At 36.2% G+C, this 72,089-nt stretch overlaps 1 protein-coding gene, 4 non-coding genes and 1 pseudogene across 5 annotated transcripts; all 6 read left to right on the top strand.

The window, feature by feature from the left end:
- Nucleotides 1–19,902: 19,902 nt before the first annotated feature.
- On the top strand, nt 19,903–25,395 carry LOC133303810 (probable protein S-acyltransferase 7). The gene is made up of 5 exons (XM_061503785.1): nt 19,903–20,298; nt 21,122–21,304; nt 22,665–22,955; nt 23,984–24,217; nt 24,309–25,395. The coding sequence occupies exons 1-5, from the start codon at nt 20,212–20,214 to the stop codon at nt 24,807–24,809; spliced, it is 1,296 nt and encodes a 431-aa protein (XP_061359769.1). The 5' UTR covers nt 19,903–20,211; the 3' UTR covers nt 24,810–25,395.
- Nucleotides 25,396–31,582: 6,187 nt separating this feature from the next.
- On the top strand, nt 31,583–31,687 carry LOC133303825 (U6 spliceosomal RNA). Its single transcript, XR_009750520.1, has one exon. It is a non-coding gene; the product is annotated as a U6 spliceosomal RNA (small nuclear RNA).
- A 7,326-nt stretch (nt 31,688–39,013) lies between these two features.
- LOC133303824 (U6 spliceosomal RNA) lies at nt 39,014–39,114 on the top strand. Its single transcript, XR_009750519.1, has one exon. It is a non-coding gene; the product is annotated as a U6 spliceosomal RNA (small nuclear RNA).
- An 11,913-nt stretch (nt 39,115–51,027) lies between these two features.
- Nucleotides 51,028–51,223, top strand: LOC133303822 (U2 spliceosomal RNA). Its single transcript, XR_009750516.1, has one exon. It is a non-coding gene; the product is annotated as a U2 spliceosomal RNA (small nuclear RNA).
- Nucleotides 51,224–51,955: 732 nt separating this feature from the next.
- Nucleotides 51,956–52,050, top strand: LOC133303820 (U6 spliceosomal RNA; annotated as a pseudogene).
- An 11,642-nt stretch (nt 52,051–63,692) lies between these two features.
- LOC133303818 (U2 spliceosomal RNA) lies at nt 63,693–63,888 on the top strand. The gene has a single exon (XR_009750514.1). It is a non-coding gene; the product is annotated as a U2 spliceosomal RNA (small nuclear RNA).
- The last annotated feature ends 8,201 nt before the right edge of the window (nt 63,889–72,089 follow it).

Raw genomic sequence — 72,089 nt, 5'->3', positions numbered from 1 at the left:
CAGAGGTTGGAATCTCCACTTCTTTCCACAAAAACCATCTCTCTTCTGCTATTAGACATATACTTAGCTTTAAGAACTCGAATCCACAGCTGATCATGATCAGAAAACATTTTCCAAGCTCTTTTAGCTATAAATGCATCATTCATAACATCTAATCTCTTCAAACCCAGCCCACCGTCTTCTTAGGTAATGTAATCGTGCTTCAATTAATTAAATGATGCTTTTTGGCTCCATCTTTATCCCTCCAAATAAAGTCTCTTTGAATTCTTTCAATATCTTTACAAACACAAGCAGGTAATTTGCAGCTCTGCATTTGAAAGTATGGAACAACTGCCATAACAAATTAGGCCATTGTGATACGACCAGCTTGGGATAAACATTACATATTTCGGTTGTTTAACTTTTCTTTTACCTTTCCCACAATATTAGCATAGAGGTCCTTACTAACTCTCCCATGTTGCATCATTGAGCCAAGATAACGCCCAACATTTTTAACTCTCTTGAAACCGCTTTTATGTACAATCCTATCAATCAGCTCTTCTCCTGTATTTTTTGAGAAGAAAATTGAAGTTTTCTCCACACTCAATTTTTGACCCGAAACTTCCTCAAATAAATTAAGACACTTCATGAGGACATTAAGTTGATCCTCTGAAGCCTCCATAAAAATCATGAGATCATTTGCAAAAGCTAAATGTGAAATTTCTGGTCCTCCTTTCCCAACCAGCATCCCTTTTCCAGAGACCTCCATCCACTGCAGTAGAAATTATATGCGCCAGCTTCTCCATTGCAATCACAAACAAATATGGTGATAAAGGATCTCATTGGCGAATTCCTCTCGACGGAAAAAAATCAACAGTTTTACCACCATTCCAAGGAACATTTATCTTTGATGAACTTACCACCAGTTCAAGCGTATAATCAAGCTCATTTTGCAATTGTTCTTCAATGTCACCTAGTCTTTGAAAATCAGATTGGACTCTTTTACTTTGGACCTCAGCAAGCTTCTGAGATATATTTGCTTTTTTCCTATTTATATCCCTATACACTATTTTGTTCCACATCTGTAGCATTGGAGTAAATTCAGTAATTATTTGATTCAGATCTTTCCCTTTATTCCATTTCTCATCCATGAAATCTCCAAAATTAGGGTGATCCATCCATCTTGCTAGAAGTCTCAATGGCCTTACTTTCCAAGTCTTCATATGAGAATCCAGTTTGACAAGCAAAGGATTATGATCCGAGTTAATTCTAGGAAAAACTTGTACCTCTGAATTTTCAAATTGCATCCTCCAATTTACATTTGCACATGCTCTGTCCAGCTTTTTGAAAAATACTATCCAAATGATTCCATTTTGATCTTTGCCATGTAAATCTTGGCCCAGACCACTTAACATCTTCCACCCCACACTCATTTAAAAATGCATCAAATCTTTGGCACTTCGCTTCATCCACTCTCGAGCCTCATATCTTCTCAAACCTATTTCTTATATAATTCAAATCTCCAGCTAATAACTAAAGGCCATTAATTTTTGTTGTAACATCTTAACTTCATCCCACATCATATGTCTCTGATCCTCTCTAAGACTAGCATAAATAGCAGTACAAAAGAACCTATTATTACCACCAAGTTCAATCCACATATGAATAAATTGGTTAGATTGAGAAATGCTTTCTACCTTCGCTTTGTTTGAGTTCCAAATCACCCAAATTCCACTTGAGAATCCAACTGATTCCTCAAATATAGCTTTATCAATCTGCATCTTCTTCATAATCAACTTACATTTATCACTCTTAGCTAGAGTCTCCAGCAAAACCACAACACCAATTGCATGGTTCTCAACCATCATTTTTAGAGTTCGGCCAATCTTGGGGTTGGCCGCACCCCTGCAATTCCAGAATAGAATAGACATTAAGACACCATGGGAGATGTTGCAGGTTGAACTTGAACCTGCGACAAATTATCCCTAGCCATGCTTCCAGCTATATCAATAGCCATACCTTTACTTTCCTCTGTTGACTATTTTTCCAAACCAAGTTCGTCAATAGGATCACTCTGACGTCCTTTGTTTGGACCATGTTTCCCTTGCTCCCCACTTCTTTGATCTGGAGTTTTTGGTTCAGGAACTCCTTTTGCCTCCATCATTTGATGATCCTTTAAATGAAACATAGTTGATTCTACTTCCATCTTGTTCATTTAGATTGAAGCCAGCTCCTTTGAACTCTGCAGTTTATTATTTTGTGTTGATTGCCCAGACTGATCAATTACTATATCATCATGCTGTTTCCAGTTTTCATGAAAAACCTCCACCTTCTTAGCTTTGGCCTTTGTAGCAAGAATTGCCACATTATCTACAGTTTCCTCTTTATTATAAGCATCTGTGGCCTGGATGTTATCCCACAGTAATTGATAAGCTTTAGATGTCTCATTTAGTTTGGGTTTTTCTTTTATGATCTTCTTTTCTCTATCTTTGTTCCTTTCCACCTGTCTTTCCTTCGGATCCATTTGGGTCTCTTTAACAAACTCCACATTACCCAAATTATCACTCTCAACCTTCAACCTCCTCAAAATATTGAAGTTTGCTCTATTTCACGTCTCCCAGCTTGAAGATTTTTATCCTTATCTTTACTCTCTGCCACCTTATAATTGGATAATTTCTTAACTCCCTTTTGTTTATTAACTAGCATCCAAGGGCCATAATTTCCATCCATACTCTGATTCTGATTTTCATCCCTACCCCCATCTTTCCTATATCTACATTTCCCACTTATTATTCCTTCCCTTTACTGCCATTTCCACCTATCTTTTGAGAACATTTTTCAGCCCTATGCCCAGATTGGCCACAAGAATAGCACACGATGTGTAATCCTTCATACTCAATCTTCTTTAATCTTCCTTCTATTTTATATTCAGCCTGTAGAGGTTTACTCAGGTCCAACTCCACACATATCCTTGTAAATCTACCCCTTGCCAGTGAAGTAGTTGCAGCATCAAGTTGGATGAATCTACCAATCCATATTACCAATACTTTTCACCAACTATGTATTTATATATTCAATAGGAAATTGAGGAAGCCTTAACCATGCCATGACTTTATTAATCGCAGCTTGAAATGGTTGAAAGTCAGGTTCCCAAGATCGAATCACCAAGTAGTGATCTAAAATCACCCACGGACCAGCCGTCAAAGCATGTTCCATATCTTTTTTCGCTGAAAATCGCACCAAGAAAAAACCATTTTCCACATCTGTGATCATCAGTTGTCCCTCTCGCGCCCACATGTTCTCCAGCCTTTTCTTCATAAATGCTAGAGATAACTTATTCCCCATCATTTTAACATATATCGCCTGATGCCACGGACGCCAAGCCTTTTTTAAAAGCATTTGAAAGTAGGAAATTGGTCCTACCGTCTCTGCCAACTTCACATGTGACCTCTGGTTCAGATTGTGCTGCCTCCATCCCTTGATCCTCCTGTTCCTCGTCTTCCTCCATTGAGTTCTTTTCTCCAACGGTGGCCACTCTCCAGTATGCCTCATTATCATCTCTTTGTAAGACACTTTGTCATTCATCCATTTTTCATCTTTAGACTTCAGATACTGGTCATTACTAAATGTACCTTCTTGACGCTTTTTCTTCCTGGTTGAGCGTTGGAGATTGTCAATTTCCTCCACCAATGGCAATTTCTCTTTTGATGAGGTCATGAGGTATTACGGTTGAACCCTAGCTGTAAGAACATTCACCGTTAATTAAGGAAAATAATTAATTAAATGTGTGAAATTAGGAAATAAATTCATAATTGACCTTAATAATTATAAGAAGGCTTAAATAAATATAGAAAGTGATTAAGAATGCTGAAAGTCGCTTTTCGGACGAAAAGTGCAGATACCGGTTCTGCTACTCGGTATAATTGTGTACCAATGAAGTATCCCGGAAAATTATAAAAAGTGTGTATATGTCACTAGAATAATATATAGGACTTGTAAAACAAGTTTCAAGTCAAAATAATGAGAACTGGTGCCAGAACTGATACTGGCTAAGGAAAAGCGCGTACCGGAAAGGTGCTGCGAAAAATAAAATAAAAATATGAAAAATCTTAGAAAAATGAGTAGGTCCAGAATCCTAAGTTTAGGAATAGAATGCTAAGCGTAGCAATTAGCGGTAATACAGTGCGATTAAAGCTTAATGGACCTATATATACTATTGCACAAAACCCTAGGCCATAATACTAAGGCTACGTGAGACACTTTGGCTGCTGATCAGCCTCCCCTCTTTTTCACCTTCATCTTCTCTAAGAAACCACCAAAGTGACCACTTTTCTCCATCATTTCTTCATCAAAGCACCATGGTTGGGTGTGGTTGAGACTTGTGTGGGAGGATAGGCTAGTGTTCTGACTTTAGGTACTGTTTTGTGAGGTGTGGAGGGTCTGAGTTTCTTTGTTTGAGTGTTAGGAGCCATTTCCTGGGTTATAGGAGCTCCAAGGAGTGATCTTTGGTACAAAGGACCCATCTTTGTGTGCCATTTTCGTGCACCTTGTGAAGTCAGACTTTAGGAGCTGTTGGTGAGCTCCAAGAGCACCTTCTTGCTCTGTTTTGAGCTTGGGTAAGTGTTACCAACCTTTGATCATGAGTTTTAATGATTAAAAGAGATGTCTTGGCATGTTTAATGAATTAAACAAGTAACCACCCAGTATATGAACCTAAAGAAGTGTAAAAATGCATGATTGGACGTTGGAATGGGGTAAAAACCCAACCTTTGGAAGGATATCTCGCGAAATACAGAACTGCATTCTGTCGCGAAATATCCGGATATGCATATCTGGCTATTGATATCCGGATATGATATCCGGATATTGATATCCAGATATGGGGATCTGAATATCTGGATATTGATATCTAGATATTGGCAGAGAGATATCCGGATATGCCCCCTACAAATATCCGAATATTCTGGGTTTTCATGAACAGTGAAGGTACTGTTCATACAGAATGATGTTTGGGGTTTGTGGACCCTAGACTGGTTAAGTTGAGCTTCTGTATTGATTAGTTAAGTCAGAATCTAAGTGATTAAGGGCTTGTGGCTTTGTGAGAAGCCTTAAGACATGAAATGTAAAGGAAATATGTTGTCCTTGTGTCTTATACTTGTTGAGTATGATTTTGATATTATTGTTGGTCCAAAACAGATTGTGATTCTGCTGTGTTTGGGCTTTGAGATTGGTTGGACTCTTGGCTTGTATTGTTAGCTTACAAGGTAAGCTTTCGTGTCCTCGGTTTAGCTATTGTTGGTTCCACCATATCCCATGGGGGGATGGTTTATATGCATGATGTTGTTTTCATGTATTGTTTTGATAAATGCTATTGAGCTGTTATATGCGAGTGTCTTTATGATATGCATGTGGTGTTCCACCTATACGGTAAGCCTGAGTATGTAGAGACATACAAGATGGTGAGGCTGTGGGTGAGGTGCAAGCGGTGTTTCTTGTTCTTATTGTGGGGTTGTAGACGTACGTCCTACATTTCTCTAGCCAGTAGAATAGTTATAACACACATGGCATGAATATCTGTTGCACTGCATAGTTTTGAAACTTATACTGTTAAATGCTTTTGAACTTATATTGCACGTGTAAGTGAGCTTGGGGTGGAAGACCCTTGAGGACCCCTTGTCTTACTGAGATTTCTTTTTAGAGATCTCACCCCACGTTTGGGGCACATATTTCAGGTTCAGGTAATTCGGGGGTTGAGACCTCGAGCGGCAGGAGGCCAGAGCTTAGATGATATTATGTTGTTATGCTACTTATGTTGGATGCTGGATATTGACTGTTGCCTCTTATGCTTTTAGCTTCATGATTTTATTGGTTAGACTGTTGTGGGGCTTTGTTGCCTTACTTGGGTGAGCATGGGGATTGTCCATGCCACCTTGACTTGACTTTATGCTTAGTTGTTTCTAGTTGTAATTAATAATGTATTAGGATATTTTCCGGACTACATGTTGTAGATCCGTGACTTAGATACTCACATCTATGTTATGAGGTATTTCAGTTAGTTGTCTTTTGCAATTCACATACAGGCGATGTTTTATGAAATGAAGTAAGAAATTCAACTTGGCTAATGATAATGACGTCATAATTGAACAGAAAAAGATATTCCGCATTTTTAAATTAAGCGTGGCTTAATACGATGATATGATAACAAACCGGATATATACGGGGTGTTACATTTTATGGTATCAGAGCACTTTCTTGGGAAAAGTCTGTATGTATTGCAATAACTAGGATGCTTGGTTGTGTCTTGTCTTGTGTGTTTGCTCCGTTGAGTGTTATTATGATAATGCATATGTGATCACATTGCGTGGGCCTGATCAACTCATAATTTGTGTAACTTGTGCAGAGTCATGGTAATACCCAGGAGAACTCCGAGACTGCTGGGGGTCAACCCGACCTGATCCTGACTGCATTAGCTGAGATGCAAAAGGCCGCTAGATTGGCCAATGTGGCTATGATGGACGCCGCTCGTGAGGCGAACCAGAAGGCCACGGAGGATGCACTTGAGGCGAACCGGTTGGCGAACATGACCATAATGAAGGTCATGTTGGAGGAGATGAGAGCTGGTCCTGTTGTTGGTCAGTTCCCACCGCCACCACCTCCACCGCCTCCGCCTAGTCTGCAGGACGAGAGCCAGAGCCAGATTGAGGGCACTGGTCGCTTGACTGGGGGATGGAACCCTTTGTGGAGCCTGCTGAAGATAGAGATGTGATTGATCGCCGGCTTAATGCTTTTCGCAAGTATAAGCCACCTACTTTTGATGGATCTTACGATTCTATTGTTACGGCTAGATGGCTACAGGTGCTGGATAAGATCTTCTGAGTCATGCAGTGTACAGATCCGCAGAAACTGATGTTTGCTACATATATGCTGGAGGGCGATGCCCATGAGTGGTGGATGAACACCTCTCATGCTTTTGAGATGCAGGGTCATGTTATGACATAGCCGTTCTTCGAGGATTGCTTTCTGGGTCAGTATTTCCCTTATGATGCTCAGGAGAGGAAGCAAGGGGAATTCGACAGGTTGGTGCAGGGCTCATTGTCTGTTGACCAGTACCTGGCCAAGTTCGAGCTGGTTAAGTTTGCTCACTTTCGGATGGAGAGGCCTACTCCAATCTTCTTGCTGCTAAGTTTCGCAGAGGACTTAATGAGGATGTTGCTGGTTACCTTGCTGGTTCTGCTGCGAGAGACTTCGGGACACTGGTGCAGCATGTCGGAACATCGAAGACTTCTGCAACTCGAGTAAGGCCAAGAGGGCCAATATCGCTGAGACGAAGGGAACTAGTAGTTCCACTTCCTGGAGGGAGAGGAAGTTTGGGAGCAAAGGCAAGGGAAATCATATGGCGGCTCGGCAAGCGCCAAATCAGTTTAAGAGGACTTCTGCTCAGAGGAGTGCAGCGAGACCTCCCACTCCCAGATGCTCAGGGTGTGGGAAGACTCACTTTGGACCATGCTCGTCAGGCCAGTTGATATGATTTCATTGTGGCAAGGAGGGCCACTACTCCAGAGATTGTCCGTCGTTGACGGCAAGAGCTGCAGCAGTTCGGGCAACTCCATTACAAATGGTTTCCCTTCCACCTACAGTGGCACCTGTTGTGCTACCTGCCACGGGGCGAGTTTACACTTTGGATCGGCAGCAGTCGGACCGAGCTCCGAACCTTGTCAGAGGTACTGTTACCATTGGTGGATTATTTGTTGATGTCTTGTTTGACTCCGGGGCTACATATTCCTTTATTGCTACCCCGATTGCTGTGGGGCTTGAGTTGCCCATGTTTATGCTTTCTCCATCGTTGTTGGTGACCACCGCCACTAGAGAAATATGTGATTCTACCACTGTTCATCGTGATGTAGCGTTTCAGTGGGATGGCCATGAGTTCTCGATAGATCTGATAGGGTTACCGATGGCCAATTTGGAGATTATTCTGGGCATGGATTGGTTGTCCAGAAATTGTGCATTGATTGTTGTGCCAAGCGAGTGGTGATGTCTCCGAGTGATGCCACTGCCAGTTTCTCGCATTTTATTTCATTACTGTAGGCTAGGAGAGCCTTGAGAGCAGGAGATTTCAGTTATGTCATGTTGGGAGGTTTGGTGAGTGGGTCACAGGAGGATATCACCAGCATTCCTGTGGTGAGAGAATTCTTAGAGCTGTTTCCTGAGGACATTCTTGAGTTTCTGCCGCAGATCGAAATAGAGTTCTCCATTGACTTATTGCCTGGTGTGGGGCCCGTTTCATTGGCTCCATATCGGATGTCGCCACCAGAGTTGGCAGAGCTGAAGAAACACATTGAGGACCTTTCGGGGAAAGGCTTCATTCGACCGAGTGTGTCTCACTGGGGAGCACCGGTCATCTTCGTGAAGAAGAAAGATGGGACTATGCGATTGTTCACCGATTACAGGCAGCTGAACAAGGTGACAATCAAGAACAAGTATCCCCTTCCGCGTATTGATGATCTGTTAGATCAACTGAAGGGTGCTTGTGTGTATTCGAAGATAGATCTCCGGTCCGGATACCATCAAATTCGGGTGAAGCCGGAGGATGTCCCGAAGACTGCGTTTTGTTCGAGATACGGTCACTATGAGTATTTGGTGATTCCTTTTGGACTCTCAAATGCACCCGTTGTGTTCATGGATTACGTGAACAGGATTTTCCAGCCGTACTTGGACCAGTTTGTGATCGTCTTCATTGACGACATATTGATTTACTCCAAGAAGGAGGAAGAGCATGGTGAGCACTTGAAGATTGTGTTGCAAGTGCTGAAGGAGAAAAAGCTTTATGCTAAGCCTTCGAAGTGTGAGTTTTGACTCAAGTCTGTGAAGTTTCTTGGGCATGTCATTTCTGCAGAAGGAGTTGCAGTGGATCCGAACAAGATTAAGGTCGTTCTTGATTGGGAGAGGCCCAAGACGGTAACTGAAGTGAGGAGTTTTCTGGGTTTGGCAGCTTACTACCAGAGGTTCATCCAGGGATTCTCCATGTTGGTTCTGCCAATGACTCGCCTTACCTGGAAGGAGACTCCATTTGTGTGAACTCACGAGTGTGAGGAATGTTTTCAGGAGTTAAAGGCGAGACTGACTACTGCACCTGTGTTGGTCCTTCCTGATCCTGCTGAGGAAGTCGAGCTTTACATCGACGCCTTCAGAAAAGGGCTCGGATGTGTGTTGATGCAGCTGGGCAAAGTGATTGCCTATGCTTTGAGGCAGTTGAAGCCTCATGAGGAGAACTACCCGACTCATGATTTGGAGTTGGCTGCTATTGTGTTTGCTTTCAAGATTTGGAGGCATCATATTTATGGCATGAAGTTTGCTGTGTTCAGTGATTACAAGAGCTTGAAGTATTTGTTCGATCAGAAAGAGCTGAACATGAGACAGAGAAGATGGATGGAGTATTTAAAGGACTACGACTTTGAGTTGAAGTACCATCCTGGCAAGGCCAATGTGGTAGCTGATGCTTTGAGTCGGAAATCTGTGAGTCTATCCAGTTTGACCATGGGTGACTATGACATCATTGAACAGTTTCGAGATCTGACGGTGACTTCCTTGTTTGGGGTGCACTTCTCGAAATGGAAATCGTGCAAGTTAAGAATGAGCTCATGGAAAAATCAAAGAGGCACAAGTGCAGAGAGAGTTCCTAGATTATGTGAAGAACTAGGACGGTGTGTCTTGGAATGAGGATGGACTGTTGACCTTTCAGAAGAGGATTGTGGTTCCTCGAGGTTCGTTGACTGTTGAGGTGATGACAGAGGCTCATAAGGGTCAGTTTACTGTCCACCCTGGTGCTACAAAGATGTACCAAGATTTGAAAATGAACTATTGGTGGCCGGGCATGAAGAAGGACATTGTTGTTTTTGTGTCCAAGTGCTTAGTTTGCCAGAAGGTGAAGATAGAACACCAGAAGCCGTCTGGTAAGCTTCAACCTCTTGAGATTCCGGAATGGAAATGAGATATCAATTCCATGGACTTTGTGGTGGGATTGCCGAAGACTCAGGTTGGATATGACTCTATCTGGGTCATTGTGGACAGATTGACCAAGTCTGGCCACTTTCTTCCGGTGAAGGTGAGCTTCACTACTGAGCAGTTGGCCAGACTATATGTTCGCGAGATTGTGAGACTTCACGGGGTGCCCGAGAGTATCATTAGTGATAGGGACCCGAAGTTCACATCTCGGTTCTAGGAGGCGTTGCAGGAGGCTTTTGGTACGCAGTTGAGACTGAGTACAGCTATCACCCTCAGACTGACGGACAGACTGAGCAGACCATCCAGACATTGGAGGACATGTTGAGGGTTTGCACTTTGGAGCAGGGTTCAACATGGGATAGGTACCTGCCATTGGTTGAATTTTCGTACAACAACAGTTTCCATGCTAGCCTGGGCATGGCACCCTACGAGGCGTTGTATGGTAGGAGGTGTCAGACTCCTACCTACTGGTCTGAGATTGGAGATAAGGAGCTTTTTAGCTTGGACTTTGTCTAAGATACCACCCTGCAGATCCAGTTGATCAGGGAAAAGCTGAAGCAGGTGCAGAATCGCCAGAAGAGTTACTACGATGTGGGGCATCGTCCACTGGAGTTCAGTGAGGGTGAGCACGTGTTTGTGAGACTTTCATCTGTCACAGGTGTTGGTCGGGCACTTGGAGTGAGGAAGCTGAGTCCGCGGTTCATTGGGCCATACCAGATACTTGGTAGAGTAGGACCTGTTGCCTACCGGCTTGCCTTGCCTCCGAACTTGGCCAGCATCCACGACGTGTTTCACGTGTCTCAGCTTCGCAAGTATGTAGCGGATCCTTCGCACGTGGTGCAACCGGATGATGTGGAGGTTCAGGAAAACCTAAAGACTCTCGTCGGACCACTCAAGATTCTCGATCGTGGCGAGAAGCAGCTGAGGAGCAAGATCATTCCGATGGTCAAAGTGCAGTGGACTGGAAGAACTCCTGAGGAGTGCACTTGGGAGCGAGACGACGAGCTTCTCCGGCAGTATCCCGACTTCGGAGATAGGTATGTTTCTGATTTTGAGGACAAAATTCTTAAAAAGGTAAGGTGAATGTAAGAACCCGCACCGTTAATTAAGGAAAATAATTAATTAAATGTGTGAAATTAGGAAGTCATTCCATAATTGACCTTAATAATTATAAGAAGGCTTAAATAAATATAGAAAGTGATTAAGAATGCTGAAAGTCATTTTTCAGACGAAAAGTGCAGATACCGGTTCTGCTACTCGGTATAATTGCGTACCAATGAAGTATCCCGGAAAATTATAAAAAGTGTGTATACATCACTAGAATAATATATAGGACTTGTAAAACAAGTTTCAAGTCAAAATAATGAGAACTGTTGCCAGAACTGATACTGACTATGGAAAAGCGCGTACCAGAAAGGTGCTGCGAAAAATAAAATAAAAATATGAAAAATCTTAGAAAAATGAGTAGGTTCAGAATCCTAAGTTTGGGATTAGAATGCTAAGCATAGCAATTAGCGATAATACAGTGTAATTAAAGCTTAATGGACCTATATATACTATTGCACAAAACCCTAGGCCATAATACTAAGGCTACGTGAGACACTTTGGCTACTGATCAGCCTCCCCTCTTTTTCACCTTCATCTTCTCTAAGAAACCACCAAAGTGACCACTTTTCTCCATCATTTCTTCATCAAAGCATCATGGTTGGGTGTGGTTGAGACTTGTGTGGGAGGATAGGCTAGTGTTCTAACTTTAGGTACTGTTTTGTGAGGTGTGGAGGGTCTGAGTTTCTTTGTTTGAGTGTTGGGAGCCATTTCCTTGGTTGTGGGAGCTCCAATGAGTGATCTTTGGTACAAAGGACCCATCTTTGTGTGCCATTTTCGTGCACCTTGTGAAGTCAGACTTGAGGAGCTGTTGGTGAGCTCCAAGAGCACCTTATTTCTCTGTTTTGAGCTTGGGTAAGTGTTACCAACCTTTGATCATGAGTTTTAATGATTAAAGGAGATGTCTTGGCATGTTTCATGAATTAAACAAGTAACCACCCAGTATATGAACCTAAAGAAGTGTAAAAATGCATACTTGGACGTTGGAATGGGGTAAAAACCCAACCTTTGAAAGGATATCTCACGAAATGCAGAACTTCATTCTGTCGCGAAATATCCGGATATTGATATCCAGATATTGATATCTGGATATGAGGATCTGAATATCCAGATATTGACATCCAGATATTGGCAGAGAGATATCCGAATATTGATATCCGGATTTATCCTCGACAAATATCCAGATATTCTGGGTTTTCGTGAACAATGAAGGTACTGTTCATACAGAATGATGTTTGGGGTTTTGGACCCTAGACTGGTTAAGTTGAGCTTCTGTATTGATTAGTTAAGTCAGAATCTAAGTGATTAAGGGCTTGTGGTTTTGTGAGAAGCCTTAAGACATGAAATGTAAAGGAAAGACGTTGTCCTTGTGTCTTATACTTGTTGAGTATGATTTTGATATGATTGTTGGTCCAAAACAGATTGTGATTCTGCTGTGTTTGGGCTTTGAGATTGGATTGGATTGGATTGTTAGCTTGGCTTGGATTGTTGGCTTGGATTGTTAGCTTGGATTGTTAGCTTCTGGACTCTTGGCTTGGATTGTTAGCTTGCAAGGTAAGCTTTCGTGTCCTCGGTTTAGCCATTGTTGGTTCCACCATGTCCCATGGGGGGATGGTTTGTATGCATGATGTTGTTTTCATGTATTATTTTGATAAATGCTATTGAGCTGTTATATGCGAGTGTCTTTATGATATGCATGTGGTGTTCCACCTATACGGTAAGCCTGAGTATGGGGAGACATACAAGATGGTGAGGCTGTGGGTGAGGTTCAAGCGGTGTTCCTTGTACTTATTGTGGGGTTGTAGACTTACGTCCTGCATTTCTCTGGCCAGTAGAATAGTTATAACACACATTGCATGAATATCTGTTGCACTGCATAGTTTTGGAACTTATACTGTTAAATGCTTTTGAACTTATATTGCACGTGTAAGTGAGCTTGGGGTGGAAGACCCTTGAGGACCCCTTGTCTTACTGAGCTTTCTTTTTAGAGATCTCACCCCATGTTTGGGGCACATATTTCAGGTTCAGGTAATGTGGGGGTTGAGACCTCTAGCGGCAGGAGGCCAGAGCTTAGCTGATTTTATGCTGTTATGCTACTTATGTTGGATGCTGGATATTGACTGTTGCCTCTTATGCTTTTAGCTTCATGATTTTATTGGTTAGACTGCTGTGGGGCTTTGTTGCCTTATTTGGGTGAGCATGGGGATTGTCCATGCCACTTTTGACTTGACTTTATGCTTAGTTGTTTCTATTTGTAATTAATAATGTATCAGGATATTGTTTGGACTACGTGTTGTAGATCCGTGACTTAGATACTCACATCTATGTTATGAGGTATTTCAGTTAGTTGTCTTTCGCAATTCACATACAGGCGATGTTTTATGAAATGAATTAAGAAATTTAACTTGACTAATGATAATGACGTCATAATTGAACAGAAAAAGGTATTCTGCATTTTTAAACTAAGCGTGGCTTAATACGATGATATGATAACAAACCGGATATATACGTAGTGTTACACTAGCAGAGCAAAAAGTTTATTTTTTTCAGTCACTAACACACACTTACACTTAAATGCAAGTACACTATTATATATAATCTTATATTATTTTTAAATAAAATAATAAATATATTTTAATTTATACTTTTTTATCTTTATTTTTCTATTTAAACAAAATATAAAGGTAATATATAAATATTGGTGTGTAAACAAGTATGGTATTTAAATTGCTTTTTTGGAGGAGATAAGATGTTATTTGGAGGCGGTTAAAATAATCGCCTTAGAATATATGTTGGAGGCGTTATAGTAACTGCCTCAGAATGTATTTTGGAGGCGATTAAAATAACAGTCTTAAAATGTATTTTGGAGACAGATAAAATAACTATCTTAGATTATCATTTGGAGGAGTTATTCCAACGATGAAAATTGCCTCATTTTAACTGTGGTAGGTAAACAAAATGGTTCATAAATCACCGACCCGAGCATTTAGAAGCAATTTTAACTGCCTCAATTTTCTAAAATAACCGGCTTTGTATACCTGATTTCTTGTAGTTAAACCTAGGCATAACATGATCTTATCCCAAATAAAGACAAAAACATTTGTCATATGCACTCTAATCTCTTACCAACATTTTATTCACTATTGAACAAGTTTTAATGGGTAATTGATAAATGGTTATATCCTCAAAGCTTTTGAGTGCTCAGAATCCATATAATTACAGCAAAATTTCACGGTATTGAATAACTTTACGAGCTTTTGGATCATGCTAAGGTGGTACATTCTTGCTTGGCTTAAGATCATACCAAGGTGTCACATTCTTGGAAAGAAAAATATTTACTAATTTTTTTTGGTAAAAATATATTTACGAATTTACCTCTCCAAAAGAAAAATTAAAACAAATATCAAGACAAGTAAATTTTTGTAGAATTTTAAATTATAAAAAACATTTTAAGTTGTTGATGTTGTAAAAGTTTTTTAATTGAGGGTAGTTTAAGAAACTAAAAATAAATGTATATGTGAAGAGCGAGAACAGATAATTAGAAGTGCTAATAGTTCTATTCTTTTCTTTTCAATAATTAGCATATTATTAGGAAGAATGTACCTTCTATATCATATTCAATAATAAGATAATTATAATTGGAGAGTAATTTAATTTTTTTTAACATTTTTTATATGAATAGCTAATAATAATGATTGGACATCAAAAGTAAAAATCTCTTTTTTTAGTCATAATATAGATTTAGATTACGTATTTTACTTATAATTAGGGGTGTCAATATAGGTTATGATACGAGGGTCGACTTACGACACGACAAGAAAATTCGTGTTCGAGTTTACCTGCAAAAAAAAATGTGTCGTGTTCGTGTTGAGAAAAATGACATGTAAAAAATGTGTCATATGTTGTGTTGATGTATTCATATTCGTGTTGACACATATTTTTTTTAATTAATTTTTTTACTATTATTTTTAAAAAAATTTAATTGCGACCCTTTTTTTAATTCTTTTTGTCAATTACCGTTTTGACTTCCTATTTTACATGTTATTCGTGTCGGGTCGTATTAACTCACAAAAAATCGTATCGTGTTCGTGTTGAAGATTTTGATACGAATAAAAATTCATGTCGTGGTCGTATTGATGTATTTATATTGTGTCAAATTCGTGTCGTATCACCCGTTTTGACACTCCTACTTATAATAACTTTATCATATATTTTGTGAGGTAAACTTACCTTTATGTCTCATGTTCTTATGATTTAACAATGCACTTTTGGTTTTAGAAACTTTTGCTCACTGTGCAAATTAAGTGCTATAACAAATTTAATAAGTATCGTTTAATCGACAATACAAGCTCAGTAGGTAAAACAAGAATTTGAATTCGATTTTCACTCAATATATTTTGGATAAATTATAGGTATCTTTTACATGAAATAATGTTAGGGATGGATTCAGATTCATCTAATATATTTGAATCCCAACTCAAGATTAATCTCATAATCGATTCAAAGAATTAAAATTTATAGAAATATTTAAAAAATTGACTCACCTCAAAAAATAAAATAGAACTACATGATGTTTCTCTATGTAGCACCGATACTGACACGTGACACGATACGACACTCCGACACATTAATTTTAAAAAATGTTAGATTTCGACACGTTAAGACACGTTTTGATATTAAATAATATTTTTAATTTATTTAGTATATATTATATTTAATATTCAATAATTTAACAAAAAAATGTATCTAAACTTATAATATTCATAAATTTTGCAAAGAAACATAAGATATCTCAAATATTTATATTAAACTCAATAAAATAGTAATTGTAATCCAACGAATCTAATAATTGAAACTAAAAACTCAATGCAACTTAACTTTTGAACATTTTTTTGAATTTCTATAACACGTGTTGGAGTGTCGGGGAGTGTCGGAGTGTCTGAGAGTGTCGGACAAGACACATCAGACTTTTGAAGTGTCGGTGCTTCAAAGATATTTCTTGAAAAAGTCTAGACATTATTCACGAAAAAGAGAAAGATATATGATAAATTTACTGTACCAATAAATTCATTAATTTACTGTTAAAATTTAATAGATACTTGGAACTCACAAGTTTTAATTAGTAAGAGCAAATATATCATCACATACACAACATGAAAATTGAAAAGTTAAAGATGAGTTTGATGTTTCTCAACTTTCATGTTATTGAAAATAAAATTATCATTTACACACATAAAAATATATAAAATCTCTATAGAATTATGTGAATAAAAGAGAAAAAAAAACATAAATATCATATATATATATATATATAAGAGATAAAATTATTTTAATATTAGAGATATTAAACCTGTTAAAAGATACACTAAGGGGGCGTTTGGTACAGGAGAAATTTTTATTTGTCCGAAAATCTCAATTTTTAAAAATATGATTTTTACATTCAGCTTACGATAATATTTAAAAATATAAAATTTTAAAAAATTCAATTTCTTGGAAATCCGGCCTTTCCAAACGCCCCCTAAATAGATAAAAATATGTAGAGAAAAAGCAACGAGTCATCAACTGCTCGCAGTAAGTAACCCAAGTTAATTCCTTCAGATTGTGAACTAAGAAAAGAAAAGTATCAAACGAAACACGATTGATTGGACCCACTATATTTTTGATTGATTAAACATGTGTTTTCGCCCTTATTTTAATAGCAAAGTGAAAGGCCATTTTTTTGACCCTTATTAGGATTCCAAGGCAAGGAACATGTTAATTAGCAGCAGGTGCATCATTGATGGGCATGAAAGTGGACTAAGGATGCCATCATAGCTGTTTACATGTTAGCTGGGATATATTATATATTAATGCAGGGTAGTTGAGAATGGACAGACTCATTTTTGGTAAAAGGATTAAGTTAAGCTAAACATACACTTAATCAGGCCATGAGAAATTTACAATTAATCAATGATAAATCATCTTATGATTTCTTTTCCTTGAAAAGTGAAAATAAGTAATATTTCATATTAGGGCAAAAGGTCAATTCCTTTTTAATGGCCACAATTTTTGTTATGACATTTATAAGAGTTGTTGCGATAATTGGGTCTAAGGTCAATTATTAAATATTTATCAATTATTAATCTCAAAATAAATAATTGAAAATTTATTAAATTAAATATAGTATTTGATGCATATCAATACCAATCATATTAACTCATGTTGTGTGAGGTAGTATTATTAATAAAATATAAATATGAGAAAAAAGAGATAAAATTAATTACGAATAATAAAAATTAAAAAAATATATGTACTATTATACATAAAAAATTACTTTAAGTCGGACTAACAATTAGATATAGATACCCATAAAAAATTAATACGGGCATAGGAAAATTTGTCTCTAACAATTGTCCTCCTTTTATGCTAAAACTTCTCTTAACAAACAGTGTCCATGCTTTTTCTGTTTTTTTCTTTACCATATTGGAAAAATGAATAAAACATACATAAATGAAATTTTATTACTGTCCGCAATTGTTCGGGGCACGTGTAGTGGACCAGTAATTTAGTGGCTATATTCTGAGACACAAATAATGTTACGCACAATATTACGATCACATCTTAACCGTTGATTTCTGTCAATCAACGGTTATCATTTTTCAAATCAAACTCATTAATTAATTATTAATTCGCAATAAATGATAATCATTGATTGCCGAAAATCAACGGTTAAAATGTGGTCGTAACATTATGCCTAACATTATTTGTGTGTCACAATATTCTATCCCTAAAATAAAACATGAGAGAGAAAAATTATCAAAATAGAAAGAGATAAAATTATTACCATTAAAATCATTAATTGTAATCTTTTCACGTGAAAAAATCATATAATCGTGTTAAATGACAAGATTCTTAAAAAGAATCTCTCAAAATATCTTTTTCTCCTCACTTATGGGAGTCACTTATATATAATAAATTTGAAATTTTGTTCTTAAAATCAGATAACTTTTATTTTTCTTATTATGTATTTTTTCTATTTTATAACATATGTCTAATGAGTTTTTTTTTGAATAAAATAAAATTAATTTTTTGGTCAATATTCAATTTTCCAATTAACATTAAGGGTAATAAAATGCTCGTAAATTACTAAAAAAACAAAAATTATTAATTATATTTTAAACATTTTTAAAAATTTAATTTTAAATACTTGTATATTTCTTTTAATATAATTTTAATTAATTTTTATAAAAAATTACTTTTAATTTATATTTTTGCTATTTTATCTATATTTAAAGATGAGAGAGGTTATAGTTACTATTTTTTTTTCTTACATTAAATCGTAACCGTTGATTTCTGTCAATGTAACGGTTTGAATTTATTGGGTGATACTTATTAATTAATTATTAATTCCCAATAAATTACAACCTTACATTGACGGAAATTAACGGTTACGATTTAGTAGTAAAAAGTAGTAAGAAAAAGAAGTAGTAACTATAACCTTTCCGTTTAAAGATAACTGTAAATGATTACCAAAAAAGTTAACTGTAAATTATGTATAAAAAAAAAACTTAACTGTAAATACTTTTTTTTTTTTTGGAGTTACCCAACCCTAATTATCTCTTTGAGACGAGTTGGCTCCCTCCGGTATTCCCACGAGCTTCGACTCTTTGAGCCGGCTATGGGACTAATCCGGAGTGCATGGGAACAGTAATGGCTAAAGGTTCAGCCCCCTCCCAAAAAATGCATTCAGCGGGAATCGAACACATATCCAACCCCACTAACTCAGCGCCAAGTTACCAACTGAGCTGCACCCATTGGTACTGTAAATACTAAATACATGGTGCTGTGCAATTCTAAACAAATGACGAGAATGTGATGTCCGATTGGAGCATGATTGATGGTTCATTCAATATTATTTTAAACATGAAATATTTACAATTAGGAGAAAAAAAACTACATATTTAAGACAATCAGCGGAGTACATATTTAAGACACTGTATTTAAAAATTTATAATTTAATGAGATAGGATATTGTGACACACAAATAATATTACACACAATGTTATGATCACATCTTAACCGTTGATTTTTGCTAATCAATGGTTATCATTTATTACGAATTAATAATTAAATAATGAGTTTGATTTGAAAAATGATAACCGTTGATTAACGGAAATCAACAATTAAGATGTGGTCGTAATATTGTGCGTAATATTATTTGTGCGTAACATTGTGCGTAACGAAATTTTAAATTTATTACATATAAGTGACTCCTATAAGTGAGGAGAAAAAAAATATATTCGGTGATTTTTTTTTTTAAGAATCCTGTCATTTAGTATGATTATATGATTTTGTCACGTCAAAAGAAATTAATGATATTTAAAAAAAAAAATAACAACAAAAGAGTGACACACAATTTTATATTTTATAGTACCTGTTGGAAAGGTTTATTTTCTAAAAAAAAAAAACACTCCCTTCTCTTCTATATCGATGCATGAAGTATCTATATCCTTTTTAAAGGGGTAAAAGTTTAGGACAGAAATAAAAATAGGAATTCAAATGAAATAAAAATTTACCATTTTAAGAAAAAGATGCACGTTAGGTAATCACGTAGTACTTTTCATTTAACATAGATTTCAATTTTTTAAAAAACGAAAATCGATGACCCACACCACAATGGGTGGGCCCTTGTCACATTAACATCCAATGAAAACAAGGCACATTATTTTTTCTATGAGGCTGTAAAGCACAGAGATACACGTCTAACATAATACAGTGACACAGTAATTATCCAAAAGATAATCAATCCCCTGCTATTGCTAATAACCAAAAACCAGTTCACATAATAACAATCACCACAGAGAGAGAGAGGGGGAAAAGAAAACTCTTTTGCTTGCATTGCATTGCACTGCAGCACCTTGTGTTACCTCCCAACCCACCCCTCATGCCTTGTCGCCGAACCGGCCCGACCCGTTGAGCTCGCCGGAAACTTTGGCCAAAAGGGTCGCCGAATTCGCCTATGGCTCTCAATTTCGAACTTTAGAGAGTCTTCAAGCTTTCACCTTTTCTCTTTCCCATTTCGGGTGCTGTATTTCTGAGGGTATTTGAACTGAGAACGATTGTGAAAACTTGTGCCTCTACGATATGTACGTGGTGCCTCCGCCCCAGCGCTCCGATCCGGGTTCAGGATCCGGTGATTTGCGGGTTTACCAAGCCTGGAAGGGCAGTAATGTGAGTTCTGGTTCTGGATTTCGTTTTTTTGGTTTTGTGTTTCACTTTTTTCTTCATTGCTTATCGAATTCATTACTAGGTGCGTCAAAATTCTGCTCTCAGAAAAAGTTTCGTTTTTTTTCAAGTGCTTATTATGCGTCTAAATATTTGGTAGCTTTTCTATTATTGATTTTTTTTTTTTTTTTTTTTTTTTTTTTTTTTGTACTTTTACTGTATACTGGTATTGGGTTTTCATTGAAGGGGTTATAGGTGATAGGGTTATGTGCTGAGCGTGAGAAATAATGTTACAAGGAAAATGGATGGATTTTCTCAGCCAATGAATTTTTGGACGCCTGTTGCTTGATTTATGAGAGGATGCATATTCTTTGTGGGTATTTGTAGTCCAGAAACCATCACAGAAATTGGTTTTGTTTATCTGATTGATGTGTTAGATTTAAGCTGATTTGTTTCGAATACAATGTTAGAAGAAGATATTGACCTTTTCTGTTGCTTTTTAACTGTCACTGAGATAGTTTGAAAGCTTTACTTGCTTTGGACATACTGGAGTTATTAGTTAGTACAACTGACAAACATTGTCCCCTTCATCTGCCTTTCCTTTCGTTGGTATCTGATGAATTGTAGAGTCTTGACTAGCCTGTGTGGAGGAGAGCCTTGACTTACTTACCGTCCAACTTTCATTTTATAATTTATTTGTTATACAGCGTTATAAAGAATAGAAAAATGTTAGTATAATTGGTGCGTTGTTATTTGAAATCTGTTGCAGTAACTAGCCATTTTATAACTACGGTGATGCTTATTCATTGTTTTCATCCATTTCTTGCAGAAATTTTTCCTTCAGGGCAGGTTTATATTTGGACCAGATGTGAGATCACTGGCACTGACAATTTTCCTTATTGTTGCTCCTGTTGCATTTTTCTGTGTCTTTGTTGCCAGAAAACTGATGGATGCTTTTTCTGACCACTGGGGGATAACCATAATGGCTGTTGCTGTTGTCTCCACAGTTTACGTGAGTCTTTTTCTCGCATGTACATGTACAAGAAAAATTTTCTTTCCCTGTACGTTGTTCATTTGCATTGAAGCATTGCTCTACATTGAAACTCCCTCTGTGTGTGTGTGTGTGTGTGTGTCTCGCACACACTCACACAATTGAAGTCAGCTAATTTAGCTAACTTATTAATGAAATACAACCTGGAATGAGCCCATGGGACAAATCCACTTGTCTAAGCTAGAAGAAAAATGAATAGAATTAAACAAAAGCAAGAGGGGTTTCAGCATACGATCTTCTGTTTCAATAAAATACCTGAAAAATATGGAGATTTGAAGAAACTTTGGAGTGTGTATGTATAAAAAATATGAATGGGAGACTGATGCAAATTGCAGAGAAGAAAGGTGATAGAGGAGAGGAAAGGCCTTTTAGAAAGGCATGTTCATAGTTGGCTTCTTTATCCTCTTAGTACTTGTGGGTGCATATTCGGAGATACCCTTGAGAATATTTGTGTAGTATTGTGTTTGCGGATCTTGCTTTGACATGTGACTTTTGACCATGTGGCAGTAGGATTTGTTGATCTACTTCCATATGACTTGGTTGAGTTATCTGTTACCAACACCTTATAATTTAATGGCTAAGAGGGCATCTGGTTGACATTTTAGGCTCATTTTTAACGTTCGTAATCTATTTGGTGAATATAATATTGTGTTCAATCTAGATATCAAATAGCATTGTGTTCAATCTGTCAAACTGCCCAGTCTTATGGTGGTAGACCATAAATGCGGCAAAATCCTGAATATAACTTCAACTGTAATTGGTAATACCATAGTATGCGTACATGGTTATACTTGATTTGAGTGTTTGGCAAATTGTAACTATAGGCTTTAGGTGTCAAAGTGAGTAGGTCTTACGGGATTAATGACATTGGCTCATATGATACTCACTTTATGTAATGCAAAGTAGTTTGCGATGATACAGTTGGGTTACGCTTTTTTCATCTTTGTTTGATTCACATTTGGGTGGACTATCTGTGTATCATTGGTCGGCACATTTCAAAATCAAATTTTTTGAGGCTAGAAAGAAATTTAGTTTTTGAAGGACTAAACTAGCTTGTATCATTTGCAAATTAGTTTGGAAGGTGGTTTTTGTTTTTGGTTGAAAATTGTACATGTACGGGATTTAATTATCTTGATTTTGGCTTACTAGTTGCCAAAATGATAAAAAAAATTTACTGCAATTAACTTTTTTATTTATTGCTAAATTATTGTTTGTTGATTTTTTTCGTAAAAAGGTGGAGCAATTAATTCCCCAATTTGCTGTGCTATGCACACCAAAAGATATTCTTTCAAACCCTTTGCCGATGCTACTGTCTTTTCAGGTCTTGGTTCTTCTTGTGTTAATATCTGGCCGAGATCCTGGCATAATTCCACGCAATGCACATCCTCCAGAGCTAGAATGTTTTGATAATAGTGTAGGTGCTGGTCAGACTCCTCAATTACGGTTGCCTCGCATTAAGGAGGTTGAAGTCAATGGTATCACTGTTAAGGTCAAGTATTGTGATACTTGCATGCTCTACAGGCCTCCCCGATGCTCGCACTGCTCGATCTGTAATAACTGTGTAGAACGGTTTGATCATCACTGCCCTTGGGTAGGGCAGTGTATTGGGCCGGTAAGTTGGATCTTTTGTCTGCCAAGTTTTTCATTTTTCTTTTTAGGTGAAGAAAAGTTTTAGGGGAAGCGGAAGTTGACCGCATTCCAAGGTCAAGTGAAAGGCTGGTATGGTATTTGGAGTGAGTAGTTTCGATTAGTTTTGAAAGAGATGGTTTTTACTTTTTAGTCCATCTTTGAACTTGTTCAAATGGTTCATATCTTGTGCATTGGTTCTGCTGAGAAAATTAGCATGCTTTATAAATTTATCAAATTACAAAAAATATAAGTCAGGTTCCTTTGGTCAACTGAAAAATTCTTCTTCAGGAAATTGTTACTATTTTAAGTTAATTTTAGTTTCTAGTTTATTATAGTTGGTAATTCATAATAATTTGAAGTTCTAGAACAATCTAACTTTTAAATTTTAGCTTAATGACTGTGTCTTTTCACGTCATTGAGGTGTGATGGAAATTTCCCTTCAATTACATCTTTTATGATTTGTGCTTCGTAAACTGATAATATGGTATAACAAATATTTTATAGTGAATTTAGGTGAATTTTCATAATCTTTTGTTCAGACCAGTTTTGATTGGGATCAAGTGAGATATGATTTATCAATAGTTGGAAGGAGAAATGCTACTTCAATTGTGTATCTATAATGGACCCAAAAGAATATATCATTTGTAACGTAACTCTTCTATTAATGGAAAAGATTTCAAACAAGTTTTAAACGGAACTGAATTCAGACAATTGATTTTTTTCCTCCATTTTGCTTCTCATTGGTGCTCCTGGATTTGTTGTGGGAATTGCACTATCTATTCAGGAAAATGAGGGTATCTGTTTGTTTGGTTCCTTAATGTAAGGCTTAAATGTAGTTTTCTTTTCTGTTTGAATTTGAGAATTTATCATGCTTAGATTTGTCTTCTTTCATGATGAATAGTTCATTTTTATTAAAAATATAATTTTTTGTTCAAATTACTTTTCAGTTATCATTTGCTACATGCCATTCTTGAAGTTATGTATCTGAGTGATTTCACAATTTTTATGCAGCGTAATTATCGGTTCTTCTTCATGTTTGTCTTCTCAACTACGCTGCTTTGTATATATGTTTTTGCATTTTGCTGGGTCTACGTTAGAAGAATTATGGATTCAGAGGAGACTACAATTTGGAAGGCATTGATCAAAACTCCGGCCTCCATAGTGTTAATAATTTATACCTTCATATCAATGTGGTTTGTAGGAGGCCTCACTTCCTTCCATTTATATCTGATAAGTACAAATCAGGTAATTGCTGTTATTTTTTAACAACTTCAAAAATAAAGTAGCTTTTCGAATGTATATATTCAACTTGATATTTGTTCCATTACTCTTGCAGACTACGTATGAGAACTTCAGGTACCGATATGATCGGCGAGACAACCCATATAACAAAGGAGTGCTGAATAATTTCAAAGAGATATTCTGCACCAGCATTCCCCCATCAAAGAACAATTTCAGGGCAATGGTGCCAAATGAACCAGCATTACCTGCTCGATCAGTGGGTGGAGGCTTTATGAATCGTAGGATGGGAAAAACTGGGGAGGACATAGAGATGGGGAGGAAAACAGTGTGGGACATGGGGGCTGGAATTGATGATTCTGAAGTTCAGTTAAACAATGACCGCGTGAGTATAAAGGATGGTGAATTGTCTCCTGAAATTAGGACAACAGTTGATGACACAGGTGACCGTGGTGGAATGCGGAGGTCTAGCTGGGGAAGAAAAAGTGGAAACTGGGAAATGTCCCCTGAAGTTCTTGCTATGGCTGCCAGGGTGGGGGAACCAAATCGTGTGGGTGGAGCGAGCAGTAATATGACACATGAGAACCATCATACATAGCTATTGTGCAGAAAATAGCTTGGTCAAAGAGACTTGGAGATTTGATTTTATGGTTATGATAGAAGATTACATTTCTTGTGTGGAAACTCTACAGCAAAATTATTTTATGTGCAATATGAGGGATTGTAAGCATTTGCAGGGTGTTTGTAAGTGTTGTTTTAGCCATTGTGCTTCTAAGAAGGAATTATTTGGTGTTGTGGGAGTGAGCTTTGCTATGCTTTGCTTTGTTTGACGTTGTATTATGCTTACCAATTAATTAGCCTTTGCATCTGTGGAAGTTGCTGCAGTTCTCTCTCTCTGGCTGAATGCCAGTGGCTTGGAGTATTGGGGACATCAAGCTGTATTGTCCTTGCTAACTTACCTTTGATGCTTGAATTGAATGTAGTTGGTAAGTTTGGATGATAAACTTATTCAGAAAGAGTGCCAAATCTGAATCTCGTGACATAAATCTTTACTATCTTCTTTAACACGTTAGTATTGTGGGCATTCTACTTTTATGTGGAAATATTTTGTAACATTTATAGTCACTTAAAGCAATACAGTTTTCTGGTTTCTTAATTGTGTAATGATAATGTTTGTGTTACAAATTCAACCCACCACATAAAAAATATGACAATTTCGTTTTTTATTTATTTGTTGATCTATCATATATATTTATATATCTCACGATTTAGGGTGTGTATGACAACCATTCTATTCCCTAACATTGTTTCTGAGAAGAAACAATTCTTTTCTATTTCTGTGTCATGGAACAGTTTATGAGAAAAAAAATGTGTTTGATAACATGTTCTTTTTTTATTCCGAGAATGAAAATTGTGTTTGATAACACAATAAATAATATAATAAAAAATAATTCTTATTAAATATAAAAAAAATTTGGATCATCACTTTCCTTTCCACATGGAGTGGTTGGGTGGTGGCGGCGGCTGTGGTACGGTAGTGGTGGTGGTAGTGACGTGGTGAAGATAGTGGTGGTGGTAGTGACGGCAGTGGATGCGACGATAGCGGTGGTAATGGTGGCAGCGACGGTGGTAGTGGTAGGGATGTTGGTGGTGGAGGTGACGGTAGTGATTGCGACAATGGTGGTGGGTATGGTGGTTGGTGGCGGCAACAATGGTAGCAGTGGCATGGTGGCGGTGGTTGTGATGGCATTATGGTGGTGGTGGTGGCAGTGGCTGCGGCGGTGACGGTGGTGATGGCGGAGGTGGTAATCGTGGCAATGGCGTGGTGATGGTAGTGGCGAGGGTGGTGTAATGGTGGCGATGGTGGTGGTGGTGACGGTAATGGCTGACGATGGTGGTGGTGTTTGGTGGTGGCGGCAGCGACGACGGTGGTGGTAATGATAGTGGCTGCGACAATAGTAGTGGTGGTTGGTGGTGTGGTGGTGATGGTAGTGGTGGCGTCGTGGTGGTGGTAATGATGACGATGGGGGTGGTGGCAATTGCGTGTGATGGCGATGGTGGCGGTGGTTGCGATGATGGTGGTGGTGGTTGATGGTGGTGACGGTGATGGTGGTGGTGGCGGCGGCGGCGGTAGTTGTGGTGGTGGTGATGGTGGTAGTTGTAGTGGTGGCATCGTGGTGGTGACGACGACACTAGTGGTACGATGGTAGAGAGTGATTGAGAGGGATAAGTGTTTCTCATTTTGTGCCCGGGAACAAAAAAAAACAAAAAAAATTGATTCTTTTTTCTGTTCCCCAGCACAAAAATTATACTGGTTCATCCCGAGAATAAAAAAATAAATCGATTTTACCAAACGAGTTTCTTATCTATTTCTGTTCCTCAGAACAGAAATTACAAAAAAATTAATTCTGAAAAGGTTGTCATGCACACCCTTGATTGTTGGAAAGACATGTAAAATATGGATATATGGATAATCGATTTTTTTAAGGAAATTTGATTATAGAGTAAACACCTTTTTTGGTCCCTGGCAATATCTACGAAATCCTTTTTAGTCCCTGGCAATAAAAAAGGACCAAATTGATCCCTAACAGTATGTAAAAAGGGCTACGTTAGTGACGAAGGAGTGGACATAAGGACTAACATGGCCCTTTTTTCATAATTTTAGAGACCAATTTGGTCTTTTTTTATTGTCAGGAACTAAAAAAGATTTCGTAGATATTGCCAAGGACAAAAAAATGTGTTTACTCTTGATTATAATCAAGAAAACCAATTTATGCGTGAATAAGTTATTTTAGAAGTGATTGTTTCAGTGTTCCGTGTATCTTCTGGAAACGAATGATACCTTCTATCAACCATGGTATGTAAGCCGCGGTAGTGAAAATAAATAAAAAACCTTTTTCTATTAAAAATAAAGACTTGTGTGAAAAGAAAGTTGGAAATAATAAAGAGAATGATGCTAAGCATCATTACAAAGTACAGGCATAAGCACCAGCACGCTTGTAGCTCAATTGATATGCACATTACTTAACGGGTTTTATAAGAGTTATGTTGTAAGAAAATTAATTGTGTAATATTATAAAGATTCGTTTTGCATGCCGTAATTTTTTCTTTTTTTGCTTCAAAAAGTGTGGACCTCACAAAATATTGTGTGTGTAAAAAATTTTGTTGTGTCATGTTAAATGATAAATGCAAACCTCTTAATTAATAAAGGAAAAAATGTGTCTTTTTTTTAAGGGACATTATTAGGTCATTTCAAGAAAGAGGTAGACATAAAAAAATGAAACCTATACTTTTATTTTTTTGTCTTTATTTTTTTTTCCAATGTGACTCACACCTTTTTGTATTTACATCTCTCTTAAAATGATCTAAGTGTGCGTCCTTTAAAAGTACACACATTTTTCTCGTTAACAAAACTAATGTTATAAGTTTCAACTTTTACTAAATCATCTATATTTTTTTTTGGTAATCTACTAAATCATCTTTATTCCATACTCGATTGCTTACACTTTTAACATAACAATAAATAAAGTACTAGTATTAGATTATAACACAAAATAAAATAGCAATTGATATGATGACGAAAATATAACATTCAATTTTGCTAATTCAATTGATATAACACAAAATAGAATAGCAAATTCAATATAATAAAGATGATGGGTCTAATATAACTAAATACAATATTAAACTATTAATATTTTTGGTGTTCTCAAGAACTTAATAAAATCGAAAATAAATTATTTTAGAAAGATGCTGCATAGAATGAATTATTTTTTTATGAATGTAAGTATGAATGAATTGATAACAAATTTTTTACTTATTATTATTATTATTATTATTTTGCAGTTACATATGGAATTACACCATCCATATATGGTTATCTAACATTTGATCGTTTATAGTCCATTTATAAAATTTTTCCCAATAACTATTTGGTAACAAGTAATCTTATTCGTTATTTTATAAAGTTTGCTAGGCAGAGGTGGGAGCAATGGGCTCTGCACTAAAATCTAAGGATTGGGAGACTCAGTTCAGTCACAGAACAGTAGAATTGGGGTCCTTGGGGATGCCCTCGCCTCTCATGCTCATAAGTCATAGCATGTGCTCATAAGTCATAGCATGTCCGGGTGTGCAAAAAAACTGGTTCACTTGTCCTGGCCCATAAATATCCATATTTTTTGATCTGATTTAAATACTGACCCACTTTTATTTGGGTCAGTTTTAGACCTGACTCGTTTTAATATTGACTCATTGACCCAAAACTTGACCCATACTCATTATGTGAAAAAAAAATCACAATTACATTAAAAGAAAAGTTTTAACGTAAAATAATTACGTTAAAATTTTTTATGAAAAAAATTTTCATAAAAATTTTCGCAAAAATTTTTGACGAAAAATATTTTCATCAAAATTTGTGACTAAAAACATATCGGTAAAAAAATTTGACGGAATATTTTTTTTGTCAAATTTTTTTACAGAATCTAAATTTCGTTAAAATATTTCACAAAAAAATATATTCAAAAAACTTTCGACGAAACACATTTTCATCGAAATTCTTTGACGGAAAAAAATTTCATCCAAATTCTTTACAGATTTCAAATTTCGGCGAAAGTTTTCGCAGAAACATTTTCGTTAAACTTTTTGACAAAAAAAAATTTCATCGAAATTTTTAGCGAAACACATTTCTATCCAAAATTTTCGACTAAATATTTTCGTCAAGTTTTTTGATAAAGAATATATCCATCAAAATTTTCAACAGAAAACATTTCTGTAAAAAAAATTCGTAAAATTTTTTGACAAAAATATTTCGATAAGAAATTTTGACAGAAAAAATATTTTGTCTAAATTCTTTAGAGAATCTAAATTTCGTCGAAAGTTTCAAATGAAACATTTTTCTCAAAACAATTTCCATTGAAAATTTTGACGAAACACATTTCTATCAAAAAATTTCGACGGCAAAAATTTTCATTAAAATTCTTTACATATTTCAAATTTCGGCAAAAGTTCTCAACGGAAATACTTTTGTCATCAAAAAATTTTGACGGCAAAAAATTTCGATGGCAAAAATTTCATTAAAATTCTTTACAGATTTCAAATTTTGGCAAAAGTTTTCGACGAAAACATTTTCGTCATCAAAAAATTTTGACGGCAAAAAATATCGACAGCAAAAAATTTCATCAAAATTCTTTACAGATTTCAAATTTTGGCGGAAGTTTTCGACAGAAACATTTTCGTCATCAAAAAATTTTGACGGCAAAAAAATTCATCAAAATTCTTTACAGATTTCAAATTCCAGCGAAAGTTTTCGACGAAAAAATTTTCGTTACATTTTTGGACAAAAATAAATTTTCGTCGAAATTTTTAGCGAAACACATTTCCATCGAAAATTTTCAACTAAATATTTTCGTCAAGTTTTTTGATAAAAAATTTCCATCAAAATTTTTAACGAAACATATTTCTATAAAAAAATTCCGTAAATGTTTTTGACAAAAAAAACATTTTGACGAAAAAATATTTTGTCAAAATTCTTTAGAGAATCTAAATTTCGTCGAAAGTTTCAAATGAAACATTTCCCTCGAAATAATTTCCGTCAAAATTTTCGTCAGAACACATTCCCATCGAAATTTTGAACGAAAAACATTCTGTCAAATTTTTTGACAAAATTCTTTTTTCGTTTAAAACATTTGATGGAAGAAATCATTTTCGTCAAAACTGTTGACGGAAACTAAATTTCAATAGAAAAATTTTTTTGTAAAAATTTCGACGAAAAAATAATTTTGTGATGAAATTTTCGTCTTTTGCAACGTAAAAATTTCGACAAAATTTTGTGAGAAAACCAAGTCAAAAACGGGTCAGGTTAGATTTGCCCCAGTTCAGAAACCAAGTCAGACCCACTTCAGAAACCAAGTCAGGTCAGATCCAAACTGGTTCTGAACTAGTTCAACAAAATCCAATCCAAGTCAGACCTGACTTGGATCAAATTAAAGCGGGTCGGGTCAAAATACCTGACCTATAAAAATCAAGTTGGATAGAGTCGGACAAAAATTTGACCCAACCTGACCCATGCACAGCCCTATCCATAAGTCCATTGGGTTAAAAGGTTTATGGTAATCTTCTCATAGAAAGAGTATACGAGGGTGTCCTATCTCACTCTTTAGCTTTGTCTTCGGGGGTAGCTGCTCCATGTATTAAAGTTTAACATTTTACTTACTTACTTTTTTTTTTTTTTGTGCTTGCAACTTTTCATGTTGTAAAGAAAGTTATAGCTTTTCTGCCGAGAATGAAAGGAGTGAAATCCATTTTAAAAAATAAAGAATAAAAAATAATTGGCACAAATATCAAAGTGAATATGGTAGAAGAAGAGACTTCACTTTTAACATGAGAAACTTTTCTTCTTCTTTTATATGGTCTTTATATGTCGGTTTGTGAGTTCTTTATAAAAGTTATGTATACAAAATTTGGAGTGAGAATGATTTATGAGATTAATGTTTGTTATGATGTCATAAGAAATAATTTTTATCTTCTATATATATATATATATATAAATATATGGAACTTATGTGAAGAAAAAAAATATGAATTTCATATGTTTTTATATATATCTAAAAAATAAAATAATCTCTTATAATATAAAAAATATTAATTTCATGATATATATATATATATATATATATATATATATATAGCAATTTTTTTCCTTCTTCTTAATAGATTCCATCTGCTTTTGTATATATTAAATGATTTGTCTGATGTACGACGTGATAAACATATTTTCTTATATTTACATATAAAATGACATAGCAGAAGTATTTTAATTTAATTTCTAATAATAAATTAATAAATATAAAAATGAGATGTCAAATCAAAACTAGGCTCGAGAGTAAAGTGTAGAGTACTCAGAGGGGCTATAAGGATATGGATAGCGGTAAAGACTCTACGGCCCGTTTGTTACACGAAATTTTTTGAGATTTTTGGAAAATTGAATTTTTTTAAATTTTTAATTTTTAGATATTATCGTAAAGTGAAGGTAAAAATTATATTTTTGAGAATTGAGATTCTCGAATAAAAAAATTTCTTCTCTATCAAACACCCCTCTAATTCTATTTACACCACTCAATCTTTTGTGTCAAAACATATTAAAAATTACATTAAAATATCAGCAACATGTTTTTCCCTGCTTTGACAGAAAAAAAAACTAGGTTTTCTTTTCAACAGTATTACAGATTCTTCTCGGTTGCTTCTGGGAGAGGACTGAGCGGAACTTTTGTGTGTTTCGAATTGCTCCGGATGGTCATGCAACTAACGCTAGTCCCACACCGACTGAAATTATCACAATACAATTGTTTATATACAGTGACCCAACTACAAGGCTTTTTCATTCGAGGATATGCGATAAAATTGGATTGATACAGAGAAGATTATCATGGCCCCTGCGCAAGAATGACACACACAAATTGAGAAATGGTCCAATTTTTTTTTTGAATTTCTCTGGATTCCGTGGTCCTTTGGTTTTCTCTGTTCAGCTGTGTTTCCTTCTCTTCCATTTTGGTTTTCTTGCTTCTTCCTTTCATTCAGGTGTGTAATGAAATTTTTCGTCACCTTGGTTCTGTTTGTAGGAGAGGATGCTACTTTTTGTATTTGACAATACCAAGAAAATATTGGTAGCACGGTCTTGGATGTTTGAGGATCAGTGCTTAATGAACCCTTGTTACACAATTGGTTAATGAATCTTTGGTGGGTTTTGTCGTAAATGTCTAGGACATGGAAGTGTCTTAAGTATGTAAAAGATTCATTATTTGTCTTGTTACGCAATTGGTTAAAGAGTCTCTGGTGGGTTTTGTCCTAAATGTCTACCATCTACGATTTTGCTACCTCGAATTGATGGCAAAAAAATTAATTTAATTTTTTTTAATAAAACAATTACGCGTTTATTAAAGTTTTAAAAATAATTACGGATCTACTGTGACCTCAAAAGGGACGTCACATTGTGCACCCTATATATTCCCCTTCTACTCTTACAACTCTTCACACCTCTTCTCTCATCTTATATTTCTTCTCTACCAAAATTCCTAACATCATACATACATAATCCTTCATCTTTAATTTAGTATTTGAACTGGGTCGGCCCTTTATTCTATTTAAGAATGAGTTCAAATCCTAATTCTGTTCGTGTTGTGTTATATTACAATGGAAGGAAGGTAGAAGGTCGACGAGGTGTCATGTTTGAAGGTGAAAAAAGCCCGACACGTATCCAACGCAACACAACCATTGGCGAACTGAATCAGAGAATTCGGCAGAAGTTAAGTCTTCAAGGCAACCAATGTATCACTCGGATCACGACAAGGTTATGACAATGTGATAAATACATTAGTTTGCAAGTGGTTGACGATGAAGACGTTGAGATGACAATGGAAGAATTTTTCAACCAGTCAAGGAAAGATTTTCTGGAGTTGTATGTTGACATCGCCGCAGCGGAGAATGTTCCATTACCGGTGAGGTCAGTTGATTTAAATTCTCCCCGTCTTCCATCAACGTCTGCCGCTCATGACTCTCCAGTTGGTAACATTTCTGAGGGAGATGAAAATGATCCAACTTGGGAAATGCACGATGAAGACGACGACGATAATGATGAAAACATCGCAATGGAAGAACGTATTCTGGCGGGAGATGCTAGTGCTTCAGATGAAGATGAAGGTGGTGAGATGGGTGCGTCTTAAATCCCAGTCTACCATGAACCAGTGGTCGCGCAAATGTCGCAATTGCATGACGTTGTGTCTGCCCCATTATGTAATCATCAAGGTAATTGATATAATTTTTATATACCTGAATTGATACCTGATTTAATATCTGATTTAGGAAGTTTGTATTAAAAACTTTTAATTATCATATGCAGGTGACGAAGCTGTTATTCCTTTTTGGCAAGGAATTCTGCATTATTCGTACATTGATTGGAGTTATCAGAGTGAACAAGAATCATGCACTGATGGTACGGTTTCAAGATCGGGTTCAATACAAGGTCCGTGGCAACTGGGTGACAAGTTATTCGTGAACCAAGAATTTGCAACAAAAAAAGATGTCCCAATGGCACTTAAGCACAACCTGATTAGGGAGCATCAAGAAGAAATTGTAATTGAGAGCACACCTACAAAGTTATCCATGAAATGTTGTGCGTACGATAAAGGTTGCCCGTGGCGCGTTAGGGAGATCAAACCAGTGTTTGGTGAAAATTGGAAGATTTCGAAATGAGGTGGAGATCATAATTGTTTGAATGAGCACATTTCCCAGGGACATAGACAGCTCAATGCGGACGTTATTGCGGATCTCGTTATAGGTACGTATTTATTTTCAATGACATGTCAACATTTCCATACTGCTGTGTCAATAAAATCGTTCTATGTTATCGAGTCTGTGACCTTTTCAATGCCGGGATGATAAGGGAAGAACCATCTGTCTCAATTTCTTTGGTTCAAGAAAGGATAACCTCTGAATATGGCTTTAAAGTTTCCTACAGAAAGGCATGGTATGCGAAGCATAAAGCGATGGCAATTATGTACGGTGATTGGGAGGAATCGTATGCTTTTTTGCCAAGGTGGTGCGAATACATGCTTCGCTTTTCTCATCGTCTCAATTTCTCTGTCGTTGCGCAACTTCAATCATCTCATCGTCATTGCAAAAATGTTGAACTGGTCAAGAAGAATCAGGTACATGCAACAGGCCACCATGTTCGCGAATACAACGTCGATCATACTGTCTTCGAGGTTGACGCAGGCCACCATGCCAGAACCGCAGATCCCCAACTGAAACGACCAATCTCATCAAATCCTCCCCCAAGCAACGGGACTAGCCGATAACCGATATTGCTACCTCTAGACTTGTCCACCAGCAACCAACACCCCAGTATGCAGGCAATGTGCGCCTTTGTGAAATATATCTCGCGATCATGATCCCCAGCATGATCAGTCCACCGGGTATATAACCGATCTAAGAATGAGATGTGGTGGTCACCTGAATGATGGAACTCATTGGCCTGTGGAACCGCGCCAAAAACAGCAGCACAAACAGCGGGCCAATCCTCATTTTTAGATCCGGTAACGACAATACCGTCAGTGGGCAATCCCAATATGCCGGCCACATCCTGTAAGATGATAGTCATCTCACCTTGCGTCATATGGAAAGTATGCGTCTCTGGTCTCCACCTCTCGACCAGAGCACTAATTAATGGGGCATCGATCTGAAATAAGTTATACAATTATCACGTGTTAACGAATGGTATTGAATAATTACATAAATACAAAACGTCGTAAATCGCATACCTGGATATGTCGCATCCGGGCAACATGGATAAATCCAGCCTGTGTGAGGTAGTCTGTGACCACCTCTCGAATAGCCCCGGTAGGTGGGGCCCCCTGTGGTTTCTCACACCTGGTCTTCAATCTCCTCACATGCTCTGTATTCTATACTCGTTGTGAAATATGGGCACGCTGCGTCCTTTTACAAAGGACGTCCCATCTATAAGGCCCAAGTATGATGTACATGCTAGGATCGGTAGGCTCTGCATCCGATGCAGAACCCGAAGATGATGATGAATCAGCCATGACCCTAAACTCACCATAATATAAAACAACAATGAAATTAATCACATGTAACCACACATTTTATGTACAAATTAATTAAGCAATGCCCTAATTTATTATCAACAAAATTAAGCATAAACCCTACGTTTTTACTAGAATCGACATTAATGAAATATTATTAATACGTAGTACAGTCATTTATTTGTAATTAAATTATAATAAAACATCGGACACAAATTAAATCATACTGACATAATACTTAACCCTAAGTCACTAATAACTTCATAAATATGTACTAATCATCACACCTAACTGACTACAAAATTATCAATACACTCTCGCATTAATAACATCATACAAAATTTACGAAGTCACTATCACTATTCTCTAAATCACTAACACAAAATAACATCATAAATATGTATTAATAATCATAACTACGTAACAAAAAAATTACTATATCATTACAACATTCATAGCATGATACAAAATTTCTAAGTGATTATCCTAATGTTCTAAGTCTCTAATATACGATAAATCCTAACATGTTCGCAAGGTAGCACTGTAATTTAATCGTATACATAGCAGGTATTACGAACTTACCTAAGTTGGTAGAGCTTCATTACGAAAATCTTTGCGTTCGGTCGGGAGCACAAACCGTGGTTAGAGAGAGGTGAAATAGTGAGAAGTGAAATGGTAAAAAAAAGGGTATATATAGGGCACACATGATACGCCCCTTTTGGGCGTCACATGATACGCCCCTTTCGGGCGTCACATATGACGCCCCATTGGGGCGTATTCCGTTAGGGTGAAACGCCTCAATGGGGCGTCACATTGTGCAATAAATGTGTAATTATTCCCAAAACTGCAATAAATGCGTAATTAATTAAAAAGCATTATTTAAATTCTTTTTCCCTGAATTGACATCATATACTCTTTATCCCTTTTTATTTTCATTTTTGATGCTCCTGCAACAATTGTTACAATCTCTGTATGTATTCTTAAATCATATACTTTTGAGGTAGAACGAGCAGGACAATAAGCATGTATATATACGTAGTGCAAGCATGTTGTGTAAGCTAACCACTGTTGTTCCTGAGAAAATAGTTATATAAAGTGGATGCATCATCACAATGAGGAGAAAAGTTTGAGTATATATAAGCTATTGTATGCTACCTATTTTTCATTTTTTTATTGAAAATTGTACATTTGAAAGCATACTAAGTGCTTTTTATACTTTTTATGCTTTTGCAATGCGTACGCGACTTATTTAGAAACAACGGGAGAGCTGAGACGGAGAAAGATTACTACCACGTTTGGTACGTGAAAAGCGCAAAATTTCCTAGGCTACATTTGTTTCCGGGAAAATGCTCTTCTGTGAAGTCTTGTACGAACTGCAAAATCAGAGATCCATATGATTTGTGGAATTGTTGGCTGCTCGAGGAAGAGAAAATTGAACCGCGAAAAAGTGGACAAATATGGGTCTACCAAATTGGGAAAAGTGGACAAATTGAGGTTATTTTGGTAAAATAATATCACATTCCCGCTAAAATTTCATAATCAACCAAACACAAACTCAGTAAAATTAATTTCATTTTTTCGAGAAAAAATGGGTCTACCAAACAGCATTTTAGATTCCAGTAAAATATATTCAAAAAAATATTTCTGCAGTTATTGCAAATAAATTATCTGCATTTTTTTTGGTAAAATAAATTATCTGCATTTACTCCCAAAATGATGTCGTTTTAGGATTGAAATATTAGAAAATTATAATTATAAAGACTATAATAACCCTAAAATAAATTAAAATTACAAAAACATCATGAATTTCGCTCCAAAATAACGTCGTATTGGGCTTACTGCAGATAACTTATCTGCAGTAACTGCAGAAAAAGTGAACCCAAATATATTTCCTGTTACATTCCGATAATAATTATTTCCTAGATAAAAAAAATTTCTCCTCTACCAAACGCCCATCTGGGGTTTGAGTCCTTTTTTTAGTCTCAGTTGAAAATAAGGAATTTTTTTAATTAATATTTGGATTTTTATTTTTGAATAAGATAAATGCATGAGAAAAAGAAAAATTAAAAAACCAAAATACAATATTTTAAAACCCTTTTTTAATTCAAATTTCAAAATTTTCTCGTCACACTTGTTTTCTTTAATGTCATTGGAAGTTCAAATTTTTTAGTCGCACTTTTTTTCTTTTATGTCATCGAAAGTTCAAAGTAAAAACTTAAGGGGGTGTATTAAATTAGGATTTCAAGTTTTAATAAATTATTTTTAGACAAAAAAATTCATTGGTATTCAATTAGAATTTTAAAGGATTGAAAAATAATCACCTGGTATTCGATTAGGATTTTAAAAGATTATTTTAGAGTTCGTCCAAATCTATTGGTATTCAATCAGGATTTTAAATAAAGAAAAAATAATCTTGTGGTATTCAAAAATTTGAAGATTTTAATGGATGTTCTATTGGTGGATTTCGTGAGATATTTTAGTGAGAAATATAAATAAGATGTCTTTCTCACAATCTCATCCAACTCCTAGAATTTCTTGAGATTTCTCTATTGTGGTGTTTTCTTCTTCCTTTGACAGGTCGACCTGCTCGAAACCAGGTTCCATTACGGGAGCTTCGTCAAAGCTCAAAACCAGTAGAACTTTGAGCTATTTTCATCACGAAATAACACAGAAAAAACAACCCAACAAGATTTTAATTTAATCTATCTCAAAAACAACAAATTTTTTAGCGATTTTTGATAGTTTTTGGAAGTTTAAAAAATAATTTTTCAATCTCTTGGTTGCGATTTTTCTTGGCACAAAAATGTGTAATGTGCGATTTTTGTATTAAAATAACATAAAACAATGAGAAAATAATATGGGAACAAAAATCCCCCAAACCAATTTTTGTTTTACATCAACAAATCAAGATCTATTTAAAGAAAGATTGAAACTTTCATAATATATATGTTTCATAATAATACATTCATGAACGAAATTCTTTCGCTATAGGAAACGATTTTAAACAATTTTCGTATAAATAGATCACTAAAAATTTGTTTTTCAAAAGCCTCAAAGCAATTTAAGGTTTCAATGTATCGATTGAAAATAATTTGAGAAATTTTCTAAACTTTTATGTAATAAAAACTAAAAATTCGTATTCAAAATTTTCTTGTAATACTCAATGAAAACATACATATGATATATGACTAAAAAACTATCATCATATAAAATAAAAACCCCAAGATTTACAAGATTAATTAAAAAAAATTTCGAACGAAATTTTACTAATCAAGAAAATTATATTAGGTTTTAATTTTTGTTATTAATATGATTGCTTTTTTTGTTATTTATTATTGACCCTTGTAATTTTGAATATTTATTAAAATTTCATTTGATTTTTAAAATCTTATAAATCCATATTGTCCTTTAAAATCCAATATTTTGAAATCTTGATTGTAAATTTTTATTTTATACTTTTTTTTAAAAGTCCCTCAAATTTTAAATGGCTTTTTAAAATCTATAAAAAAATTTATCTCAATTTTGTTTTTAAATCCTAATCTAATAAACCTCTTTAGGAGACCGAGGGAATTGTATAAAATCATAAAAATAGCAATAATGACATGAAAATACGAAAGAGAAGTCAAATCAAAAGCAAGGCTCGAGAGGAATGTAATCAAAAGGTCTACAAAGGTAGCTGCACATACCTAGTTATATATACACCACCCATTTAGTCCCAAAACATAATTTATAATCTAAATACCCGAAAAACATTAATTATAAAATGGGAAAAGTATTTCTCCAGTCACTGGAGATAAAGTTATCTCCAGTGAGCTCAAAACGATGTCGTTTTGGGTTATAAGATTAAAAAATTATAATGATAAAGATCAATATAACCCTGCAATATATTCTAATTACAAAAACACCTTGATTTTCATCCCAAAACGAAGTCGTTTTGAGCTCACTGGAGATAACTTTATCTCCGGTGACTGGAGAAATCCTTTACCCTTATAAAATACAGTGAAATATTAGTACGTTTCTATTGGCTTGCTTTGAGGAAAGCTGGAAGGAACTTGTTCATCTCTCCGATATGCATCTTGTTTGCCTCTGGTGAAGGCTGAGCAGGATTGTGTATTATGCATTTAATGTTTGCACTGTTATTAGTACCACATTGTCTACAGTCATGAATATTGTATTGTTTATATACAAGAGAACAACCTTTAAGCTTGTCCCTTTGGGGAAATCCGATAAAATTGAAACGATAGAGAAGATTAGCACGGCCCCTGCGCAAGGATGACACGCACAAATCGAGAAATGGTCCAATTTTTTTTTCGATTTCTCCGAATTCTATTGTTCTTTGGATTTCTCTGTTCAGGTGTGTTTCTTTCTCTTGCAGTTTGGTTTCCCTGTTTGTTCCTAATATTCTGGTCACTAGGGGTATTATTTCTCTGTTGAATTTGGTTTCCTTGCTACCTTATATGATCCTTGGTGTTTTATTTCAACGAGCATGGTATTGTTATAATTGATTATGTGATAAACTTACAGTTAATTGAGCCCACAGTTTGGGAATTTCTTTTGCAATTCATCACATCCAAATGTTTCAAAAATGATTAGCTGCTTATGCAAAGTTCAAAGCTTATGACTCTAGATTAGGTAATGGAGCTAGGCTATGTATTTCACGTTTATGTATTACAAGATTTGTCACATGCAAACTTAGCACACTGCACAGAACTTAAATATTAATATAAAGTAAAATTTTATTGTAGAGGAAAGAGGGAAAGTAATATGGGAGGACATGAGATTGCCTTTTACAGTTTGGTTTCCCTGCTTGTTCCTATTATTCTGGTCACTAGGGGTATTATTTCTCTGTTGAATTTGGTTTCCTTGCTATGTTATATGATCCTAGGTGTTTTATTTCAACGAGCATAGTATTGTTATCATTGATTATGTGATAAACTTACAGTTAATTGAGCCCACAGTTTGGGAATTTCTTTTGCAATTCATCACATCCAACTGTTTCAAAAATGATTAGCTACTTATGCAAAGTTCAAAGCTTATGACTCTAGATTAGGTAATGGAGCTAGGCTATGTATTTCACGTTTATGTATTACAAGATTTGTCACGTGCAAACTTAGCACACTGCACAGAACTTAATATTAATATAAAGTAAAATTTTATTGTAGAGGAAAGAGGGAAAGTAATATGGGAGGACATGAGATTGCCTTTTACAGTTTGGTTTCCCTGCTTGTTCCTATTATTCTAGTCACTAGGGGTATTATTTCTCTGTTGAATTTGGTTTCCTTGCTATCTTATATGATCCTGGGTGTTTTATTTCAACGAGCATGGTATTGTTATCTTTGATTATGTTATAAACTTACAGTTAATTGAGCCCACAGTTTGGGAATTTCTTTTGCAATTCATCACATCCAACTGTTTCAAAAATGATTAGCTGCTTATGCAAAGTTCAAAGCTTATGACTCTAGATTAGGTAATGGAGCTAGGCTATGTATTTCACGTTTATGTATTACAAGATTTGTCACATGCAAACTTAGCACACTCCACAGAACTTAATATTAATATAAAGTAAAATTTTATTGTAGAGGAAAGAGGGAAAGTAATATGGGAGGACATGAGATTTCCTTTTACAGTTTGGTTTTCCTGCTTGTTCCTATTATTCTGGTCACTAGGGGTATTATTTCTCTGTTGAATTTGTTATTGAAGACAGTGGGTGATATTATATCCCTGATAGATTTGAACCCATGTATAAAGCAGAGGAGGTAGATGATCAGAATTATCACTGTGCAATTATAAGATTAAAGAACAGACTTACTTGATATGTATGAAACAGACAGAATCAGAAGAATGAAAAATGCAGTATCAGAGGAGTAAAATCCCAGTCCACAGAACGTGTCTCCTTAAGACAATTTGCCCCCTCACAGATGCCAAAGGTTTATGGACACTTGTCTCTCAGGATAGAAAAGATTTCGTCTGAAGAATGGTGGCACTACCAATCAACAGCCCAAATGAACACAACAAAATGCCAGAGAAAGTCACACCGGAGTATGAACAGGAATATGCAAAACCAGAAGAAGAAAAATTCTGGCAGAGTTTCAGTGCAGAAAATCGGATAAATTTCTACAGGTGTCAGTGTCTATTTATAGACACTGACCGGTCACGATGAACAGTCGTCGGCGGTGAACCCCCGTGTTTGACGGCGGTGAACGGGTGCGACTGGTGACCGTTTTGATGAACAGGTACAACTGGTGACCGGTTCGGCGAGCAAACACAACCGGTGATCGGTTCGCGAAAGGGAAGAACCGGTTCGGTTCAAAATTGCTCAAAAAACCGGCGGGTAGAAACGTTTGGGTTCGAAGTTTTAAGCAATGGATACGTTTTCTCTTTCAGGTTACATAATTTGATTAAAGAATTGCTGGTAGGTTTTGTCTCAATTTTCCAGGAACTGTAAGTGATGTAATCTACGATTTTTCTACCTGCACAAAAAGCATCGTAAAGGTTTTGGTATAGGAACTCATCTGCAGTTAATATGACATCTAAGAGGCCCTTGGCATGATGTAGTTTTTTATTCATATTGCATATGCTTTAACGTTGCTAAAGTTCTTCATAACATTCCCTATCTTTTTCGCCTCGCATCTTTCAGTCCCTTGCTATTTTTTGGTTCATCACCGGAATTATCATGATTTTAATTCTTTTATTTGTAACAATGTTAGCCATTTGCTGGTTTAGGCCTATCATGTACCTCAGTTTTGACCAAGTCAAAACTTAGGCATCATTCATTTTCACAACTAATTAGGGAGACTTTCCATTGCATTGATTTCTTGCCCCCGATTCTGTGTTTACTACCTGTGAAATGTTGCAATAACGATCTTAAGTTTGGAAAGCATAAATGATTAAGGAATCTCTGCTCATGGGATCCAGTTTTCACCCATTACAAGATCTAATGGGGCTAGGCCACGGGAAGAAATATTAATTTGACACATGTATGAAGCAGTTAAAATGTACATTTGTAATAGGAAAAAGTGATTTAAATTGTGTATTGTTGGCGAATAATAAAGGTCCTAAGGGGCATTTGGTAGAGGAGATTTTTTTTTTATCCGAGAATCTCAATTTTCAAAAATATGAATTTTACATTCAGTTTACGATAATATCTGAAAATAAAAAATTTAGAAAAATTCATTTTCCCGGAAATCCCCAAGAATCTCGAATACCAAACCGGCCTAGAATCATTTACAATAGGGGTTTGTTGCAGCACTCCACAATGATTCCCCCCAGTCTGTTATTTAACCAATTTTTATTTAGATCATCTGAGCTTCTTAAAATTTCACCTGCAGGAGAAGAGTGTCCCTGGTTCAATGTATAGAATAAATTCCAATAATACAGGTGAAACATTTTCAACTAAAATAATAAAGAAAAATCATTGGGGAAAAAATACAAAATGAAGTAAGAGAGACTGAAGAATAATCGAAAGGACTATAATGCTATAAAGACGTTTTTAGTTTGGGAAAACATGAATATTTAGGAACCTCTGGTCATGGCATGGGTTTTGTCCTAAATCGGGTTATGCATTTTAATAGAATTCAAAGAACACAGAGAGAAAGAGTAAGAGAGAGAAATGAAGAAAGCCATTAGAGAACTCAAGTAAACAGTGAGAATGATATATTCACGTTATGTAACTAATACACAGGAAGCTCATTTATATAGAGCAACAGTAACTAACTTGTAACATACTAGTGAGAGTATAATCGGGTGTAGCTACCACACTAATGGACCTGCAGTGGATCCTTGATAAGCATACGTGGATAGAAGCATTTTTATATGCTAATATGCCCTCTCAAACTCAGGAGTTGTGGAGTGGATGAACATCCAGAACTCTGAGTTTGGTTTGAAAGTCAGCAAACATGGGAGCTGATAAAGGCTTGGTAAGGGTATCAGCCAACTGATCAGTAGCTGGAACATGTGACACAAGCAGGTCCTTAGAGAGGACACGTTCACGAACAAAGAAAATGTCGAGCTCCATGTGCTTGGTCCTGGCATGCAGAATCGGATTGTGAGAGAGAGCCACAGTACTGAGATTGTCACAAATAATTTGAGGAGTAGCCAAGGGAACACATAGTTCACGAAGAAGTGATTGAATCCACAGAACCTCAGAGGTAGCAACAGCTAGGCTGCGATACTCAGCCTCTGTGCTTGATCTAGCTACCAAAGTTTGCTTTTTGGACCACCAGGACACCAAGTTAGGACCGAAGAAGAGACAGGCATCCAAAGTTTATCAACGATCATCAGGGTCAGTTGCCCAATCAACATCACAAAAAGAGGTCAAGGAGAAAGGACATTGTGTTGGAGCAGGTTGAAGCACAAGGCCATATGAGATAGTGCCTTTGAGATATCTAAGAATTCTCTTGACAGCATGCCAGTGATCAAGAAGTGGTTGAGCCATGAATTGACAGACCTTGTTGACCGCAAAGCTGATTTCAGGTCGAGTGATTGTGGCATATTGGAGAGCACCGACAATAGACCTGTACTGATAAGGATCATCAAAGTAATTGGAGCCATGTTTAGTCAGTCTACAAGTAGAAGCCATGGGAGAGGCAATGCTCTTGGCTTCTGACATATTGGCCCGAGCTAGAAGGTCCTGGATATACTTCGATTGAGATAAAGATAGACATCCAGAGGGATGTCTCTTTACTTGTATACCCAAGAAGAAACTTAAGGCACTAAGATCCTTGAGGGCAAATTGAGAGTTCAAATCAGTGACCAGTTGATTGATAAAGGAGGTATCATTGCCCGTGACAATGATGTCATCTACATAAATCAAAATGTAAATGCATCTGCCGTTATGACAAAACAAAAACAGAGAAGGGTCACAGTTACTTGATTTGAAGCCAAGGAGAATCAGTGCCTGTTTGATTTTATCAAACCAAGCTCTAGGAGCTTGTTTGAGACCATAAAAGGCCTTATCCAACTTGCAAACTAGCTTTTTATCAACAGATTCGAAACCTGGAGGCTGTTGCATAAAAACATCTTCAACTAAATCACCATTAAGAAAGGCATTATTTATGTCTAGCTGCCTCAAAGTCCAGCCACAAGTAAGAGCTAGAGTAAGCATGATTCTCACGGTTACAGGCTTAATAACAGGAGAAAAGGTTTCGGTATAATAAAAACCCTCTTGTTGATGGAACCCTTTAGCAACCAGCCTAGCCTTGTACTTATTAACGGTCCCATCTGAATTTTCTTTGACCTTAAAAACCCACTTGCAACCAATAATTTTTCTGCCAGGATGTGGTGAGACAAGATGCCAAGTTTTGTTGGCCTTTAAAGCTGTGAATTTAGCTTGCATAGCTTGTAACCAGTGAGGACAGGCCAAGGCTTGTTTGACAGTGGTAGGCTCCATGTGAGTGAGAAGGACAAGAGACCTTGCTAAAGACTTGGACCTTGTAATAATGGACTGAGAAGATGAGGGAGGACTAACAGAAGTGGAGGGTTGGTATTCAGAAACAGAAGAGGGTAAAGGAGAAGATGAAGAAGTAGAAAAATCAGAAGGAAAGTTAGGAGACATAACAGGAGTAGAAGGGGAGGGCATAGCCAATGGTAAAACAAGAGGATCAACACAAGCAACTGGATTAGACAAACCTCCTAGACTGTGAGAAGAAGATGAAACATCCACTGGTGATACAATTGGATCAGCAGGAATAATGGTATCAGAATGTACTTCTAGTCTTTGATCAACATGAGCAATTGGATCAGATTGTATTGTTGTTGCATTGATATTCTTAGGGGAAAGTGTCTGGTGGATATTGTATATGGGCATAACAGTGAAGGGAAGTAAGGGAGTGGGGGAAAAGGAGGCAGATAAGGCAGAGTTGTTTTTCCACAAAGGGAAATGGAATCTACCTTCATTGAATAATACATCTTTAGAAACAAAGATACAGCCATCAGGATTCTGGCATAGGTAACCTTTGTGTTTTGTAGCATAGCTAAGAAAAAGACACTCATGTGACCTGAATTCTAGCTTGTTTTTATTGTATGGTCGAAGAAAGGGAAAACAAGCATAGCCAAAGATTTTAAGAAATTTGTAATCAGGAATGACATTGAATAGCTTTGTATAAGGAACCTGAAAGTTTAAGGAGGTAGTAGGTAACCTATTGATAAGATAAACAGCTGAAATAAATGCATAATCCCAATATTTCATTGGTAGAGAAGCAGAAGACAGGATGGTCAAACCGGTTTCAACAATGTGCCTATGTTTGCGTTCAACAACCCCATTTTGATGGTGGGTGTGTGGACAAGCTATTCTGTGATTTATACCATGAAGGAGGAGATATTGTGTAAAAACCCTGAATTCCCCACCCCAATCAGTCTGAATTGATTTAATAGGCAGCTGAAATTGAGTGGTAATTAAAGAATGAAATTTTTTGAAAGTTTGAAGAGCATCAGATTTCTGTTTTAAAGGGTATATCCATGTAAATCTTTTGTGTGCATCTACAAAGGAAATACAGTACAGATATCCCATAACAGATTTCATTGGGGCAGGTTCCCACAAATCACTATATATGAGTTCAAAAGGCTTGTGGTAAACTGTGGATGAAGGATGTGATGGTAAACGATGGGCTTTACCAATGCAACAAGCAGAACAAAAATCCTCAATTGTTTTATTATGAATAGGTATATTACAGACTTGAAGTACAAACTTAAGAGCATCTTTGTGTGGGTGTCCTAATTGACAATGCCACATAGAGTAAACAGAATTTGCTATTTCATATGGCTGATTATTAGCCAATGAACTATTATTACAATCTGAAGGCACAGTAGCAGAAACAACATTACAGAGAGGAGTAACTGGACTTGAAGGATGCAAGGAATTAGACTTGTGACAGGAACTGGTTGGTGACACACACTGAGTTGAGCTTGGATGTAACTTGATGTTGTCAAATTTATAGAGGCCACTAGAATCGAGAGTTCCTTCAAGTAAAACCTTGTGTGACTCCTGTGATTTAACAAGACAGAAAGTAAGATGAAATTCAAAGTAGACAGAGTTATCTTGTGCAAATTGGCTAACACTAACAAGATCTTTCATAATAGAAGGCACAAGCAAGAGATTTTTCAGGTGTAGATGTGTGTGAAGATCGAGTGGTGAAGTAAATAGGGAGGAACCAACTGCTGCAACTGTCAAACCTTGGCCATTTCTTGTCATGATTTGGTCAGCACCACTGAGCTGCTGGCTTTGAATTAAGTTCGATGGATTTGAAGTAACATGATGTGTAGCCCCTGAGTCTGGATACGATTCAAAGGCAGGTGTAGATAGAGATCCAGAATGAGCAACAACCATAGCTTGTGGTTGCATATTCTGAGGTCGAATATACTGAAAAGAACGACCTTGTTGAGGCATGTGATTCATCTGAGCTTGAGGAAACATCTGAGATGTATTAGTAGGAGGTGGAAATGTAGGAACAAAATTATCATCATATCGATACCAGCATGTATGGTCATCATGTCCAAATTTGTAGCACAACTGACATTGCACATTTGATCTACCTCCATAACGTCCTCTACCTCTAATGTTACGTCCTCCATAACGTCCTCTACCCCTGTTTGAGGAGTATGAGTGTCCAGAGTGATCTGAGTTATGAAATCCAGTTCTCTGTCCTTGATCGCGTGAGATAGATGAAAGTGCATTGCTGTTAACTCCATTGTTATCAATAGTATTCTGTTTTCCAACTTCATTTACATGCTATGTCAGATTAACATTTACCGAATCTGAAAATAATGTTTCAGATTGCTTAGCAAGGATTTGTTCATGAGTTAGTAACTGAATGCTAAGATCCTCAACAGAATATGGATTTTCACATCCATGAACAGTAGTAATAAAAGCAACATATTCAGATGGTAAACCTCCAAGCACAATATCAGTTTGTTCTTCATCACTTATTGGACTTCCGATAGCTCTTAGTGAATCACAGATACCTTTAATACGAGAGAGAATTTCTTTAGCTGTTTTCGAGCCTTTCTTGATCGAGTGAAGTTCTGAGCGCAGAAGTCTTGATTTAGATTTCATCATACCTTGAAATAGCTTGTGAATTTTGTCCCAAGCTTAATGCGAATGCTTTACTCCAAGGATCTCATTCGCTATTGACTCAAAGATAGTTGAAAGTAGCCATGACAGGAGCATTGAATCCTGAGATATGCTTGATTCTGTATTCTATTAATTCGATCTTCTTCTGACTGAAACTGAAGTGGAATTTTTGGATTCACTAAGAAACGATGCATTTGATGAGATGTAATAATCGGTTCAACAATTTGATTCCAGAACAAGTAGTTTTCTTCTGTTAACTTCACTGCAATCTGTTGATTGAACAGTTGTGGACTTTTGATTTTTGTTGCTCGATCCTCCATACTCGACTTTGCTTGTGGAGATGAACAGTGATGTACTTGTGATGGTTCCGAATCTGATGGAGAAGAAGCTGCTGCGAAAGTCATGATGAACTACACTATGGATCAGGCCTTCAGGAAGAAGGCTCTGATACCATAATAGAATTCAAAGAACACACAGAGAGATAGTAAGAGAGAGAAGTGAAGAAAGCCATTAGAGAACTCAAGTAAACAGTGAGAATGATATATTCACGTTATGTAACTAATACACAGGAAGCTCATTTATATAAAGCAACAGTAACTAACTTGTAACAAACTAGTGAGAGTATAATCAAGTGTAGCTACCACACTAATGGACCTGTAGTGGATCCTTGATAAGCATACGTGGATAGAAGCATTTTTATATGCTAATACATTTGACTTTGAAATTTGTAAATAGGTTCTAATTCGAGTTCAACTGGTGTTAAACTCGTACCGATTTTTAAAAAAAAATAAGGTTTTGTGAAAATTTTGACAAAATTCTTGAAAAACACCACCATTGAGATTTAAACCTAAACTATGTAAATTCCAACTTATAACACTTACTACTAATTTAACTCTAATTATTAGTTAAAATGTTTTTAATTTTATATTTATTGTTTTTTATTTTATATATTTAATTTAGGATTTGCTTTTTCTACAGTCAATATAGATAACTTATTTACATTGAGCCCAAAATGACATCGTTTTGAGGCGAAAATTAAGGTATTTTTGTAATTATAATTTATTTCAGAATTATAATAGTTTTTTTAATTATAATTTTTTAAATTTTCAATCAGAACGATGACGTTTTGGGAACGAATGTAGATAAACTTATCTATATTCACTGTAGAAACGTTAAAGCCTTTAATTTATATGGTTGAATACTAGTGACTCATTAACTTAGTACCTGATCAAGCTAATCACCGGTTCGAGTTTGATAATACTAGTTTCTAGGGTTTAATGAAATGGGAACATGCATAGAGGTCTGTACACATTCTCCAAGTAATAGCTTCTGTGTAATCATTTATGATATAGAAAATTGTGTTAATTATACTCTTACATCAAAAGAATGAAAGTTTGATTTCTTTCTAATATATTTAATTTTAAAATTTAAAATTCAACATGATAATAAAATTAATTATACATACTTTTAAAAAATATTTTTTTTCTCTTTTAATTTTTATTATATACATATATATATATATATACATTTAAAATATTTATCTTAAGTATTTTTTTAAAAGTTTCTTGTACGAATCTTTTTTCCTTTTTGTATCATTATTTTTAGTTCAAATTTTAATTTACTTTATTTCAAAGTATATTTTTATATTTTTAAATCCTTTTTCGTTTAATTAATAAAAAAAGTGGGATATTAATGCACATGTCTGCCACTAATTAATGCTGAACTCTTTTCTTTAGGTCTTTTGATTTTTCGATTAATATGAAAAAAGTATTCAATGTTTTTTAAAATGAGGGTTAACAATTCTCATGTAAAAAATATTTGAAATTTAATACAGTTGTCTCATACTAAAAGATGTTAAATTCTTTTCCCATCTATACCAACTTCAAATTCTTTTCACTTCACACTTATCAAATTATCTCAATAGACATAATACATACATTGAAATTTTTACTAATAGGTATAATTGTTTTCCACTTAAGCTTCTTCAAACAGTAAGTCACCGCTTATCTTGCCAATGAAAATCACGTCTCCACCGCCAATTTTTTTGGGAAGAATTAATGTTTAATTATGGAGCTTGGTTTTCGAGATTCTCTAAAGAGTGAGAAGAATAACACACCAATTTGAAAATTTATAGAATATTGGAGGGTTTAATTATATTTGCATCGAAGATGGTGGGCTTGTCATGGAAAAGCTAAAGGTCACGTCACTTAGATAACAACTAATCACTCCTCAGAAACTATCCATATATTGATTATTTTAGAAAATGAATATTAAAAAAATCTTTTTTCAAAAAATAATTTAATAAATGCAGAACGTATAGTGATATAGTTGCTGCAATTACTAATGCAGAACGTGTAATGGTATAATTGCTGCATTTTTGTTCTTTTTTAGACCCAAAAAATTAATTAATCCCAATAAACATAATAATAAAATGCCCCCTCATATTTTTCAAATTAAACATGTTACATCATTAATTTATATAATGAGTGCTAATATAGCACTCGCTATGAGTTACATCTCCAAGAAAGTTATGACTGTGCGTGCTTTAAAATCTGTTTGTAGGTAACATATACCATAAAAATCTGTTTGTAAGTAACATATATTATAAATGGGGTGCTATCTACATTAACGATAATTGATTAACATAACAAAGTAAACAACTCGAATTGTAGTGTAAGACAAGAGGAACATATTATAAATGACTCTACAAAAATTAAAAACGTATCATTTTAGTTTTAATCTTATTAAACTTATAAATAAAATATAATGAAATAGATTAGCAATTATTATTAGTAAAATAAATGTAATGAGTCTCGTATAATTTGGGTGTACAATCCGAAGCTACAAAAGATTCTATGGTTTGAGAAGGCATGCCTAGGTGGCTTTTCGAATGAACATGCCCAAAACGCAAGAATAAAAATCAAGGCTCACTTTGGGATCTTTGATTCGAAACATATGCAATTGAAATAACAAATAAAAAAAAATCACAATTGAAAAACTAAAAGAAAGTAACTCATATCTTCTTCTTCCATCTAATATACTCACAAACCATTCTTCTTCTTCTTAACCTTAATTTATTGATAATGTTGGTTTTGTGGTAGATTGTTTGCTTTCACTATTATAAAGCCTTGATCTTTTAATTTTTCACCATTATGCATTTTTCGCGTTTTCCTCATTGATAACCCTGAAACATAAGCATAAAATGAAAAAAAATTATAAAAAAATATCCCTAAATCTTTTTTCAACATTTTGAATAGATTGATTATTTGCCAAAGTTTATTTGCCAACATTTTTTCAACATTCACACGAGTTTTCTACATCTATGCATTTCACCCGTTAAGACCTGGATATGTTTACATCCTTATTTGCAATTGTGAATTTGAACCTTGGCTTCAATGATTGCAAGTTTATAAGCTCTATTATGCAACATCATAGCATTGCTATTGCTGGGTATATGGCAACAGCTTTTTCATTGTTATTTTCATATAAAGTTGTTGCTGCTCATGTCCTGATTTCCATCCCGAACAAGTCGATTGCATCATGAATTGCTCTTAGGTACTAGTAAGTTTTATTTAATATAATGCCAATTGAAAAGGGCAACTCACTAGCCCATCCCTGCGATTGCGAAGAGTGTATGCTTTTAATTAATTTTTTAAATATTCATTTTTTATAAGTACATTCTATGGCAGTATGCAAGTTTTAGGCATAACTAGAGTGTACAGTTACAATTTTATATTGTTAGTAGCTCTGTATGCTGCAATTATTCACCATTTTGATTGTCCTGTGCAAGTTTAAGAAAAAGATAGGCTGCAAAGGAACTAAGGGAGCGTTTGGTACAGGAGAAATTTTTATTTGTCCAGGAATCTCGATTTTCAAAAATATGATTTTTGCATTCAGTTTACGATAATATCTGAAAATTTAAAATTTAGAAAAATTCAGTTTCCCGAGAATCTCTCAAAATCCCACGTACCAAACCGCCCCTAAAAAAAGTTAGAATAGACTATATTCATCATATAAGAATAATAGGGAACCTTTGTAATCTTGCAGATACTTTTGACTACTCAGCTGGTGCATAAGAGTACCACCTCGGACAGTCGAAAAAGCAATAGAGAATCTAACAGCTATAAAAGCCACAGTAAGACGCTTCACAAAGCATACCTTTCTCGGCCTTTTGGCTAAGATCAAGTGTAGTATCTGTTCTTATCAGTTTAATATCTGATACGTGGACCATTGGTTCACATGATATTAAATTTGTTTTTTGAGGGGGAGATTCCATCACAGTAGCTTGCTATTGGGTCTCTCAAGTGTCGCCCATGCTTTGCACTACAGCACGGGCCTGGCGCACCCCACCAAATCCGAGTTCAATAATTTGCTTTTCTAAGTGGACAGTGTAAAATGGTGATATTTATGTGTGGTTCTGTAGGCAATCTATTCCTGTGATAATTTTGTATATAATTGTATTTTTGATTTCAACTTCTGAGTAAGTATATTGTTTTATTATCCTTTAATCCTATCGTTCTGGTCGCTAGATTTATGTCGCCCTTTTCAGGCATTTTCGTCTGTGTCCATGCTTACTTGTGAAGTGAGCACACTGCACTCCTTTTAGACGAATGCCACACTGCTAGGAAGAGGTGCCTTGCGTTTTGATAACAATTTTGATACTGGGGGAAGTCTTCCTTTACAATGCAAAGATAATAATAAACATCTTTGAAACTAGGAAGCCATATGTTTTAAGGGTTTATATTTTAATAAAGTGTATCTAATGAAATATTTTGTCACCTTGATTCAGTTTGTAGGGAAGGATGCTACTGTTGTTTTTGACAACATTATAAAAATATTGGTAGCACGGTCTTAAATGTTTTGAGGTTCAGTGCTTATCTATGTAAAGATTCATTATTTGTCATATTGAATAGTTGATTAAAGAATCGCTGGTGGGTTGTCCTAGTTGTCTAGGATCTGGAAGTGTTTCCATCTACGATTTTGCTACCAGCTAAAGTGACATAATAAACTCTCTAGTTTGGAGAATTATTCTTGCTAAGAGCAGTTGCTCAAATTGCCCCACACCTGCAAAAGTTCTTGCAAGGCTTGTCCCTCTGATAAAATTGGAATGATACAAAGAAGAATAGCATGGCCTTGCTCAAGGATGACACATAAATTGAGAAATGACCCATTTTTTTTTTTTTAGATTTCTTGGTAAGGAGTTCTCTGCCAACTTTGGAAATCAAAGTATTAGCAAATGGCAGAGAAGATGCTTAAGTTGTTTAAATTGTGGGGAAGCCTCTTTTACATTGCAAGAGTACAAGTTTGTCAGATTACCTTGTATCATGGTCTCACATGTATGAGGTTCTGTGTTGGTGTATGTCAGGACTCATTATTTCACCATATTATCCAATTATTAACCTTGACATGTTTTGTATTTCCATAATTAGCAAATGTCCCGCCTATCATGTGATGTAGTTTTGAGTTGACTACTTTGATAGAGGCATCATTCATTTTGAGATTCTGTGGTAAACCTGTGAAATGTTAATGTAACAGTTTATGTGAGTCCTTTTTTTCTCTCATACATGTACAAGGAGAATTTTCTTTTACTGTGCGTTGTTCAACAACGTTGTTAATCCTCTTTGATTAGATTGAAGTACTGAGTTAATTCGGTTAACTTCTCAAAGAAATACAATCATGGCTAAGCTAAATATATAAGGGTAAGGCACCGTACAAGGATTATCTCCATCCTACACTTGTTAGTCGGGTTTAGCGGGAAGTGATTTTTTTTTTATACAATCATTGTTTGCGATGTCACTGCTGCATAGCTATTATGAGAGGGCTTCCGTGGAAAAGTTCCATAGAACAACAAAGTTAGACCATGGGAACACTCTTATTTATAATAACTAAGGATAGAGGTTTCCCCTTGAATATTTGAATGTTCAGCGTTACTTAGAGACACCAAATGATAGCATATATAACATGCAGCCAACTCTTAGCATAAGTTTCTCTCTTTCAATAACGTGCCTTATTAAAAAATGGGGTTTTGGTGAAACTTCGGAGCTTGTTTGGTATAAAAGGCTTCCTTATCCTCTTAACATATTTATTTAACATATAATTTATGGGTAGATTAATTTGTCAATTCCTATTCTAATATATTTTCTCTTTCATTTTCATCATTGTCAATTTCATTATGAATAATTAGGACTCTTTCACATATAACACTTGAGAAGATTCAATTTCGCTTATAATACGAACAATATAATTTAGTGACTAATAGGATATGTGGTTGACATTTTAGAAGTGATTGTTGAACAATGTTAAGGGAATGACAATATTAACCACGATAGTAAAAATAAATGAAAAACAATATGCAAAAATGAAATTTGGAGATTATAAAGAGAGTGATGTAATTAACATTACTAAAGTACTAGCATAAGCACAAAGAAATTTGTATCAATGATAGTTAATTAAAAATTTAATATGGATAATTTTGTTGCTTTTATGATCTTACCTGACTTAATTGGATTTGTCGAGTAATAGACGAAGTAGTGGAAATTTTTTTTAAAAAAATTGTGTAATAATGTTAAAAGTATCATCTTTCTCTAAATAATCTATCTTCATTCTATGCTCAATTTGCTTAAATTTTGAATATAACAATAAAAAATGTAATAGTATTAGATTATTTCACAAAATAGAAAACAATTGAAATGTTAAAGAAAAATGAGAGGAGTTATATTGACAAATTTCTTTTCTTACAAACTTATAAACTATAATAAATATGACTAGTCAGGCTTAAATCAAGAGTGTATGACTCGTCAGATTTAGTGTAGTTTATATATTTGTAATAAAATTTTTTTGTCAATATAACCTTCTTCAAGAAAATATAGCAAATTCTATTTTAAAAAAGGCAGGTCAACCCTAAAAATAGTGTGGGTATTTTCTATATTAATATGACAGACTATTACAATGATGAGAAATTATTTTTTCATGTTAGTGGAGATTTTTCTCATGTTGTGAGGCATTGAAATTCGTGTTATTCTCTTTTTATTTTTTAACAAATGATGGACCATATCATTTGCTGTGTTTATGACATAAGAGATATTATCTCATATGATATGGGAAAAGAAAAGTCCTTAAATAATTGATACTTTTAGGGTTTTCAAGAGCTTAATAAAGTGGAAAGTAAATTATTTTAGAATAATGTTGCGTAGTATGAATTAATTTTTATGAGCTTAAATATGAATGATTCGATCTGAATATTTTTTTTTTCTTTTAGGCAGTTACATTTGAAATTTCACCATCCAGATACGGTTATTTAACTCTTGATTGGTGTGTGCCTGGTGATGCCAATGACTCGTGAATTGTTTGGCTTCTCTCGTAGTAACTTTAAGATAGAAGCAACGAATGTGGTCATAGCTGAATTGTGGGGTTAGTTTATCAGTTTTATGCTAATCTTTTGATGGAAGATCATTAGGTTGCCCTATCATCGCTCTTTAGCTTTGCGTTAATTTTGGGAGAGATGGTTTGCTTTCCTCTCTGCAGATGGATTAGAGTGGTTTAGACTAAATCTATAGAAGCCATTCTCTTCTCATCTCTAGCACTTGTGGAAAGAAAATTTTTTGTGACATGCTGGTTCTTATGGCAACAGAGGAATTCCACTGTACATGATGATTTATTTTCAAGAACTCAAGATCCAATCCATAGGATTCTGAGTTATCTTGCGGATATGAAAAAAAGTGGCAGTGCTGATCCATTCTCCACATTGCCAGAATCTTTCAATTATCCTGGTAGTTCTGGCCAGATGGAAGTCCAAAAAGGAGCAAAATTTTTTGTTGATGGTGCTGCCAACCTATCAACCCACATAGGTGGCTTTGTTTTCTCTTCGGATGGAGATTGGTTGAGTGGGTTCTCTTCCAACATAGGATCTTGTTCACCTTTGGAAGCTGAACTAAGGGATATCCTTCAAGGCCTCAAACTAGCCGGTGACTTAAAGCTCTCTGATGTCTGGCTTGGTTGTGATAGTAAAGAAGCCATTCTCTGGCTTGGTTGTGATAGTAAAGAAGCCATTCTCTGCATAGATTCTAAATTTGATTCGTGTGGATTCTCTTCATTAATTGATAGAATCAAAAAAGCTGCTGATAGTTTAGCTAAAATAGGCGTTAGCTTCAAGGGTGAAGAGTTGAGGGTTTTTTCCTCTCCCCCGTAAGCATTGAGTCTCTTTGGAATTTTTTCTGTTTAAACTTGCTGATGAAACATGTGTCTTTAAACATGCATTAGCTGTCTGTTTAGTGTTTCTAGGCTAGGTCCTACATTTATATCAAAAAAAAAAATTACACTCTCAATTTCACGAAAATTTTAAAAAAATAAAAAATTCTACCAAAAGTCTCTTTAAAAAAGAGAGAGAAATTTAGAAAAATAATATAGTTATAATAAAAAAAAATTAAAATGAGATGTCAAATCACCGCCAATGTGAAAACTGAAGAGGTAGAAGAGAGCAATCAATAGGTCTACAAGTCTAGATAATAATTAAGCTACCCTAGTTCTAATAGTTACATTTTACGGCACTCATTCTTTTATCCCAAACCATAAAAAATGCATTAAAATATTGTACTATTTTTATTTTTGTTTTGGTCTGCTTTGAGGAAAGAAATTGGCCTTGTTTCGAACAATTTTAGAGATGCTTCACGTCTGTTTCCGCTAGCGGAACTTGAGCATGTTTGGCAATAGTTACTCATTGGAGCTGCAAATTGTGTTCACACCGGCTGAAGTTATTACGGTACTAGTGTTTATAAATAAGTATGTAACAACAAGGCCACTCACAAATCGAGAAATGGTCCAATTTTTTTTTCCAATTTCTCCGGGATTCCACAGTTCGTTGTGCTTCCTTGCTTGTTCCTCTTATTCTTGTCACTTGGGGTATATTTTAACGTGTACGGCTTCTCTTTTCAGGCATTTTTATCATTGATATTGATAAGCTTACTAGTTAAGTGAGCATGTACCAAATAAAACCCCTCACTGAAAGTGTTCTATAATGTGTCAGATCTTCCTTTCTCTCTTTGCTATACTTACTTGAGTGGAAGATTTTATTGATGGAAATTATTTTTTTGATAAACATGGATTCTTAATCATATTTAGATGATCTTAGATTTCCTGCACTTTGAAGAACTCAACATCTTAAAGCCTTGTTTTTGCAATTCTCTATCCAACCATGCATATTTGTCTTAGACATATTTTTCCGGGGTTTCTATAATAGAAATATAAATCTTAGTGGTTATTGTGACTTAGCACTTATTATTTGGACAAAAACAAGTTTTTAAATAAAGGCTTTTTGGATTATCTTTCAGTACACAGTATACATAACATGGGCATCAACATTTGGGTGTTGATTTGGATTTGACTTGGTAGACTTGCACATTCCTAGAGATAAAGAATCAGATAAACCAAAAGTTTAGGCCTGTGCAGAATATGAATAAACTGAGGTATTTGCAGGCTATGCTGTGTGGCTTTGTTCTGGCCTTGTAACACTCTTCAACAGAACACTAAGTTTGGGGTGCATTCTCGACATCTATGAACCTGGATATTTTTGCATCCTTAATTTCAATTTTTGATTTGAAACTTGGCTTTGTTGATTGGAAGTTCATAAGCTCTGTTATGCAAACATTATAGCATTGGCTAAAGCTGGGTATATGGGTACATGGGTACACCTTTTTCATCGTTATTTACATATAAAGTTGTTGCTGCTCTTTGTCCTGATGTCCATACTAAACAAGTCGATTGCATCATGAATTGCTCTTAGCTCCTTGGTACTAGTAACTTGAAATTTAATCTAATGCCAATAGAAAAGGGGAACTCAGTAACCCTTCCTTGCGAAGAATTTCTGCTTTTAAGAAATTATTTAATAATTATTTTTTAAAAGTAGTTTTTATGTCAGTATGCAAGTTTTAAGTATAACTAGAGTGTTCATTTTCAATTTTATATTATTGTTGGTAGTTCAGTAATCCTTAATTGACCATTTTGATTTTCCTGTGCAAGTTTAAGAAAAGGTTAGACTGCAAAGGAATAAAGAATTTTAGGATAGACTATATTTCATATATGAATGACGGGCAAAAAAAAATTAAAATATTGTATTTAAATTAAATAATTATGCATTTAATGTTGTTTCGTAAAAAATTACACATCTACTGCACAATGTGACGCTAGTTTTGGGCGTCACATGTGACGCCCCATTGGGGCGTCTTCTCCATGGGAGAGACGCCCCAATGTGGCGTCACATGTGACGCCCAAAACTAGCGTCACATGTGTGCTTTATATATTTCCCCACCCCCTCCATTCAATTCACACCTCTTCTCTCACTCTTCATATCTCTCTTCTCCACCAACATTCCTTTATCTTTAATTTAGTATTTGAATTTTAGTTGTAATTCTATTTAAAAATGAGCTCAAATCCTGATTCTGTTCGTGTTGTGTTATATTACAATGGTAGGAAGGTAGAAGGTCGACGAGGTGTCATATTCGAAGGTGAAAAAAGGCCGACATGTATCCAACGCAACACAACCATTGGCGAACTGCATCAGAGAATTCGGCAGAAGTTAAGTCTTCAAGACAACCAATGTATCACTGAGATCACGACAAGGGTGTGGCAAGGTGATAAATACATTAGTTTGAAAGTGCTTGACGATGAAGACTTGGAGATGACAATGGAAGAATTTTGCAACCAGTCAAGGACATATTTTCTAGAGTTGTATGTCGACATCGTTGCAACAGAGAATGCTCCCATACCAGTGAGGTCAGTTTATTTAAATTCTTCCCGTCTTCCAGCTTCTCCTGCCGCTCATGCGTCTCCAGTTGGTATCTTTTCTGAGGGAGATGAAAATGATCCGACTTGGGAAATGCACGACGAAGATGACGATGAAAATATGGCAATGGAAGAACATCTTCTGGCGGAGGATGCCAGTGCTTCAGAAAGAGATGAATCTCGTGAGATGGGTGCGTCTGAAATTCCAATATTCCATCAACCAGTCGTCGTGCAAATGCCGCAGTTGAATGACGTTGCGTCTGCTCCGTTCGGTATTCCACAAGAAGGTAATTGTTCCCATTTGTATACTGCGTGAATAAATAACTGATTTAATACCTGAATTAGTAGTAAGTTCGTATTAAAAAATTATAATCCGCAATTGCAGGTGACACAGATGTTATTCCTTTTTGGGAAGGAATTCCGCATTATTCTTACATTGATTGGAGTTATCAGAGCGAACAAGAATCATGTACTGATGGTTCGGTGTCTGGATCGGCTTCAATACAAGGTCCGTGGCAACTGGGTGACATGTTATTTGTCAATCAAGAATTTGCGACAAAAAAAGATGTCCAAATGGAACTTAAGCACAACCTTATTAGGGAGCATCAAGAAGCCATTGTAATTGAGAGCACGCCTGCAAAGTTGTCCATGAAATGTTGTGCGTACGATCAAGGTTGTCCGTGGCGCGTAAGGGCGATCAAACCGGTGTTTCGTGAAAACTGGAAAATAACGAGATGGGGTGGAAAACACGAATGTGGGAATGAGCACATTTCTCAGGGTCATAGACAGCTCGATGCAGACGTTATTACAGATCTCGTGATAGGTGCCTTTTTGTATTTTAGATGTGTGATTGAACACAAATGTGTAATTAAATTCGTTCGATGTTATCGAGGCACTGATATCCTCTTCAATGCAGGGATGATAAAGTCTGAACCATCTGTGTCAATCTCTTTGGTGCAAGAAAGGATAACTGCTAAATATGGCTTTCAAGTTTCGTACAGAAAGGCGTGGTATGCGAAGCAGAAAGCGATGGCAATTCTGTACGGTGATTGGGAGGAATCGTATGCTTTTTTACCAAGGTGGTGCGAATACATGCTTCGCTTTTCTCCAGGTTCATTTTATCATATACAAACTAATGATCTTTATGCCGAGCAGAGCTTAGTTTCTGGAAAAAAAGTTTTTCATCGCATTTTTTGGACGTTTAGACAGTGTTGTGAGGCGTTCAAATTTGCCAAACCCGTCATCCAAATTGATGGAACACATTTATATGGAAAGTACAAGGGGAAATTGTTGGTGGCAACAGCCCAAGATGGTAATAATGAATGTTTACCGATCGCATTTGCCATCGTAGAAGGCGAAACTTTGGAAGCATGGGATTATTTTCTCGTTAATATTCATGCTCATGTGACTACGATGTCAAACATATGTTTGATATCCGATCGGCATTGAAGCATAATATCTGCTGTGGAAAATAACCCTACTTGGCAGCCGCCAAATACGTATCACGTATTCTGTATTCGTCATATTGCAAGCAACTTCAATCAAAAGTTTCGAAATGAAGATTTGAAGCGGATGTTAAAGAATTTAGGTATACTCATTGACTGAATGCTTAATTATTTCTTTCCATTATGACTGTCAATTTATGTTTAATTCGTTTATGTCCAATTTGTGCAGGTTATACTCCAGCAATGGTTGATTTTGAAAGGAATCTTGCGAGTTTCCGTGAAAGTATTCCTCAAATTGCTGAGTGGATAGATGCGATTCCTAAGGAAAAGTGGTCGCGTGCCTACGATATTGAAGGACGGAGGTACGGTCATATGACAACAAATTTGGCAGAATCTATCAATAGGGTTTTGAAGGGGGTCAGAAATATGCCTATAACAGCATTGGTTAAGCATACATATAGCAGATTGGTTGCATATTTTGTTGAGAGAGGAACAAATGCTCTTCCACAACTTCAATCAGCTCATCGTCACTCCAAACATGTTGTTGAATTGGTCAAGAAGAACCAGGTAGATGCAACAGGCCACCACGTTCGTGCATACAATGTTGAACATACTGTATTCGAGGTTGACGCAGGTTGGGAACGTTCATATTCTGTCAACCTCCCACAGAGATACTGTCAGTGTGGAAAGTTTAAGGCCTTTAAGTATCCATCTAGTCACGCCGTTGCTGCTGCGTTAAGTGTTAGGCAGAGTGCGTTCACTTACGTTGACGACGTCTTCTTGATAACTAACTTGGTCGAGGCTTATTCTTTTCCGTGGGAGCCAATCGGAAACGAGGAAGCAATACCTGAAATTACTGGTGCAAAGATTATTCCTGATTGTACTATGTTGCGTGCAAAAGGTCGTCCAAAGTCAACTCGCATCCGCAACGAGATGGATGAAGTTGAGACAAGCCAGCGTCGTATCAAGTGTGGACTTTGCAAGGAACGCGGCCATAATCGTCGGCGATGTCCAAGTCGTGGGAGAAACGAATGATTTGCATATTATGTTCATATTTTGCTGTTGGTTATGTTATTGCATGAATTGTAATGTCCGTTATGTTGGACTTTTTACTTTTCGTTTATGTATGTTTTTAATCTTGAATTATTAATTAGCTGATGCTGTTAGTTACCGTAATATAAATGTGCAAAGAACGATAACCAAAACATAGTGAATAGTCCAAATAATATAATAATGTAGCGTCCACAATATAACAACATGCTACACTCATATGACATATACAAAAGAACAAAATAATAACAATATGAAACAGTCCACAACATAGTGAATAAACAAAATGTCAATGAAACTAGGACCACGGTGGCCATGGCCTATGTTGTGCATCCCTATCTGGCAGTATACGTCTGTCCCAGACTGGGTCACCCTGATGCTCCTGTGGAGGTGGAGTGTGGAAGTCATCCATCGCCGCACGGATGAAATCATCTGATGGTCTTGCACTGCTGCCCGGCACATCAAAAGGGGTGTGTCCCTGACTGTGAGAATCTGTGGCTAGAGTCTCCCCACTGTCATGGCTCTCTGCAACAAGGCCTACAGAGCGATACAACTCCATCGTGTCCTCTGCAGACCAAAAGGGGTAATCGGCATCAAGTCCCTGTGAATAGGGCTGGAAATCAGGCCGTGAGGATGCCGGATCCGCTCCTGCCATAGCAATCGGACTAACCTGGAAAACTGGCTCCTGCCCGCTCATGTAAGGGTGCTCAGACGCCGCCTGACTAGGACCTGCCGCATACTGCGATCCGTGATGATAAATCGATTGTGACCCGTAAGTAGGACCAAATGCTGGAGGTCTAAACCATCCCTGATTCTCGACCACTGGTCTAGGTGCCATAATTGGGACAGGCTCAGCAGCAACTCTCTCACGTGTACGTCCTAATCCGCGTCCCTCACGTCTATTACGAGGAACATCCACGATCAACTGAGGATCAGGCTGAGTCTGCACAGGGGGTGCCTCAGGTCCAGGCTCGTCAACTCGTGAACTCTCACGAAACATCCCAATAATCCGGCCTATCTCCTCGTGGATATAATGTAGTCCAAATCGAGGAAACTCCTCCGCCGTTGTTGCATGATACAGCATTTCAAGACCGTCAATCTGCATATTACGAAAAAATGTTAGAAATGTGAAACAAATGTAAAATAAGTACAAAACTCACCATGCGCCCTATCTTTGCTGCCCTCGGAGATATGTAGCGCATTCCCCTCTCTCTGTACCACTCCATGTACGCATGATTAGGTGACATCAAACCATGTAATGGAGGTGGCAGTACAATATGCTGAATCCTAGTATTCCATCGATCAATGTGAGCCCTGAGCTTACGTCTCCAGTTCTCTTCAACCTTCCCCCGTAGAGTATGATAATGTATTCCTCTCAATTTTCTAGATTTTTCCGGGATGGGTTGATTAAGACCAAACTGTCGCATGCACCTATCCGGTTGACATGCCTCAACTGTGTGGAAGTAGATAATAGGTGTGGGAGCAAGCCACAGATACTGCTGCTCTGGAGTCACGTCAAGCCACTCATATTCTATATACGGCTGCCACACCACCTACAAACAAAATGTGAAACAATATATAGAGTTACAAAAAAAAAAAAACCCATAGACAAATAACAACACCGTAAGTATCTAACACCAAACCTCATCTCTACATAGTGTGTCCAATGTTGCCCGATAATGGGTGACCTCATGAGGTTTAAACTTTTGTACAGCATTAAACCTGTCAATCAAAAACATTATCAACCATACATAATCGTCCAAAATCAATAAGTATACAGTTAGTACATACATTATTAACCATACATTATCGAAATCAAATGAAGTAAATAAATCATACCGGCATCCATAATGTGTGCCCGACTCTGGATGAGGAGGAAGGGGTGGAGCAATGGGTGGGAATCGTATCCATGCCCAAATTTGAAGGAGAATATGGCAACCACCCATGTCGCTTTGACGGGCATCTGTCACTTCACACAAATTCCTGAACAAGTGTGTCAAAACTGCAGATCCCCAGCTGAATCGGCCAATGTCCTCAAATCCTCCACCTAGCAACGGGACAAGCCGGCAACCAAAATTGCTACCTCCAGACTTGTCCGCCAGCAACCAAGTCCCCAACATCCGGGCAATGTGGGCTTTTGTGAAGTAGATCTCGGCAGCATAATTCCCTTCATGATCAGTCCACCGGGTATAATGTCGATCCAAGAATGAGATGCGGAGGTCGCCATAATGATGGAACTCACCGGCCTCTGGAACATGTCCAAAAACAGCAGCACAAGCAGCGTGCCAATCCTCAGAGGTCGATCCGATGACGACAGTACCGTCGGTCGGCAAGCCCAAGATGCCTGCCACATCTTGTAAGGTGATCGTCATCTCACCTTGGGTCATGTGAAAGGTATGTGTCTCTGGTCTCCACCTCTCGACCAGAGCACTAATTAAAAATGTATCTATCTGTGATAAATTACGCAGTTATCACGTGTTAACGAATTTTATTATTTAATTACATAAATACAAAACGACATAAATAACATACCTGGATATGTTGCATCCTGGCAACATGTATGAAACCCGCCTGTCTGAGGTACTCTTCCACAACCTGTGGAATAGCACCGGTAGGTGGGCCCCCTTGTGGCTTCCCACGCCTCGTCTTAATCTTTCTTACATGTTCAGTATTCCACACTCGCTGTGAAATATGACCTTTCTGCGTCCTCTGACGAAGGACCTCCCACCTGTAGGGTCCAGGTATGATCCACATGCTGGGATCAGTGGGCTCTACATCCGAATCAGATCCCGAAGAAGATGATGACTCAGCCATTATCCTCAACTAACTACAAAGTTATGCACTCCCGCATTAATAACATCATACATACGAAATTTACAAAGTCTCTAACACTATTTATAAATCACTAATTAATATGCTAAACCCTAATACATAATTAAAAATCGGTAATAATAATAACTACGTAATAATAATATTACTATATCATTACAACATTCGTAGCATGACACAAAATTTCTAAGTGACTATCCTAATGTTCCAAGTCTCTAATATACAATCAATCCTAACATGTATTACTAACTAGCACTGTAATTTAAATGTATACATATGAGGTATTATGACCTTACCTACGTTGGCAGAGCTTCGCTACGAACCGCGGTTAGAGAGAGGTTGGAGAAAGGTAAGAGAGGTAAATGAGTAAGGAGTGAAAAAAGGAAAGTGGGGTATATATAGGTTGCACATGAGACGCCCTCTTTGGGCGTCACATGTGACGCCCTACTGGGGCGTCTTCTCTAGGAGAGAGACGCCTCACTGGGGCGTCACATGTGACGCCCAAAGAGGGCGTCTCATTGTGCAACAGATATGTAATTTTTAACAAAACAGCATTAAATGCGTAATTATTTTAATTAATTATATTATTTTAATTTTTTTTGCCATGAATGACGAGGAAGCTTTATAATCTTGCATAAGAGAGCCCCACCTCGGAGAAGAAAAAATGGCAGTAGAGCATTTGACAGTTATAAAAGCCACGGTGAGACGCTTTACACAGCATACCTTTCTCGGCCTTTTGGCTAAGATCAAGTGTAGTATCTGTTCTTATCAGTTTAATATCTGATACGTGGACCATTGGTTCACATGATATTAAATTTATTTTTTGAGGGGGAGATTCCGTCACAGTAGCTTGCTACTGGGTCTCTCAAGTGTCGCCTATGCTTTGCACTACTGCACGGCCCTGGCGCACCCCACCAAATTCGAGTTCAATGATTTGCCTTTATAAGTGTACATTGTAAAATGGTGATATACGTGTGGTTTTGTTGCAATCTATTCCTGTTATAATTTTGTATATAATTGTATTATGACCGTAACTTCTGATTAAGCATATTGTTTTATTATCCTTTGACTGCGTATTCTGGTAGCGTTGATATCAATACGATACTCTGATTTCTTAATTTTAAAATATATTAGATTTCGTTAGGACACGTTTTGATATTAAATAATATTTTTAAGGGAAAAGTTCAAATGGTTCACTCCAGAATTACTTATGCCCCTGTGGTTTTTTTCGATCACATATGCCCCTGTGCTTTGTAAAAACTAAGAAACCATAGGGACATATCTGATAAAAAACATACCCATTTATAAATCACAGGGGCATATGTGATAAGAAAAAAACCACAAGGGCATAAGTGATTCTGGAGTAAACCACAGGGGCATTGTTGAACTTTTCCTTATTTTTAATTTATGTAGTGTGTATTATATTTAATAGTCAATAATTTAACAAAAAATAAATATAAACTTATAATATTCATAATTTTTTTTTTTTGTACAACTAATATTCATAAATTTTGCAAAGAAACATAAGATATCCCAAATATTTATATTAAACTCAATAAAGTGGTAATCATAATCCAACGAATTTAATAGTTGAAACTAAAAACTCAACGCAACGCAACCTTTAAACTTTATTTTAAATTTTCTATAACGCGTGTTAGAGTGTCGGGGAGTGTCCGAGAGTGTCAAGAAGTGTCGGACACGACACGCTAGAATTTTTGTAGTGTCGGTGCTTCTTAGCTGGTCACTATTGTTATCTTCCCTTTTCTGGCTTTTTCATCTGTGTACATACTTGTGAAGAAAAATCACTGCAATTCTTTCAAAGGAATGCCACACTGCTACAAAGAAGGTGCCTTGTGTTTTGACGACAATTTTGAAACTGGGGGAAGTCTTACTATACAATGCAAAAATGATAAATTGCCATGATTTGTAAGCTTCACATCTATGAGACTAGGAAGCATTTTTTTTTACGATAGTCCATCTAATTAAATATTGTCACCTTGATTCAGTTTGTATGAAAGGATGCTATTAATGTTTCGGGACAAATAATAAAAGTATTGGTAGCACAGTCTAAAATGTTTTGAGGTTCAGTGCTTATGTATGTAAAGATGCATTATTTGTCATGTTAAATTGTTGATTAAAAGATCGCTGGTGGGTTTTGTTCTAATTGTCTACAATCTGGAAGTGTTTCCATCTACGATTTTGCTACCAGCTAAAATGACATCATAAAGGTTATGCTATAGGAACTCATGCAGTTTATGACAATCCAACAGGCTCTTGAAATAATTCAATACTATTACTCCAGGTGACGGAATTAAATATTTTTTATAGGTTCGCTTTTTTATAAGTTATTTGCAGTAAGTCCAATACGACGTTATTTTGATATGGAAATTATGGTGTTTTTGTAATTTTAATTTATTTCAGGGTTATTATAGTCTTTATAATTATAATTTTTTAATTTTTCAATCTCAAAACAATATCATTTTGAAAGTAAATACAAATAACTTATGTGCATTAACTGCAGAAATATTTTATTTAATTGTCTATGCTTTGTCACGGATATTACAATTTGTCAAAATGAACTTGCTCTAGTCTCTAATAGAATACCATAGTGTGTAGTTGCATTATACTTACCAAGTTATTAATTAGCCTTCGCATCTGTGGAAATTGCTACTGCAGCTCTCTCTCTGGCTGAATGCGTGTGGCTTGGATTATTGAGAGTCTTCCTAAGAGAAATTGTTCTTGCTAAGCAGTTGCTCAAATTATCCTTCAGCGGCCAAAGTTATTACTATATGACTGTTTATAAAGGAGTCTGCAACAACGAGGCTTATCCCTTTGGGGACATCCAATAAAATTGAAACGATGCAGTGAAGACTAGCATAGAGTTCTCTGCCAACATGGTGCATGGGAGTTGTCGGATCATGCCCAACCATTTGCAGATTTTCATCTTTGTTAAAGGTTCTCTCTAATGGCATATCCTTATTTTTGCAATTATCATTTTCTGGAAATCAAAGTGTTGTAAATAGTAATTATGTAGTCATTTATTAGTAATTATGTAGTCATTTATTGCTGTTGTAAATAGTAATTATGTAGTCATTTATTAGTAATTATGTAGTCATTTATTTGTATTTATTTAGTCCGTTAACTTGTATATTGGGCCAAGCCCATTAGGTCAAAATTAGGTCAAGAAGTCTCTATAAATAGAGACCCCTATGTACAGATTCAAATACGATTCAATAATATTTCAAATACCCTTTTATTTCAAGTTGGTATCAGAGCTCTCGATCCTGAGGGCTCTGCTTCCGCGCCTATTGTCTTTAGAACAAGAACCTTTTTATTCTTTTTGTCTCTCGCTGCCATCAGCCGCCACCGGATTTTTTCCGAGGACCTCTTGGACCGAGAAGATCTCTGTTATACTGGATCTGTGCTCCTCTCTTTGATCGGACATCGTTTGGTATTTATTTGTGATTTTTTGGCTTCTTGGAGCTTTTCTTTGACCATTTTCTGTGCAGTATGGCCTCTTCTCAAAGGAGTTCTTTTTCAAAATTTTATGATGGTACCTCTTCTAGACCTAAGAGAGATGATCGATGGTGTTCTTATTGTAAAAGAACAGGTCATATCAAGGATTTATGCTTTCGCCTTTATGGAAAGCAATCTGTCTTAGAAAAGATGGCAAAGTTGCGTGGTCAAGCGCATTTTACTTCCTCTGAAATAACTCCTACACCTAATAAGACCCAACCTGCATTTCGTCCAGATGAGTTGGAACGGCTCCGAACCATTCTTGATTCTATGAGTAAGCCATCTGATACTAGTGCTTTGACTATGACTGGTATGAGCTCCAAAACTTATTCTTTCATTTCTTCATGTAATGATTTTAAACATTCTTGGGTTGTTGATTCTGGTGCTACTGATCATATGGCTTGTTGTGCTGACTCCTTTACCTCTTATCATCCTACCATTGGAACTCATACAATAGCCGTAGCTGATGGCTCTCATACATCAGTTGCGGGTTCTTGTGACATAAACTTACAGCAGTCCTTACATCTTAAGGATGTTCTTCATGTTCCTAAACTCTCCACGAATCTTTTTTCTATTCATAAAATTACAAAAGATTTGAATTGTACTGTAACCTTCTATCCTACCCATTGTGTTTTTCAGGATCTCGCCACGGGGAAGACGATTGGTAGTGCTAAAGAGCAAGGTGGGCTGTACTATCTGGTGTCACAATCTCCTGCAAATAAAGTAACAAATCACATCTTGATGTCTCATGGTCAATCAACTGCTGATTCTTTGATTTGGCTTCATCATAAGCGCTTAGGTCATCCTCCATTTAGTTTACTCAAATCTTTATTTCCGTCATTGTTTTTGTCTAAATCTGTTGAGTCTTTTCATTGTGATGTTTGTGAATTTGCTAAGCATCATCGTGTGTCTTTTCCTTCTAGTATTACTAAGAGTGTTGAACCTTTTGATCTTATTCATTCTGATGTTTGGGGTCCCTCTAAAGTCCCTCATGGTTCTGGAAATAGATGGTTTGTTTCTTTTATTGATGATTGCACTCGTGTAACTTGGGTGTACTTAATGCATGAAAAGTCTGAGGTACCACAACTGTTCTTTCAATTTTATAAAATGATTGAGACCCAGTTTGGTAAAAAACTCAAGAGACTAAGAATAGATAATGGTACTGAATATGTTAATCATAGCTTTTCCCAATTTATAAGAAATAACGGTATGATTCATGAACTTACTTGTGTTGACACCCCCCAACAGAATAGGGTTGCTGAAAGAAAAAATCGTCACCTTCTTGAAGTGGCTCGTGCATTAATGTTTCATACACATGTACCCAAATACTACTGGGGAGATGCTATTCTTACTGCAGCATTCTTGATCAACCGTTTACCCACTCGGGTACTTGACCATGTAAGTCCTATTCACTCTATGACTTCTTTTTTCCCTTCTATTCCAACTATGATGAGTCTTCCTCCACGAGTGTTTGGGTGTGTTGCTTTTGTTCATGTTCATAAACATCATCGCAGTAAGTTGGACCCTAGGGCTATTAAATGTGTTTTTCTTGGTTATGTTCCTGATAAGAAGGGCTACAAGTGCTATCACCCTAGTAGTAGGAAATTTTTTGTTTCTATGGATGTTACATTTCAAGAATCTGAGTCCTTTTTCCAAGGTCCTCATCTTCAGGGGGAGAATCCTTCACCAGAAATCTCATCACCTCCCTTCTTTGAGTTTGAATCATCAGTGTCTACTCCTTTACCTATGTCAGTGTATCCTCCACCTGGTCCTGTTCCTCCTGTGTCTGTTTCTCCTTTGTCTGTTCCTCCTGTGTCTGATCCTCTTGTGAGTAATCCTCCTGTGACTGATTCTCCTGTGATTGATACATCAAGTACACCAGAGATACGAAAGATTATGACACCTGAAAGAAGGAAACAACCCACATTGTCTCAGCAGCAACCTCAATCGTCTGAACCACTGGTAAGTCCTGAATCTCATATTTCTGATCATGATATTAATACTTCTGATGACTTACCCATTACTACTGATTCTGATGATTTACCCATTGCTCTTAGAAAAGGAAAAAGAGCTTGTCCCAAGAAATATTGTCCCTCCTGTCCCTCTTGTACTCAATACCCTATCTCCCAGTTTGTTTCATTTGCTAATCTTTCTGTGCAGCACAAAAGCTTTGTTTCAGCACTAGACTCTATTGCAATCCCAAAATCAGTACATGAAGCCTTGAAAGATAGGAATTGGGCTCAAGCCATGCAAGAGGAGATGAATGCATTGGAGAAAAATAAAACATGGGAGGTTATTGATAGACCTACTGGAAAGAAAGCAGTAGGGTGCAGATGGGTTTATGCCCTGAAATATAATTCTGATGGAACTCTTGAGAGATACAAAGCTCGATTAGTTGTCAAATGTTACTCTCAAACCTATGGCATTGATTATGAAGAAACATTTGCTCCAGTTGCAAAGATGAATACAGTGAGAGTTTTGTTATCCCTTGCTTCCCATTACAATTGGGATATAAACCAATTTGATGTGAAGAATGCTTTCCTCAATGGTGAGTTAGAAGAAGAAGTCTACATGAAAATTCCGCCTGGTTTTGATTCTGTGAAGGGAGAAAATAAAGTTTGTAAATTAAAAAAGGCCTTGTATGGATTGAAGCAGTCACCTCGTGCCTGGTTTGGAAAGTTTACTAAGGTTATGATGACCTTAGGATATAAACAAAGTCAAGGAGATCACACTCTTTTTTTCAAGCACTCCCAAAATGGGAAGCTTACTGTGCTCCTTGTATATGTTGATGATATTATTATCACAGGTGATGATTTTGTGGAGAGACAGATTCTGCAAACACGGCTTGCCTCTGAGTTTGAAGTCAAAGACCTTGGGAAACTGAGATATTTCCTAGGGATAGAAGTAGCTCATTCGAGCAAAGGAATCTTTATCAGCCAGAGGAAATATGTTCTTGATCTTCTCAAAGAAGCAGGAAAGCTCGGGTGTAAACCCTCTAATACTCCTATTGAGCAGAATCACAAGATGGGCTATGAAGAGCAGAATCCTCCAGTTGATAAAGGACAATATCAACGGCTAGTTGGGAAATTGATATATTTGGCCCATACTAGACCAGACTTAGCTTATGCTGTTAGTGTTGTCAGTCAGTTTATGCACGATCCAAAGGAGAAACATATGCAGGCAGTAGAGAGAATTCTTCAGTATCTAAAAGGTACTCCTGGTAAAGGGTTGTTATTCCGACGTGATGACAATCTATCTTTAGAAGTCTACACAGATGCTGATTATGCTGGATCCGTGACTGACCGTCGTTCTACCACTGGTTATTGCATGTTTCTTTGTGGTAACTTGGTGACATGGAGAAGTAAGAAACAAGATGTGGTCGCCAGATCAAGTGCAGAAGCTGAATTTCGAGCTATGGCTCAAGGAATTTGTGAGTTACTGTGGCTGAAAATTGTACTTGATGATCTAAAAATAAAATATGAGGGACCTATGAAGCTGCTATGTGATAATAAGTCCGCTATTTGTATAGCTCATAATCCAGTTCAACATGATCGGACTAAACATATTGAGGTCGACCGCCATTTCATCAAAGAGAAACTTGATAGCGGGTTGATTACCACTCCATACATTCCCACTGGGCGCCAATTAGCTGATCTATTGACAAAGGGGCTTCCTTCAGATAGATTTCAAGAACTTGCTAGCAAGCTGTGAATGATAAATATCTATTCCTCAGCTTGAGGGGGAGTGTTGTAAATAGTAATTATGTAGTCATTTATTAGTAATTATGTAGTCATTTATTGCTGTTGTAAATAGTAATTATGTAGTCATTTATTAGTAATTATGTAGTCATTTATTTGTATTTATTTAGTCCGTTAACTTTTATATTGGGCCAAGCCCATTAGGTCAAAATTAGGTCAAGAAGTCTCTATAAATAGAGATCCCTATGTACAGATTCAAATACGATTCAATAATATTTCAAATACCCTTTTATTTCAAGTCAAAGTATTACCAAATGGAAGAGAAGATGCTTAAGTTGTTTGAATTGGGGGGAAGCCTCTTTTACATTGCAAGAGTACAAGTTTTCCAGATTACCTTGTATCATGATCTTACATGTATGAGGTTCAGTATTGGTGCATGCCTCTAGATTAGGTAATGAAGCTAGGCTATATATCTCATGTTAATGCATTGCAGGATCTGTCACATGCAAATTGCACAGCTAAGAAGTATCGATACTCCTTAAATTTTTTTTCCAACGTATCGGATACGCGTATCGGAAACGTATTGTTTAGTAATCTACATCCTGTATCATCGAATAACGTATCGAAAACGCGTATCGATGCTTCATAGCTGCACAGAACTTATATTAATATAAAATAATTTTTTTATTACAGACTAAAGAAGGAAAGTACAATGGGAAGAGATAAGATAGCCTTTTTAAGAGAAAATTGAAATCTCTTTATGTTCAGTTTAGTGGTGATGATGATTAAGCAGGGGAATTTTTACTCAAGCTCTTCTTCTTCCATCTTTGTGTAATGTGTTCGTTGCATGTTTTTTTCTGGAAAATAGTTTTGCTTGGTAAGATGACCTACATAAGTTTTTACTCTCTTAATAATGTGTTTCATTCAATAGGGGATGATTTTTTTTTATTTTTTGTAAGTACAACAATAGGAGATGATTTTGTTCACACTTATATAGTTATTCTGAAAGTGTCCTCCTGTATGTGTCAGATCTCCCTTTCTCTCTTTGCTATGTTTACTTGTGTAAAACATTCTCTTGATGGAAATGATTTTGTGATAAATATGCTTCTTAATGATATTTAGATGATCTCACGTTCCTTCACTTTGAGAGACTCAACACCCTGAAGCCACGTTCTTGCACTTTTCTTTCCAAGTTGATTGGAAAGAATTTTATATTTTTGTGATAAATATTGCACTTTCCACCACTTTAGAATTTTATATTTTTCCATCGTCATTTGCAAAAGTTGATTGGAAATTTGTCTTTGTTGATTTTGAGTTCATAAGTTCTTTATACTTTTAGGATGCATCCAAGGATCCATTTATAGTTTGGGACATCATATAACTGGGTTCCATAGGTTGGATTGCAGAACCATGAAATCAGTTGTATTTTTTACCTTCTGAATTCGTATATTGTTTTTTTTATCTTTGAATGTGTGGGAAGAACATGTGATTTGTGTTCCTTTCATTCTGGTGGCTAGAGTTAGGCGTCTTCCCTTTTCAGGCTTTTTCGTCACTGTCCATGCTTACCTGTGAATTGAGCACACTGCACTTCTTTTTGCACGAATGCCACACTGCTTGGAAGATGTTATGCTAGGGCCCATCACAGTAGAGGATGAAGACCCAAATGAGGCAGATATGGACTTGGATTAGAACATAGTGGATCTTCAGCCTAGCCCAAAGATTAGGATATCTAAAAGGAGCAAAGTCAAGCCAAAATTGGATGAGGGACTTCAGTATATGAAGTAAGAAAGTATGGCTATATATGCCTTTGTATTTGCTTGGAGTTGAATAAGAAAATTACAGAACCTTTTAAGGAGGAATTATCTCCCCTAGAAGTGAGATAGCTTTTATTTTCGTTGATTT

The sequence above is a fragment of the Gastrolobium bilobum genome, unplaced genomic scaffold (genome assembly GCF_033153095.1).
Source record: "Gastrolobium bilobum isolate Gb01-03AN ecotype WA unplaced genomic scaffold, APGP_CSIRO_Gbil_v1 utg20970, whole genome shotgun sequence".
Taxonomy (NCBI): Eukaryota; Viridiplantae; Streptophyta; class Magnoliopsida; order Fabales; family Fabaceae; genus Gastrolobium; species Gastrolobium bilobum.
The sequence above is the reverse complement of the archived record's forward strand: the minus strand, read 5'-3'. Positions and strand labels throughout refer to the sequence as shown.

What these genes read in the sequence shown, in the direction of transcription:
- LOC133303810 (XM_061503785.1), top strand. Translation starts at nt 20,212, where the DNA reads ATGTACGTGGTGCCTCCGCCCCAGCGCTCCGATCCGGGTTCAGGATCC. An exon ending in AAGCCTGGAAGGGCAGTAAT is followed by an intron (nt 20,299 to 21,121) that starts GTGAGTTCTGGT and finishes CATTTCTTGCAG; the next exon opens with AAATTTTTCCTTCAGGGCAG. An exon ending in ATCTGATAAGTACAAATCAG is followed by an intron (nt 24,218 to 24,308) that starts GTAATTGCTGTT and finishes TTACTCTTGCAG; the next exon opens with ACTACGTATGAGAACTTCAG.